Genomic DNA, 59,439 nt, shown 5'->3' with positions numbered 1-59,439 from the left:
TCCTTGAAGATTATTATGTTCAAGTTTGAAGACAATCCATTCAAAATAACAAGTAACAGCCAATAACAGCAATGAACAAGCAAAATTTGGACTTTTAACCTTGAAGGTCAAGGTCATTTATGGATGAAGGTCAAGGTTAGTGTGGTCTACTGAAAGGTCTTGTCCCAAGGGTTGTTGTGGCCAAGTATGAAGACAATACACCAAGAAATAAAAAAGTTATGATCCAGGTACAAGTTTTCGGACGGCAACGGCAACGGAGACGGCAACGCCGACCTGACTATAACAATACCTCTACTTTTTTTTTTCAAAAAAAAGTCGAGCTAAAAATTCCCGAAATTCTATCCAAATTAACAAAAACCTCAAATGTTGCTTACAAGCCTTATGTCGCAAAAATTTATAGAACTTAAAAAACAGATAAAGATAAGCGGGGTGAAAAAAGGAAGAGTTTCAGCAGCTAAAGTTTTCCCTTCCCTCTGAAAACCTATCAGCAACATAGAGATAGAAACACCCCAAAGCCATGTCTGAGTCACCTATTGAAAGTGTAAAAAGAAAGCTTGAAGAACGCAGACACAAGGTAGAGACCATGAAAGAAGAAAATAAGCAGCTTTCGCGGAAACTAAATAGAACAGATAATGCTCTAAATTATAAAACAAAAACTGATGAGAAAAACATCATTGGAACAGGGTCAACAGCTCAAAGAAATGAATAAATCTTTAAAACAAGAGGGCCATGATGGCCCTGAGGTCGCTCACCTGTATATAGGCCCCCCACCCCCGGGTCAATTTTTACCCAAGGGCTTTTATTTGTTTATTTGAACAGACTTGGTAGACACCCATAAGAAGATGTTTCTTGCTACACATCTAAGTTCTAGCTCATTGGTTTTTTTAAAAGAAGATTTTTAAAGTTTTTACTATACACATATAGTTAAAAACAATGACACCCCTGGGGAAGGGCCAGTTTTGACCCCCGGCTTTTATTTGAACAATCTTTGTAGATATTTACTCAAAGATGTTTCATGCTTAATATCTAAACTCTAGCTATTTGGTTTTTTTTCAAAGAAGATTTTTAAGTTTTTACTATACACATATAAGGAAAATCAATGACCCCCCCCCCCGGGCGGGGCCAGTTTTGACCCAAGGGCTTTTATTTGAACATACTTGGTAGACACCCATTAGAACATGTTTCATGCTAAATATCTTAGCTCTAGCTCTTTGAGTTCTTTAAAAGAAGATTTTTTAAGTTTTTACTATATGCATATAGGGAAAATCAATGACCCCCGGGGCGGGGCCAATTTTGACCCCAGGGCTTTTATTTGAACAAACTTGGTAGACACTCACTAGAAGATGTTTCATGCCAAATATCTTAGCTCTAGCTCTTTGGGTTCTTTAAAAGAAGATTTTTTAAGTTTTTACTATATGCATATAGGGAAAATCAATGACCCCCTGGGGCGGGGCCAATTTTGACCCCAGGGCTTTATTTGAACAAACTTGGTAGACACTCACTAGAAGATGTTTCATGCCAAATATCTAAGCTCTAGCTCTTAGGGTTGTTTAAAAGAAGATATTTAAAGATTTTTCTTTCGGTTGCCATGGCAACCAGAGTTCTGCATGGAATTAAATTCTTTGAACAATTTTTAAAGGTGACCACCAAAGGAACATTCCTGTGAAGTTTGGATGAAATTGGCTCAGTTGTTAATGAGGAGATGTCATTTAAAGCAAAAGTTTACGGACGACGGACGGACGCCGGACGAAAAGCGATCACAAAAGCTCACCCTGTCACTTAGTGACAGGTGAGCTAAAAAAGTATATGGTTCAACAGGTAAGTAAATTCAACTTAGACATCAACAATTAGAAATACTAAACAAGAACGTGTTTGTTAAACACAAATGCCCCCGGCTCCGATTCTTGTCAGTAGCAATATTTCAAAAAATGTTTATCCATTCACTCAGTTATGGACAGAAACATTGCCAAAAAATTGTAAACACAAGTTATATAGCTTGACAGAGTCATGTCATTTTATTATTGTGAAATATATAAGTTGCAAAGTCATTGCTATGACTTGTGAAGTGATGAATATTCAACTTTTCATTTTTGGATCTTCATATTACTATCAACAACAATTCTATTCACACGAAAATCTATGATAAAAGAGATGACTTTGACTTTTGTATAGTTAATTATCCACATTTAGATGGAGACGTTCCCCATGCAACATCTTACGGGGTTTATGTTTCCCAGTTAATTAGATTCGCTAGAGCTTGTAGCAACGTAAAGATTTCAACGAGCGGAATATTTTTTATTACCAGCAAGCTTGTAAAACAGGGCTACGCTATCATAATTACGGAAATATTTTTACTAAATTTTACACATCGTAACTTTGATTTAATTTCCAAATTCAATAGTGATTTAAAAACTCTTCTGCGACAAGGGATTAGCCAGCCTGGTTTTTATGGCGATGTGATTTACAAACTTCGTAAGATTTTGGGTCATGGTAATTTTTTCTGCTGTTTTTACTAAAATCATTAAACGTTTTATTAAAAGAAGGTTATGACCCTACTATTTTAACATACTGCATGTTTAGTGTTCAACCCTTTTACAGTTGGACACTACGCTTTCCTCTTTTGATTGCATCTGACGGACCAAGTGGGAGACTCTATGATGGATAGTTCGTAAAGCCCTTTGAGACTGAATTGTCTTAATGTTCGTCTTCTGTCCTTGCTTCGTCGGCCCTTGTAGGTGATTTTCTTGTTGCTCTGTCTTCCTTTAAGACATCGAGTACTTTTGTTATGGTCATTGGGTTTTTGTTTACTTTTATATGTTTCTACATGATCATTTTAGTGTTTTTACTTATTTAAACCTTTTGTAAACCATGACAACTGTTAGAATTTCACTTGGCGGGGATTCATTTTATTTACACTGTCTCGTTTATAGGAACATGGTGGGGCTAAGAGCGAGGTTTGGTGCACCTTTAACCGGTTTAAACTCCCCAGCAGTCATTATTATGCTGCTGACCGTTCCAAGGCGGCGCCCCACTGTGTTCCTCAGATGTATGTCTTATGTTGTTTCATACTGTTTTGGGTGACACTTTTGCTTGTGTCCCTTGTTGTTTTCTCGTCTACGGTAAGTATCTTCCCCATTGCCTCTAGTTTTTATTTCTTTGATTACTCCCCACCCCTCCCCCGGTCTCCTGTCCGCCTTCCCCTTTGTGGGCCTATTTTTATTTTCTTTGAATTCCTAATCAGTAACATATTAATTATCATTTAATGATTAACTTGTCCGTGCTCTGTCTTTGCCCTGTCCTGTTTTTGTTTGGGGTCCCCCTGGGCTCCTTGCCATTGGTTCTTGTTGCTGGGTCATGTGGGGGTTGCGTTCATTGAACGCCGCCTTTCCTTGTTGATCTTGTTTATCATATTTTATCAAAGATATATAAATGTAAGAAATCTATACTTGGCACCCTTGACCCACTGACACCTATAGAATATCATGCAAGTTATCTTCCTACCAAATATGAAATACACCTGTCAATAAATAAAGGCTGTATGGGCAAAAATGTTAAAATCTATTTAGAGCATTGGTGACCTTGACCAAACTGATCCCTAACTCCATCCAAAGGAAGAATACCATGCAAGTTATCTTCCAACCAATAATGAAATAAATCTGTAAATAAATAAAGGCTGAATGGGCAAAAGTGTAAAAAATCTATTTTAAACACTTGTGACCTTCAAACAAATCATAGGAATTCCTATGGGTACTAATTGTGCACCCCTGGTCGCCGATTTGTTTTTGTATTGCTATGAAAGAGATTTTATGTTGAGTCTCTCTGAAAATACACAACAAGATGTTATATCAGCATTTAATAACACTTCCAGATACCTTGATGACATTTTTAATTCAGATAATTCTTTTTTTGATCAAATGGTGCCTAATATTTATCCTGCGGAGCTACAACGGAGCTACTGCGGCCCCTTCCCCTTTGTGGGCCTATTATTATTTTCTTTGAATTTCTAATCAGTTACAAATTATTTATCATTTAATGATTAACCTGTCCGTGCTCTGTCTTTGCCCTGTCCTGTTTTTTTTTTTCGGGTCCGCGCCTGGGCTCCTTGCGTTGGTTCTTGTTGCTGGGTCATATGGTGGGTTGCGTTTCATTGAACGCAGCCTTTCCTTGTTGATCTTGTTTATCGTATTTTAATAAAACAGAATTTTTGAAATTTAACTACATCATTTTTGGATCTTCATATCACTATTAAAAAACAATTCAATTCATCAAACGAAAAAATCTATGATAAAGAGATGACTTTGATTTTAATATAGTAAATTATCCTCATTTGGATGGAGAACGTAACGCATGCAACATCTTACGGGGTTTATATATCTCAATTAATTAGATTCGCTAGAGCTTGTAGCAACGTAAAGGATTTTAACGAACGAAACATTTTCATTACCGGTAAGCTACTAAAACAGGGCTACCGCTATTATAAATTTTGGGTCCCCCTGGGCTCCTTGCCATTGGTTCTTGTTGCTGGGTCATGTGGGGGTTGCGTTCATTGAACGCCGCCTTTCCTTGTTGATCTTGTTTATCATATTTTACGTAAATATTTTACAAAATTTTACAATCGTAACTTTGATTTAATTTCAAAATTCAATAGTGATCTAAAAACACTTCTGCGACAAGGGATTAGCCAGCCTGTTTTTTTACGGGATGTTGTTTACAAACTTCGTAAGATTTTGGGTCATTGTAATTTTTCTGTTGTGTTTACTATAATTATTAAACGTTTTATTAAATAGGGGTTATGACCCTACTATTTTAAGACATAACCGCATGCTTAGTGTTCAACCCTTTTACAGTTGGATACTACGCTTTCCATCTTTTGATTACATCTGACGGACCAAGTGGGAGACTATATGATGGACAGTTCTTAAAGCCCTTTGGACTGAATTGCCTTAATGTTTGTCTTCTGTCTTGCTTCGTCGGGCCCTTGTAGGTGATTTTCTTGTTGCTCTGTCTTCCTTTAAGACATCGAGTACTTTTGTTATCGTCATTGGGTTTTACTTTTATATGTTTCTACATGATCATTTTGGTGTTTTACTTATTTAACCTTTTGTAACCATAGCAACTGTTAGAATTTCACTTGGCGGGGATTCATTTTATTTACACCGTCTTGTTTATAGGAACATATGTGGGGCTAAATGAGCGAGGTTTGGTGCACATTAACCGGTTTTAAAACTCCCCAGTAGTCATTATTATGGCTACTGACGCGTTCAAGGCGGCGCCCCTCTGTGTTCCTCAAATGTATGTCTATGTTGTTTTATACTGTTTTCGTGACCAAGTTTTGCTTGAGTCTCTTGTTGTTTCTCGTCTACGGTAAGTATCTTCCTCTTTGTCCCTGTTTTTTATTTATTTTATTTATTCCCCCCCCCCATCCCCGTGTCTCAATGTCCCCCTTCCCCTGTGCCTTTTTGACTTTATGGGTCCCCCCTAATATTTAATCATTTTAATTTGTTTCTTTTAGTTCCTAATCAGTTACTAATTATTTGCCTGCCCGTGCTCTACCTTATGCCCTGTCCTGTTTTTCTTTGGGGTCCTCCTGGGCTCCTTGCCGATGACTCTTGTTGCTGGGTCGGGTGGGGGCTGCGTTCATTGAACGCCGCCTTTCCTTGTCGATCTTGTTTATCATAATTGACCCAACTGACCCCTATTCCATCCAAAGTAAGAACAATATGCAAGTTATCTTCCTACCAAATATGAAATATATCTGTCAAGAAATAAAGGCTGTATGGGCAAAAGTGTAAAAATCTATTTTTAGCACTGGTGACCTTGACCCAACTCCATCAAATTTTATTTTCCTATCAATTATAAATAACATCTGTCTATAGAACATGGTTAATACAACTGTAAAATGTAAAATCTATTTTTACATTGGTGACCTTGACATTGGTGACATTGACCTTGGCCCAAATGACCACTTTCTATACCCAAAGGAGGACCTCCCTTGGCATGTTTGTATTAAACATTAAAGACATCAACCAAAAAATAAAGGCTGTATGAGCAAAAATGTTTAAATTTATTTTCTAAACCAGTGACCTTGACTTTGACCCTAGAGGCCACTTACTCCACAAAAAAATTAGAGGACCATTATCATTAAGTAAGAGAAATGTACGATAAATCCAACTTGCCGGAATAGGTTAACCAGACAAGGCCCTATTTTCAAAGTGAAAAAAGGGAAATAACTGGGAAATATGGATGACACAGTTTTATAAAATAGATAAATACAGAATCCCTAAAGATAGCCCAACACGGCAAAATTGAAAAAGTTGCAGGCTCGGTTTGATTGAGCCTGTTCATGGACGGTACTGGAAAGTGCAAGTTACCGTCCACGCCCCCTAGCACCGGCTTAAGCAGAATTCAACATTTAAACATGAAATAGTAAAATTTTGAATTTAGAAACATCCGCAGATGTGTTCATACGGCGGTTATCATGGAACCTTCAATATGACACTTCCGTGCCATTCCATGAAAAGCGGCGTATGGTCCCCAAGTAATAAAAAGCGTGTGCCCCAAACGAGTAAACAATAGGCGGAACTAAATAAAATGGAATTTTGAAAGGGGATCAGAGGTTATCACAGATAAGACGTCACAAGACAAATTTTACTAGAACTGCCACTATCATGGCGTGAATACCCCCGCATACCACTTGTCAGAATCAACAGTGGCCATTTAGAGCTCAAGGACAACCTCCCTGCCAAATCTGAGGTTACTAAGCCAGTGCATTGCTAAGTTATGTATTCTACATGTATTCTACATGCTTCAAATGTGAAAATGTCAATACATTGCGGACAGGACATTCTTTAGCAATTGAGAAGAAAAGCTTTTTTTGTCAAGGTCCCTGTGACCTTGACCTTTGACCCAGTGACTTCAAAATCAATAGGGGTCACTTTATAGTCATGATCAACATCCATACCAAATATGAAGACTGTGGGTCAAAGGAATCTTAAGTTAATAAGTGGACAAACTTTTTGAAGTCAAAGTCCCTATGACCTTGACCTTTGATCCAGTGACCTCAAAATCAAAAGGGGTCATCTACTAATCATGAACAACATCCATGCCAAATATGAAGATTGTAGGTCAAAGGAATCTAAAGTTATTGAGCAGACAAACTTGGGGTCCGCCTGGGCTCCTTGCCGTTGGTTCTTGTTGCTGGGTCATATGGGGGTTGCGTTCATTGAACGCCGCCTTTCCTTGTTGATCTTGTTTATCATATTTTGACCTGGTTACCTCAAAATCAATAGGGGTCATCTACTAATCATGACTAACCTTCATGCCAAATATGACGACTGTAGGTCAAAGGAATCTTAAGTTATTGGGCGGACAAGCTTTTTGAAGTCAAGGCCCCTGTGACCTTGACCTTTAACCTGGTGACCTCAAAATCAATGGGGGTCATCTACTAATCATGACTAACCTCCATGCCAAATATGAAGACTAAGGGTCAAAGGAATCTTAAGTTATTGGGCGGACAAGAAAAAACCGACGGACAGCCGGACGGACAAGCTGATTCCAGTATACCCCCCTTACAACTTTAGGGATTCTGTATTTATCTATTATTTTGTTATGCGGGGGTATAAAAAGCAGGCAACATATCCTAAGGGTGATATTGTTTCCTTATGAGCTAGCTATTATTCACGGAATGAAGTCCTTTGTTCTCTTTTGTCCCAAGGTATAGCTTAGCAATATCATGTACTTTGTATTGATAAGTAAGTGTGGAAAATATGAAGCCATAAATATAGATAGAACTTGAGATATTTCCAACTTGCCGTTTTAGGTTAACCATTATTCATTTTCTAAGTGCTGAAGTGCTGAAAAGGGCAATAACTTGGTAAATATTGAAGTTATAGTTATGCAACTTGACCAGATCATGTACTTTGTATTGATTAGTAAGTGTGTAAACTAAGAAAATTCTGGAAACAAAGTGATCCCTCGAAAGCATTAATCACAACAAAATAACATAAGAATTGCAGACTCGGTTTGATTGAGTCTGTACATGAGGGATAATGAATAGTGCAACATCACTCACAACCCCTAGCACCGGCTAAGCGATACTCAATTCTCAACACTTTATAGTGTTGGCATCAATGATCCCGAAGGACCAGAAAATATAACAACACTGAAGTGAAGTACGGGGCAACTTTTTACGGCTGCCACACGGCACTTGACACCTGCTGTTGTGAAGTACAAAATTCTGGAAGCCATTGGTACAGGTAGAACTTGTCGTTCTAGGTTAACCTCGTACGGACAGACGGACGTACAAATTTTTCAGGTTTATAAGCTATTTCTATTGTTCTTTTCCTTTGTTTCCTTGTGGGCTAAAATATGATAAACAAGATCGACAAGGAAAGGCGGCGTTCAATGAACGCAGCCCCCACCCGACCCAGCAACAAGCGCCAGCGGCAAGGAGCCCATGAGGACCCTAAAGAAAAATAGGACAGGGCATAAGGCAGAGCACGGGCAGGCAAACCACTACATAAGAATTAATAATTAGTAACTGATAAGGAACTAAAAGAAAACAAATAAATGATTTAATATTGGGCCCATAAAGTCAAAAGGCACAGGGGACGGGGACATGAGACACGGGGAAGGGGAGGGGGGAATGAATAAAATAAATAAAAACTAGGGACAAAGGGGAAGATACTTACCGTAGACGAGAAACAACAAGAGACACAAGCAAAAGTGTCACCAAAACAGTATATAATAACATAGACAAACATCTAAGGAACACAGAGGGGCGCCGCCTTGGAACGGTCAGCAGCATAATAATGACTACTGGGGAGTTTAAACCGGTTAAATGGTGCACCAAACCTCGCTGTTAGCCCCACTATGTTCCTATAAACAAGACAGTGTAAATAAAATGAATCCCCGCCAAGTGAAATTCTGACAGTTGTTATGGTTACAAAAGGTTAAAAAAGTAAAACACCAAAATGATCATGATGAAACATATTAAAGTAAATCCAATGACCATAACAAAAGTACTCGATGTCTTAAAGGAAGACAGCAACAAGAAAATCACCTACAAGGGCCCGACGAAGCAAGACAGAAGACAAACATTAAGGCAATTCAGTCCCTAAGGGCTTTAAAATATGAAAAACAAGATCAACAAGGACTGTCAAGAACTGTCCATCATATAGTCTCCCACTTGGTCCGTCAGATGTAATCAAAAGAGGAAAGCGTAGTGTCCAACTGTAAATGGGTTGAACACTAAGCATGCGGTATGTCTTAAAATAGTAGGGTCATAACCCCTTTTAATAAAACGTTTAATAATTTTAGTAAAAAATATGAAAAACAAGATCAACAAGGAAAGGCGGCGTTCAATGAACACAACAGAAAAATTACAATGACCCAAGATCTTACGAAGTTTGTAAACAACATCCCCGTAAATATCCGGCTGGCTAATCCCTTGTCGCAGAAGTGTTTTTAGATCACTATTGAATTTTGAAATTAAATCAAAGTTACGATTGTAAAATTTTGTAAAATATTTTCGTAATTTATAATAGCGGTAGCCCTGTTTTAGTAGCTTACCGGTAATGAAAATATAACTATTGTTTCCTTATGAGCTAACTATTATTCACGGAATGAAGTCCTTTGTTCTCTTTTGTCCCAGTGTACCGTTAGTTAGCACATATACCTGAAATGTTTGTGCGGACGGACAGACGGACGGACGGTTCAATGTCTATATGCCCGGGGGCATAAAAAGAGACTTAATGAGTACTTTTGTTATGGTCATTGGATTTACTTTAATATGTTTCATCATGATCATTTTGGTGTTTTACTTTTTTAACCTTTTGTAACATCTCTAAAGATCCAAACATTGATATATTTTCTATTCTGAATATTCGTAAACGTAAATCTGATATATTTTCTATTCTGAATATTCGTAAACGTAAATCCCGATCTCACGGAGTACGTAGAAATGGCAACATCAAACGTAAATATAAAATTACCCTGTCTGTCACCGACTTAAATATTATCTTAAAAAACTCTGGTAAACAAGCAATGTTATCACGTCTTACTTCCCTTTCATTATCATCTCTAAAAATCTTAGACGCGGAGGCAGATAATATAGTTATTCAAACAGATCCTTTATATACAGCAGCTTATCTTATTCAAAGTTATACTCAGCACGTCTTAAGACCTCATATCGACAACACTTCTGACCACAACAGGCATTTCCTAAAAGTAACCTTTCTTAATAAAGGTATCGATTTCATCGATTTACCAAGTATTTTTCGTGATAAACGTGTCACTAATTCAGTTCCTTTATACTTCAAAAACTCCGAGATACCAATTATTTGCTATAAATATAAGAAACCTGTTAGAAATATCATATTTAATTACAACAAAATATGAAAAACAAGATCAACAAGGAAAGGCGGCGTTCAACGAACGCAACCCCCATATGACCCAGCAACAAGAACCAATGGCAAGGAGCCCAGGCGGACCCCAAACACAAAAAGGACAGGGCAACGACACGTGAATCATCAAATGATAGGGGGACACCGACACTGAACGCCGAACAATCCCTTGAGGATGAAAATTGGTTTCTGACTTAGATATTCAGTCTAATACTCAAACAACTTGAGACTGCAATACTTCTAAATTCTGTAATTCAGATTTTGGCCATATAATCACAGGTAATTTTGATATAATTGCAGACAAAAGAATTCGTAACTTATTCTTGAAAGGACCTAAATACAGAATTCCTTCTGAGATTGATTTTAATGCTTGTCGTGGTCAGATTGCTGAATCTATAGAGGATTTTTCGGTCAATGGTGTCGCCGTGAAAATGCGGATAGTAATGCTCTAGTTACATGGAAACGTAACATCTTTTAAAATTATTGATTCACGTATTAATTTTTATCGTGGAAATGAACATCTTTTGCCACCTAAACCAAGACTTACTTTTAGACATCTGAAAAAAGATATTCTAGCCTTTCATTCAAAATTTGTTTTGGTGCCAGCGGACAAGGCGGCTAATAATATTATAATTGTATGACGAATCCATTACATTACAGGAACTAAATAGTACTAATGCGTATTCTAAAACCTCCGCCTCCGAAAAAGACATTGTTAACAATCATATTACTAATATTTCCAATCTTAAAGTCCAAATTAATGAAAAAGAACTCAAACTTCCTATTATGTATTGGATTCCTAAATTACATAAAAAACCTTACAAAGCAAGATTCATTGCTAATTCTACATCTTGCACTACAAGTAAACTTTCGAGGGATCACTTTGTTTCCAGAATGTAATTAGATATTGTGATAAAGTATATGAAAACACAGGCAAACATCTCTTTTGGTCAATGAAAAATTCTGGTGAAATCTTGGATAAATTTAAAATTAAGAACTTTCAAGCTTCAACTGTCAGTACATACGATTTTTCTACACTTTATACAACTTTGCCACATAAATTAATCAATGATAAACTAATTTTCCTAATTCAGAAAACTTTTGCACGGGAAAAAGTTACCTTTCTAGCTTGTAATTCTAACAAAGCTTTTTTTTACTAACGGTATTGTTAAACATTATACTATGTGGACCTGTGACGAAGTTTGTAGAGCACTCTCTTTTCTTTTAGACAACATTTATGTCAGGTTTGGTAATACCCTATTTAAACAGATCATAGGAATTCCTATGGGTACTAATTGTGCACCCCTGGTCGCCGATTTGTTTTTGTACTGCTATGAAAGAGACTTTATGTTGAGTCTCTCTGAAGATAAACAACAAGATGTTATAGTCGCATTTAATAATACTTCCAGATACCTTGATGATATTTTTAATTTAGATAATCCTTATTTTGATCAAATGGTGTCTGACATTTATCCGCATGAACTACAACTTAATAAAACGAACTCTTGAAATTTTAGTACATCATTTTTGGATCTGCATATTACTATCAACAACAATTCTATTCACACGAAAATCTATGATAAAAGAGATGACTTTGACTTTTGTATAGTTAATTATCCACATTTAGATGGAGACGTACCCCATGCAACATCTTACGGGGTTTATGTTTCTCAGTTAATTAGATTCGCTAGAGCTTGTAGCAACGTAAAGGATTTCAACGAGCGGAATATTTTTATTACCAGCAAGCTTCTGAAACAGGGCTACCGCTATCATAAATTACGGAAATATTTTACTAAATTTTACAATCGTAACTTTGATTTAATTTCTAAATTCAATAGTGATTTAAAAACTCTTCTGCGACAAGGGATTAGCCAGCCTGGTTTTTATGGCGATTTGATTTACAAACTTCGTAAGATTGCATCTGACGGACCAAGTGGGAGACTCTATGATGGATAGTTCGTAAAGCCCTTTGGGACTGAATTGTCTTAATGTTCGTCTTCTGCCTTGCTTCGTCGGGCCCTTGTAGGTGATTTTCTTGTTGCTCTGTCTTCCTTTAGGACATTGAGTACTTTTGTTATGGTCATTGGGTTTACTTTTATATGTTTCTACATGATCATTTTAGTGTTTTACTTATTTAACCTTTTGTAACCATGACAACTGTTAGAATTTCACTTGGCGGGGATTCATTTTATTTACACTGTCTCGTTTATAGGAACATGGTGGGGCTAAGAGCGAGGTTTGGTGCACCATTAACCGGTTTAAACTCCCCAGCAGTCATTATTATGCTGCTGACCGTTCCAAGGCGGCGCCCCACTGTGTTCCTCAGATGTTTGTCTATGTTGTTTCATACTGTTTTTGTGACACTTGCTTGTGTCCCTTGTTGTTTTCTCGTCTACGGTAAGTATCTTCCCCATTGCCTCTAGTTTTTATTTCTTTAATTACCCCCCCCCCCTTCCCCCGGTCTCCTGTCCCCTTCCCCTTTGTGGGCCTATTATTATTTTCTTTGAATTCCTAATCAGTTCCAAATTAATTATCATTTAATGATTTACCTGTCCGTGCTCTGTCTTTGCCCTGTCCTGTTTTTGTTTGGGGTCCGCCTGGGCTCCTTGCCGTTGGTTCTTGTTGCTGGGTCATATGGGGGTTGCGTTCATTGAACACCGCCTTTCCTGGTTGATCTTGTTATCATATTTTGAGAAAGAAAATAGAAAATTAAAATTTTCAAATAATGAACTAAGAACTGATGTTACCTATCTTGAAACTCTTGTCCAAGACACACCTCCAATTAACCTGATGGATCCAGAGAAAAACACTTACACAACAATCTTGTCCAGTGTGCAATATATTTGACAGATTTTAAAGTTGCCACCAGCAATGTTCATAACCTCTGATCCCCTTTCAAAATTCCATTTTATTTAGTTCCGCCCATTGTTTTCTCGTTTAGGGCACACGCTTTTTATTACTTGGGGACCATTCGCCGCTTTTCATGGAATGGCACGGAAGTGTCACATTGAAGGTTCCATGATAACCGCCGTATGAACACATCTTCGGATGTTTCTAAATTCAAAATTTTACTATTTCACGTTTAAATGTTGAATTCTGCTTAAGCCGGTGCTAGGGGGCGTGGACGGTAACTTGCACTTTCCAGTACCGTCCATGAACAGGCTCAATCAAACCGAGTCTGCAACATTTTCAATTTTGCCGTGTTGGGCTTTCTTCAGGGATTCTGTATTTATCTATTTTGGACCAGTTATCAAAGAAATAGGTAAACTTTGTGGCAAAACTTTATTGAATATACCTTTTCGGCAAGCAGTTGACTCATTTGTTGATAGTAAAGTTACCCTAGCTCACAAGCAAGTAGGAAAGGTTGAAGCGTCTTCTACAGCACCACTCTGTACACTGATGAAACAAGAAAGCATGCGAAAACCTACGAAACATATATTATTAGTGACAATGATAGCTCATATATGCTTGGCTTAAGGGAAATGTCAGCCAAAAGTGATTCAACATCATTAGAGACATTAAAGCAGATTTTCAGTGATATTTCAACACACTGACAAAAAGCAAGATCTTGATATTGGTTAAGATATACTAAAAATATCCGTATTACTATGTCCGACCGAGCAAGCACAGAAAAGACTTTAAAAAATCTCTTGAAAGATTAGAGTGTCTACGTCATGTGATTGACAATTATGAAAAAATGTCAACAGAACAGCAGGAGCTGTGGGAACATGAATAACTCATTCTGTGGTTTCCGAGGGATCACTTTACTTCCGGAATTTTGTACTTCACAACAGCAGGTGTCAAGTGCCGTGTGGCAGCCGTAAAAAGTTGCCCCGTACTTCACTTCAGTGTTGTTATATTTTCTGGTCCTTCTGGATCATTGATGCCAACACTATAAAGTGTTGAGAATTGAGTACCGCTCAAGCCGGTGCTAGGGGGCGTGAGGGATGTTGCACTTATTCATTATCCCTCATGTACAGACTCAATCAAACCGAGTCTGCAATTCTTATGTTATTTTGTTGTGATTGATGCTTCCGAGGGATCACTTTACTTCCGGAATTTTTTACATCTGTTTGTTGGCATGGCTGATGTTTGTGAAAGCTCAATCCTGAAATTAAAAAAAAATCATACAACCGATGATATCGGATCAGCAACATATTTAAGGCTTAAGCGTTATCTTAAATCTGAAAGTGGCACTTTGAGATTAGAGGACATGCAGTAAAGTTTGTGCAGTAGGGGAGGATGAAAAAAGTTGAGCAAGTATGCCATGAAAAAACTTATCTTGGATCTAAAGACCAAAAGAACAATAATCATGCGATTTCGGCACAACAAATTCAACATTCTCTTCATGGTCGGTGAAGCTGTGTTTTTCCATGCGCCAGATAAACAGACTTTTCTAGATAATATTTATGGGACATCAAATGATCTTTTGAAAGCAAGGGCATTTGGCATTAAGGAAACATTCATTTTAAAATCCTTTTAGACTTTCTTGATGAAGCTTCAAATGACTGTTTAAAAATGGGCCAAGCCTCCGTGGTCGAGGGGCTAGAGTCGATGACTTCGAATCCAGATACCTCTCTGGCGTGGGTTCGATCCCCGGGAGATGCTTTGGTAGTTTAGCGCGGAGGAAGGTGGTCTAATACTGATGTAACTCTCCAGGAACGATTGTTAGGAAACTACCTGCCTATAGGACTGAAATACTGTTGGGAAAAGGCGTAAAATGATACATTTGTGTTAAAGATAAACCAGATTCTAAATAGCTTTTACTTGTTGTAGCGCGACAGTAATGTGATGGTATTGTCGGGAAAGCATTTATGTGATTTCTAATAAAATCTTCGTCAGCTACTGAAATTTTCTTTTTCGTGCCTTTACCCCTACAATCTTCATAACTTCTGTTTTCATCAGACTTTCTATGAAACCATTCTATTCGCCTCTGGCTGATATCTAATGTTTGTAAGTAAAAACTTTTACACACTTTAATCTTATCATGTCCCTTTAGAAAGTAATACATATATATATAAATTGTCTGCTGGATCTGCTCAGAATTCGTTCTTTGACGAGCTTTTAACACTTTAGATGTTGTTTGTGCATAAAAAACATTTTTGTCAGAATCATTGAGGGACCAAAAATAGTCAAATATTTCTTTTTGGTTTTCCCTTGAAAGCTTCTGAGAACAATGATATTTACAACCAGAACAGTCTTTCTTTATCCGTAATTCTCTAACTCTTTGCAATTTACCAGTAACTTCCATGTATTCTTCGCCAGATTGCCTTCTTCTTTTTCTGATGTTTTGTTTCCACAATTTTGGATTTTTCAACTTTTTGCGACCCTGTCTGACATTGTTATTACACTCGTTATTGTGATCACTGTTTCCAATTTCTTGATTGTTAACACGTTTTCTTATTTTTTGTCTTTCAATATCCGTTTCATTTATCTGCATGCCATTTTTATTGATCTTTTCTGCTTCGCTAATGATATCATTACTTAGTTGGCCGTTAAAATCTTGTAATGTACAATCCAGATCTGGTGACTTTTCAATTAGCTCATGATTGTTTAAATAATTATCATTTGTATCTAATTTGCTAAAATTATTTTCATCGTCAACATGCTGATCCAAAACGTAAATTTCAATAAGCACATTTCCTTCATCTTTTTCAATATCTTGCTGTGCGACATTTTCTGATTCAGTGTCCAAATTCGAACAGTTCATAGAATTTTCAGTGTTAACTAGATGTTTACCTTTGTTTGAGTCAGCATTTTGTTTGTCGTCAGAATTTACATTTTCATCAGCTGTGTCCAAAAAACTGTTGAATTTATCTTCAAACTCATTTGCTGAAATATTATCATCTGTTAAAATTGCTACAGCTTCTTCTACAGTATATTTACTGCGATTCATTTTTATACAAGTGAAAATTACAATTTCTATAAATATCTATGAATTCCCTCTTAAATTGTGCCCTTATTTCACTAGACTCATCTCGAAGTGATAGATGAAAGAACAAAAGTGATTTGCTGGTCTCCATTACAGCTGAGCATTGTTCCAAAGAGAACTGCACCCCACAAGCATCAAGCACTATCAACTGGTTTTGTTCTAATATCTTGATAATAGTGTTAGGGGAAATTCTCGTAAACGATACATACAGTTGATCAATCTTGTTGCAATATCGGATAGCTAAAAAGTCTTCATCTACTAGGTTTTTACAACCATCAACAGAAAGTATTTGTAAATTGAGGCACTGTTTCAAAAAACACAATGTAGATATTGGACATTGACTGATATTAAGCCAGTACAACTTGTTCCCTTGAAAGTGTTTTGAAAATAAAAAGTCAATGTCTGGAGCAAGATAGCTGTAGCCGCTTGCGGGAATAATAAAACTTTCAAATTTTCTGGAATGCTGAAAAATTCTTTCCAGAGTTCCCTTATAAAAATGCACAGGATTGTCAAATTCAAATTCTCGCCACAGGTATGATGTAGTAGTAATTATGTTATTGAATGCTTTACACGTCCTGTTTGTGTTTGTTAAAAGTTCTTCTAAACGTAGGTATGACAAAATTCTGGCAATTACTTCAGTCGGCAGTATAAACAGGTTTGCTTGAAGAGACCTGAAAGGTGGAAGATTTATTATTTTATATGCAAACATTTATGTGCAAATGGCGATCATGTACGAAACATAGCAAGCTTAATGTCATATACATTCAGATATTCAAAAATGTATAACAAGGCGAACAAAGATATTGAAAGGAATTAAGTTTCTTCCTATTGACTTTGGTATACAAATGTTTTGCTTTAAAGTCATCTATTATTTAGAAAAATAGTGCACTCAAAAAATACATACATGTATAATGTGTATAAATTTCTTTATTTAGGAAAGTTAAGAACGTGTTGTATCACCCCATTTCTTGTTTACAAATATTTGGATGAAATCGTATGATCACACGTGTTTCTATCCGAAAACAAAACACGTCCGAAATCATTTGAAAGCGTGATTAGTTTTAAGTGGTGTTTAATTATTTGCAGTTAATGTAAAATAATTGTCAGTGATTGGAGTTTATCAATAAAAACATGATATTGATCAATACTTACATTTAGTATATATATATATAGGAAATCAACAGCAAACGTTGCAAAACCAGTATACTCAAAATATTTGTACAATATGAAGGGCGTCCTGCCATCACGTGATTTAAATGCTATGCCCTGATTCGATATCTTGGATTTAGAACACTGTGTTTTTAAAATAAAGTACGGTCAAATACACTTAGAACAGTCTGTTGCATATGCCTCACAGGTCATGTGACATGTATCGATGATATGTATGGTCAAATAAGTTAGAACAGTCTATCTTGCAAAACGCACTGAATTTGTGGAGATAGAACAGAATGGTTTTGTTGTAATTTATCTATGAAGCTTTGTTACACAAATATAACATGCCAAGGAGATAGAACATCCCATTACGGACCAAATTGTGTATTTAACTTTTTTTTTGAAAATTTGGAGATAGAACATTACAGTTTTCAAGCGACGATATGACTGAAATACTGTTGGAAAAGGGCGTTAAAATGAAACAAACAAACAAAGTTACCTCCTGCTGCCCATGTATTTTGAAGTTTGCTTTCACGTTTGAATTTTCTGGCTTCGTACAGAAGTTGCTTACGTTTTATCGTTAGTGATTCATGTATGAAAATTCCGTCGGGTGCTGAGTAACGCTTATTGTATACACCCTGGCGTGCTTTAAAAGTGGTGATTTTCACTATTATACGTCATCAAAGCTACATTCTCTGCATCTCTTAGATCCAGTAGGTGAGCTTGGTCAGTATTTAATCTACATTAAGAATATTTTATCCTTAAATATCACCTTACTAATGAGGAAATCTTAAAATCAGCTTTTTTAAAGAAAAAACTTTATTGATATTTAATAAACATCTTATCTTATTTTTTCCCTTAAATATACGATCTGCCCTCTTAACTTAAAGGATTTCACATAGCAATCTAACATTTCTACTTAGAAATAGGGAATTGTTTTTAAAAACGCCATTTGTTTCCAACAGGTAAATATTTTATGATGAACATACATTTTCATTGAAATATTTTTCGTTCAAAAATGATTTTGTATGCTTAGTTGCTAATGTTAAGGGCGATTATCAGAGTATGTTTCCGTAAAAGTGTTGCGTCAAAAATGGAATGTTTGCATTGTTTTAGCTCAATTTACCTAAAGTTTGCCACTTTTTGAAAGGAAATCCCTGTACAATTTTTGCATTTAATTACATTCTTCACTTTTTGTGAAAGATGACTAAACTGGTACCTGTTACAAATGAATTGTTATAATGAAACTTCTCTATTTCTTCCATATCGCCCACTCTTCTGCATTTCAAATCTACAGTATGTTTAGGAGGCCCATACAAAAATACTCATTGGCACTCTTGAACATAAACCCCTATGCATCAGCATCTGTTGTACTAACTTAACTCTACCCCCAAGTTCTTTACCATTAACTTAATAATAAATTACAAAAAATAATGTTCTTGGATTTTTTTTCTGTATAATGATTTAAATGCTCTCATAACCAGAAAAAATGTATTTCACAGTATGTGATATATATTTATTTCCTTTTTAATTGTCTTTAAAAATCTTTTTTCTTTAAGAAGCTTTCACATCCATTCACACATCCATCTTACTTTGTAAAATTCTGAAACAAAAAGTGAATATAGGCATTTATTTCATGCTTTCCAGTGTTTTATTGTAATATATCACATGATTATATTCGATTAACTACAAGTGAAATTTATAAAATATAATTGTCACTGTAGCCGGACTATATCTGAATGCGGATGAAAAGAAAATCATAACTAAATGGAATAACAGGCAGAAATAAATGCCGTCATACGTAAATTTTGTTTCTTTAGGAAATGAAAGTCAATGTTATCATATATCATGTTAAAAATGTAACAAAATTAGAGAAATTTAACAGAACTATATTTCAAAACCGATGATGTGACGTCATGATATAATGACGTCACAAAGGAGAAAGAGCGACGTAACGCAAAAAAATCTGTAAAAATAACTTAAAATCACTTAAAAGCATAAAATAAAAAGAAAATTTATTTGTTTTACATATAAGATTGAAATGTATTTCATTCGTGAACACCAGCTATTATATTTTTACTCGTGGCTACGCCACTCGTGAAAATATTGCATCTGGTGTTCACTCAGGGAAATTATATTTCAATCTTACATGCTAAACAAACAAATATCATCTATGTAATACTGTTATCTTAATAATTGTTTTCTATCAATTCAGTGTTAACAGCCAGAGTTCCTGTACCAGAACCATAAATGAAATTTAAAAAAAATGGTCCGACCTTAAAATGGCTATTAAAAAAAGGAGAGAGAACGTCGGCTGTTTGCCACTAAGACTGGAGGAGGGCCACCTCCAGCTAATCCAGACAGTTTGGAAGAAAAGGTAACAAAATGGCATGCATTTGAAACAAACCTGTCTTTATCCAAATATGTTTTATACAGTATTCTATGTGTTTTCAACTTGTGTAAAAAGTACATTAATTTTGTACATCATCTAAATTTATTTCTGAAAAATCCTAATTGTTTTTCTTTATATTTTGTTTCAAGGGATAAATTGATTTAAAAAAAACTAAACTATGATTTACTTCAATCTTAAGTTAACTTTTAGGTTTTACAGTTGATTGGAGAGATTACAGTTGCTGGTATTTCGGGTGTAGATACCTTCAGGGAAAACTGTAAGTAAATTTCAATCCAAAAACATGTGTTTCTAGAAGTACAAGTAATGATAAACATTTCAGAATTAGTTAATAATAATGATCTGTAAAAATAGGAATTTAGTAATTATGGCAATTGTTTTTTCAATAAATTTATGTTGATCCAGAAAAAATGTAATTGATAACTGTTACAACAGACAAGTTTGCATCCAGATAGTTTAGTGGTAGAACAGCTGTTACTTTGTGACAGAAGGCCTGGGTTCAATTCCCAGTTTGGATTACTGTTTTGTTGACAGTTTTCATTACTTTTTCCTTTGTTCAAGTTCTTTAAAATTATTTAATTAAAAAAATTTTGCAATAGTTTGTTTATGTATTCATACTAGTATATGAATTCTCAGTTTTAGGATTTTAAGTTGGAGATTTGCTACCCAAGCCTTGTTTGTTCCTAGGCAGCTGAAAACCATTCATTTTTTCCTGGAATCTAAAAAGCTTAGATCCTCTTTAGAAAAATCCAATACCGCTTAGTAGTATGGAATAGTTGCATATATATTTGTGGATTAAATGGGTAAAACTATAGCATACATTTTTTAATTCATCAGACACCATTAACTTTGAAACAGAAATGAGTTTTGTTTGACATTTTCACAACAAAGGAAAATATGCATTTAATTTTGTTTATTTTCACAAATAAAATTTATTTGTCTTTAGTGTCTTCTTCTACCAGCAATATGCAAGAAGCTTCTTGTACAAATGATGGAGATGCGCATGCTTCAAGTACTGGTAATTTGGCAGAATCAGCACCATCTGCTACACTTGTTAATACAAGTAACTCTGTAAGTCTAACTATATGTTTCCATATGTTCAAGCATAATATTTTCTATGTACATGCATCATCATATACATGTGGAGTAAAATGTCTGTGTCCCCTGTATGAAAACTAGACAATATTATCTGTACTGCTTATTTCACATCATTCACTCTCTAAAGTCTCTTTTCACAAAACATAGTTATAAGCAATTGCCAACACTTAATGAACCTTTTTAGTGAAACATAATAAAGTATTTACAGATTGCTAATTATGAATCAATAAAACTCTGACACTTTTCAAGGACATTTCAAATTTTATTGCACATATTTCAATACTGAATTGCTTGATATCATATTACAAATGTATATGACAATGAATATCAAACCATTTTATTAACCTTTCACCTGCTTGAATGTTGCCACCTACACAGAGCCAAGTCAAATACACAGCTGTCAAATCTGGCCAGGCTCTATACATTTGCCAGGCTGTCTTTCAATTTTCATATCCACAAATGGAGAATGGAAAGTACTGAAATTTGTGGTTTGACGTCCATCGCAATAAATCAGCAGGTAAAGGGTTAATCAAATGTTGAGGAAATACCTTATTATTAAGAAATATTAAATTAATGATTTTCTTATCATATACCAGCACAGCTTTTGCAAGTCAGCAAAATTGATACTACACTTATGTGTATAACTTTCAGTGTAAGATTATATGACTTGTCATTTTAAATGACACTAAATATTTGAAAACATTACAGAATAAGCTTGTAGGTATAAAAATTATAAAATAAACTTTCTTTTTTACAAACAATACTTACATAATGTACTGGTATGTGATAAAATTATTACTATTTAATTATTTTTGTGTGATTTTCTTACTGAATTCATTGAAAAAATTGAATAACAAAATAACATGTTCACAATAGGCAAAAATGATATAATTCATTTGAAGACATGAAACAAATTCAATTCTGAATTTTCACAACATTCAAATTTTACTTCCAGGAAAAAAGAAAACGAACGGTCGGTGAACCATTAGGTAAATGTATTACAAATTATTTCCAGCTGTTCATTAACAGGTAAAACACATCAAGTATAATGGAAACTTTCATGGAAATAATGCTGTATTTTGAAATAAATCTTGCAAATTGTATTATTGTGAATATATGTCCGGTTTATTAAAGAAATGACTTAAGGAATTTCAAAAAGTGCCATGTATGTTTCTTAAATTTAAAAGAAGTTCAATATGGCTTCCTAAGTACAATGTCACAATCAGAGAATCAAGGAACTGGATATAGTAGAAAGTAAAATTGGAAATATCTCTGACATACAAAGCAACTGGTTTCAAACCATATGAAATACATAGAATCTCATATGAATTACCATATATAAAGAATACATTGTTGATGTTTTGATAGAGAAGGTTTATCCGTTGAGCGAGAAAGTGTATCTTGGCGAGCTTCGACACCGAGCATGTATTTGAGTTATCCTGCTTTTGAATATGTTTTTAGACAATTTACTAGTAAAAGATTTCAATCTTACATTTCCCTGATGAAGTTCTGTCTTGTTTTTCTGTTTACCATGTGAGGTCATCATAATTATGACGTTATGACTGGAATAAAGATAAGTTTATCCGGCAAGGCTTCCAGATGATAATATAGATAGTAGCTGGATAAAATGTAAAATTTAATTAACAGGTTTAAGAAATGGCTATTGTTAGCCCCCCCCCCCCCCAAAAAAAAAAAAAACAAAAAAAAACAAACAAACAAAAAGCAAAAACATAGAGAAAACTATCAAAAATAATATTTTCATGAAGCACATTTTTACAATTATTACAATTTGTTATTTCAATTACAGATAAATATCAAGAACTTCTTGATATTGAAGGGAAGAAGTGCAAATTTCTATAAGAAATTCTCAACACGCAAAAGCAGCAAACTGAAAATCTGGGGGCAATTTCTAAGGAATTGAAGCGACTTACTGACATTATTGCATACAAAAGTACTATTGATAATCTCCTTGAACTTTAAATATCAAAGTATACATTTTCCAAATACAAAATGCAGTCATAAAATCATATACTTAGGAAGGACAGTGGAAATTAAATAAATATAGTGAACTAAAGAAATGATATATTCCAAGCAGTGATTTTACAGCTAAATTAAAATAATTGATTTGATTTCGGATGCCAGAGATTATATAAAGAAGGCACATCTCTTGTGATAACATGCTGCACATCCAGACATCAAACAGTGATTTTATAAAGCAATAAAATCACTGATTGGGATATATTATTTTGATTCTAACATGACATTAACTTAAACATGGTGCTATACCTAAATCAAGCTAAATTTTTGTTTCTTTACTTTTTCCAGCGTGTCACATTAAGTGATTACATAACATTTATAATACTGCATGTTTGTAATGTCGCTTTTCATTGGATAATCGTGACATTTATATAGTTTTATATACACGGCTGCTGTTGATTTATAAGAAAATCTCGCTTTATTCCTCTAAAAATGATGCTTGCTGTATTATAAATTTGTTATAAATATTTCTAACAGGTTATATGGCTGTTTATGAACGCTTGTTTGTAAATATAACCCTCACCTAGCGGCTGGTGTTATATTTACAAACAACCATTTATATACATGATATAGGGCCATATAACCTGTCAAAGTTTTTATAACTAATATGGTAGTCTACAAACACTTTTGGTGCTTTCTTGTTCAATAGGAAACATTCAGGTCATGTTAGAATTCATCATTTGAAATTGGTTCTATGAAGTCTTACACATGTAGGTAGCTTGTTACCCGATTAGTAACTCTCTTATTATTTATATATTCCAATTTAATTTGTAAAATGTTAAGAATAACTTACACGATTGTCAAATATACATTATTATTTGACAATGCTAGAAAATTCTTAACTTTAAACTTATGTATGTAATTTCCTATCAATACGTTAATAGAAAAAATGAATCCAGAGCTGTTATAAGAGTGACAAATACCATATTTTTTTTAAAGACAAGTCTTTAAAACTTCTGGTGTAATTTCATAAAAACTTTTGATGTAATTTCATTCAAACTTTAGATGTAAAAAATGGATAGCAGAATCATATAACCGGGCAATATTATGTAAACTATATAAAACCCATTTCAACAAGAACCACCGCTGGACAGGCACAATGCTCAACTTTTAACTTTTTAGAAATGGTTACAACAAATCTTTAAAGCTGAATTAAATTAATTTTATAACAAAAAGAAATAGCTACATTTCGTTAATTAAATGTGTTTCATATCAACTCTCATTTTATTATGGTGTCAGACAACCAAAATGAGTTTTATAAGCCTAAACAAAAGGGCCATGATGGACCTGAAAGCGCTCACATGTATATAGGCCGCTGGGCCAATTTTAAACAAGGGACTTTTATTTGAACAAACTTGGAAGACACTGACTAGTTGATGTTTCATGCCAAATATTTAACCTTTTACTTTTGTGGTTTTCTAAAAGAAAATAGTTTAAGTTTTTTCTTTCGGTTGCCATGGCAACCAGAGTTCTGCTTGGAATTTAATTCTTTGAACAATTTTTAAAGTTGACTACCAAAGAAACATTCCTGTGAAGTTTGGAAGAAAACTGACGGACGCCGGACGAAAAGCGATCACAAAAGCTAACCATGTCACTTTGTGACATATGAGCTTAAAATTAGATGATTACTTTTTTGTGAACAACAGGACTCTGGCGAGCATAATATTGTTTTGTTCTACAAGTTCAATAAATCTAGTTATCACACCCCCGTGCCGATTTTACGACTCCGTAAATATGGTATTGCACAGCCGTGCATATATTTTGACATGACATCATTAGCGTTATACAAACATAGTGTAAAGGCGCGCTAAATGTTAGCGTTATACTATAGGCGCGTCGATGAAAAATGACTCTTATTTCACTTAAAACGGTCTTTAATTTGGGTATGTGATAAATAGAATATTTAATTCGTGTAATGTTCATCACTGAAATTATTGCACGAGGTGAATAAAATAATATTATGCTCGCCAGAGGCTCGCATAATATAATTTTATTCAACTCGTGCAATAAATTCAGTATTGAACTTACACTCATTCAATATCCTCTATTTATAAACCACCTATTACATGGTAAGTGTGGTGGTAAAATTGACAAAGGTCGAACCCCAGCAGTGAACTTGAAGTTAGACAAAGAAACCTGGGTCTTGTTCAAGACACATTGTCCATCTATGGTGACTTTAAATTTTTAAATAAAAATTGAAACTTTCATGCATTTGGAAGTTACAGAGCAGACAAAACAACCACCATTTATATGTATATAACATCAATAAAGTTATGATCAATGTTAAGAGTTTGTGGACAGCAGCAGAAACGCAAACATATCTGTAATAATAACTCTTATTTTTTTTTTCAAAAAAAAAGGTCTGGCTAAAACTAAAAAAAGATCAATTAGGGTCGCCCTGGCATTAATTCCAGTTTGAATACTCTGAGATATTGTAAATACATCATCATTATTCAAAGTGTCATCAATCAATATATCTCCGATTAAAGGAATGTTTCTTTCCAAACAAACATTGTGAAGCTTACAGCAGACACTGACAATTCTGGGTGAAGGGCAGACAACCTCCTGTTTTGTGTAAACACCTGAAAAAAATTACGAATCATTATCAATTGTAAAAAATGAGTCGGACTGATCTTAATGAATGAGTTTCAGAAGATCACTGATAAATAATCAATTTATAATTCCTTTACGTTCTAAGTTATAGTATATTCATAATATATTGTGGTACAAATTTTGAAGGGTTACCATTATGCCATTTTTATGGTCCCTATAAAAACAGTAGCATGTATGTACATATGTATAACATAAACTGTTAAGTCGTATGAAAGGTGCAAACAAATTATAAAACAGCAAATAACCTTTAATTTATTGAAACTGAAAATTACTTTGTGTAAACTTACAGAAGTCTTTATATGATTTGTATCAAATCATCCGATGGAAAGCAACTTTACAGACATGCAGTATTGAAGTTTATTTCTATGTAACATGGTAAATAATAAGCATAGTTAAGTCTTTAAAAATTGGTGTCATCCAATAATGCAACATGTTATAAAACTTAGTATCATACATTCAAGTGCATACATGGCGAAATACCTAAATCTTGACTTCAACATTCCAAATGTTCTTTCCACAACCATCCTTGTCTGGCTATGAGCTTTTGTTGTACCTCCTCTCCTCCTTAACTGATCCAGGGTTGATCTTAAATTGAAATAATAAATTTCAATAACTGTATAAACCAAGACAAATCAGTCCTTTCTATGACAACAAGCTTTAATATGTAAACCAAATCTCAAATAAAGTAAGTTCCTGTTTAATATGATATATAGAAATTTCAAATGCCATGAATACAAACTGATTAAAATTTTGATAGCCAGCCAAGCGCTTGAACATTATTTTATTATTTGTTTGTATTCACCAAATTCTTTCTTGTTTATTGTTATTGATTTTATGCTTTACATCTATGATGGCAAAAATGAATATTAATATGTTACAAGACATTGTTATTGTTTTTATGCTATAAAAAAATGATGGCAAAAAATAATTATTTATATGTTACAAGATTTTTTTTTTTTTTTTGTGTTTGGAATAGCAGTCATTAATAGGGTCAACATGAGGTGAAAACTAATTCAAGTCTGTACTAATAACTAGCAAAGAGAATTTCAAACTATCCACTCCCTCAGTTTTTCCAGAGTAAAAATAGCTTTGTCGGAATTATCAGTTATAAATGTTGTCAATACCTTTGGAGTCATCAAATAAGGGCGAAGAGGATAACCAGAATCCCCTAACAACCAACCCGGATTGTTATCTTTTAAATGCTGCCTAAGACCGCACATATGAAAGATAGTGGCATCATGTGTGAACCCAGGCCAGCGAGCAACAACATCAGTGAACTTATAAAAAAATGTGATTTCTTTTACATTACTTCTATCCAAAATTTAGTTCATAAGATTGGGGCGTCCGTGGCCGAGTGGTAACGGTCCACTTGCCCCTCACCGCTGTGGGTTCGAATCCCAACAGGGGCTTCAGATTCTTTCATGTGTGGAAGCTATCCAGCTAGCTTACGGAACGTCGGTGGTTCTACTGAGGTGCCCGTTCGTGCCTGAAAAAAAATGCACAGAGGGGCACCTGAGGTCTTCCTTCACCAGTAAAGGAGGAACGTCGCCAAATGACCTATATAGTGTCCGTGTGACGTAAAACCCAAATCAAACAAGCAAACAAAAGTTCATAAGATAGTGAAGTGAATAATTCTAATAAAGGCAGCTAAAGAGAATATTTTACTAATCAAAAAAATTTTAAGTATATGACAGTTTACAGCATTTGAAAAAGTAGATGTTAATACCTTTTCTTTCTGATGACCATTCAGTCAAAAGAATTGTAAATGTTGAAATAAATTAAATAATTTTCATTGCAAATACGGAAGAAAAAGGAAATCTATTGCAAATTGGTTACCTCATGCTATGGTCAACAACAGCTTGGACATTCAGGGCATGGTATCCCTTTCTACAAACAAAGGCAGGTTCCTCTAATCCTGCTGGTGCTATGATTGGGATCAAAGTCCCATCCACAGCAACAACACAATTAGGCAAACCTGCCACCCTGTAAAATCCTCTCTTCACATTTGATATATCTGCCGGTGAAGTTGGGAACTTTATGTTTTCCAGTCTTTCATTGATTGAATTCACAACCTGCAAAATTAAGCAATTTATTACATTTATAGTAAATATACATGCACCTTCAGGTCTTGAAAATTATGTTACTTGCATAAGCTATCCAGGTTTTTCTTAGTTCACAAATTAACATGTCAGTCAAAAATGTTTATATTAGAGTCATTGGCCTCAGTTATATAATCATAAAGTTATTCATAAAGTTTCAAAGTAATACCTTTTATGATTTTAAAACTTGATCTTGCAGATTCGGTTTTCACTTTGAATGTGAAAAAACATTTTGCTATGTGATAGGTTATATATATAGTTGCACAAACATTGTGCATAACACTTTAAGAAAAAAATTTGAGCCAACATCCAGTATAGATGGACAGCACCCTTCAAAATGATGACTTAAAAATTCAATTAATTCATTTGGTAATTAATAGTAGTTAAACATACAAATAAATCAACATTATCAATAATTATCATGATTATCAGGGCAACTGATAAGACAAAATTTGTGCTTACTTGCCATACATGTCTGCTCACTGAACTCCTACTAACTCCATGTAGATCCAGTTTCGCTGAAAAAATCTCCTTTTGCCAAGTATCTCAAAGTGAGCAGAAGCTGAAAATAAACAAATGATGTCACATTCTGTTTAATAGTGAATAGTGAGCAATGTGTAAAGTTTTCTTGTAAGATATATACACTGAACAAAACTTATAAACACATACGTACCGCATATTATAAGAATTGTGGTAATATGTGTCAGCTGCTACAACAAATTATGATATTGTATAAAATTCAACACCGAATGCTGATGCCTTGCAAATTTTCATTAAATACAAACGAAATTTATGACAATTGCAGCTAGATGATACAGGGCAGTTCTAAAACTAAAAACACACAAATTTCATTAAAATTGTGTAACTGGTTAGGCCATAATCTACAAGATGCAATTGATTTTTAAGCTACCTTCCATTTATTATATACTTATAAATGAAATATTATGAAATATTTAAGAAATACAATGGGTACTTTTTTATTTTCCGTATTTTACTGTAAAAATGAATTTATTTTTCATTGTACAGTAGTGAAACTTACTTTTGTTATTTTCAATTATGCCTGGCTTTGCATCTCTTTTGTGGGAAACAGCACATGTACCTATGGAAGGAGGGTTTTCAAGTTTTTTTTTTAACTTATATGGGGCCTATTTGCTGCACATACATAATGAGTTATATAAACAAAATGATAAAATAAAACCCAATTTTGTGTAACAAAATCTTCAAAAGTTATAATTATGAATAAGTTTCATTGTATTTGCATTTATCTCAAGTTAGTGAAACAGTGTTCTGTATAATATTTATGAATTTGCACTAATATGTTTCAATTTATATGTTATGCTTATATGTATTGGATTTATTTCACAAAACGGTGAAGACAAGAATAACATATTTTTTCGGGGGGGGGGGGGATTGTACAAGACACTTCACTCCTGACAATTCAACTCGAGCCCCATTTAAATTAACAGACGTAAATAGAGGATATTCAAGTTTTTTCTATAAATACACAATTTATTTTCATCGAGTGGTATGAAAATAAATATTTCATGAGTGACGGCAGTCACAAGTGAAATATGGTAATATTCATGCCACAAGATGAAAATAAATCATGTATTTATAGAAAAAACTTGATTTTTCTATTTATTATATACATTTTTCTCTTTTTTGAAATTAAAATTTTGAAAGGCTTTCCCTTAAGTTTTGTGTACTGGCAGAATTTAAAAGAAAGTAGTCCGACAATACACCAGTGAAAATACGGAAAATATGTTTCACTGCAGTGAACAATAATTTTTTACAGTGAAAATACGGAAAATGAAAAAACGTATTTTATTTCATCAATATTTCTTAATATTTCATTTATAAGTATATAATAAATATCTTGTTTGAAGAAAACAATATTTTTATTTCATTACTGTAAGTCTATACATTGTACATTTGTGTACATATATGTATTGATAATATAATAAAGATATTTTAAAACAATAAATACTTTTAATCACCATTGTTTACATCTCAGCTTCATTTGAAAAGCACAAAACAAAATTGGGTGGAAGGGGTGGAGTGTCTCAACCAGATAATGAGAAATTTCATAAAATAAGTGGTAAAGGTTCTGCGAACAATAACTTAAGATGAAGTGTCTGAGGGGGATACTGTCAATCAAAGTTGTACACATAATTTATAAAAAAAATCATCAAGAGAGGTCGAGAATCACGAGGTTAATATACTATAAAGGGAGTTTGTAAATATGGAGATAAAAGGATATTTTTCACAAGACGACTTGCAATATTGTAGCAGTAGTGGAGTCAAGGGAGGTAATAAAATGTGGGTTGGATAGCTACAGACCCATTGACAACTGAGTTTAACTTGTTTAGAAAAAAGTGTATTTATCGAGCGTGTGATGAATCGTGCATCAACAAATTAGTGCTGTAGTACAGGTACTAGTAACGATCCGAAATGTTGACAGTTCCATCGGATTATTCTATCCAATTATTAATGAATACACGCTGACAGCAATATTATCATTATAAAATATGTGATAAAAAAACATATCTTATCAACTTCCCTATATAATCACTAGATTACATGAATTTGTAGCGTCCTTGAACTTTGGTTATTGTTGTCAACTATGTAACAAATTACAAGGGAAACAACTATAGGAAAACACCGAAAATATCAAGCTAGATTTGTCGCCCTACTGTATTGTAGAGCTTATTAATATCACGCAATTGTACGAAATATTTATTGGCATACAGTACCTTTGTCAAAGGAAAACTTCTATTTGAAGATGAGCTTATCTTTAATGAGATTATGCAAATCAAAAACTGCTTCCCGCGAGAGGCGGTACCGTTCAACCACTTCCCTGTCCCTCAAATTATCTAGGGCGTCTGTCCGTTCACGGAAAATTCGTGGCAGAGGTCGGCGTCTCTCAGTGTCGAACAATAATACGGCAGCCATATTTACGCACTGCACGAGCAATTTACGTCAGCAATAAGTGAGAGTAACTTTACGTTTAAACTTACGCAAATGCGTAGCTAAAAAGTTAAGTGAAACGCAAATAAATACGTAAGTTCTGCTTACGCAAATACTTACGTTCAAACTCGAGTTACGATAACGTAAGTACGTTAGTGAAACGCTCCCCTGATCTGTATGTCGAAGGAAAACATTCTGACTAGCTTTATACCACTGTTTTTCATGCATCAATTTGTAAATCTCCCTTAACCCCTTTGTTGTACAAATGTGTCCAAATTTAGAAAATGATTTAAAATAATGAGAGGATTATCATGAAGAATTCTATTTCATCTACATCATGCTTCAACCTTATAAACCAACAAATTTTTATTTTCTTTAGTATTGTGAATAATAAATGTAGATATTCTTTTTCAATTACTATCAATTAATGATTTCATTTCCTTCAATTTTTCCCAATAAAACTGTGTGTCACAATAAATCACATTAAGTTTGTTTGGTTGATTGGGTTTTATGTATTGGTCATATGGCGACATTCCAGCTTTAGTGAAGTAGGAAGAAGCCAGGTTTTCATGCATTATTTATGGCAAGAACGGGCACCTGAGTATAGCCACCGAGGTTCCATATAAGCTAGCTAGATAGCTTCTTTACATGAAAGAATCTAAAGTCCCTGTCAGAATTCGAAACCTCACCGGTGAGGGGCAAGTGGTTTGAAGTCAACAACCATATTCACTCAGCAACGGATGCCTCATATTACAATTAGGATTCAAGCATATCAATGCACTTCTTATTCATGAAATATATCAAACCAATGTTATGGTAGAAGTGAACAAACTAAACATTAAACAATTTTTACTAGACGATATAGCACGAACTATACATGCCAGATTGTACTGCTTCAGTTGAGGAGTTTTGTCCACCCACAAGGCGTCCAATTGATTGCCATTTCAAAAATCTTGACACACAAAAAAGATAAATTAACAATAAAGAATATTTTAGAAAATTTGAAAACTAATATTACTACTATTACAAAAGAAGCAAGCGAAAGCATCGTTTTAGAATTTAGTGTAAAATTGATTTTATGTATCTTAGACCGATAATATATTTATATCAATTGAACTATTGTCTTTCAGTTGCAGTTAATATTTAATAAAATTAATTTCATGGCTCACCACTTCATTTAAAACAATTAATTTATTTGTAGGAAAGACGTGAAAATTTTAGTTTGAAATCTATCAAAATGTTAAAATTAACTCATCAAAAATGATTCTGCCTTACCTTGGAAACCCTTATGCTTCTTGCTGGAGTAATCTAGTAATCTAATGATCGCTAACCGGGTCAGGAAAGAATCATTGTTTCCTTGAGCACGAAACTTTACATTCATTGCTCAGTACTAGTTGGTTCCAGGCACGGGTTCAAAAGTATGTCTATAAGCTCAAAGCTTTCTACACAACTGAAGTAATACAATCTGTATAAACCAAACCATTAATATAACAGAGTGGATGAAAACTACAGGTACATATATGGTGTGTGTGTGTGTGTGTGTGTGGGGGGGGGGTGCTTCAACTTCAAATTATTTATTTTGATAATTAAAAGTAATGACTTACGCCTTCTTTAGGTTGGATAATATATTTACAATGCTGAGGAGAAAATTTCTATATGTTAACAGCTTGTGATCCGACTTCATTGTGCCATTCATTGACTGTCAAGTTGTTTGGTAAGGGCTCTTAATAATTTATTGTAAACTTTTGCTGCCATCTTGATCATTAGTATTTTAACAACTTCTATTATGATACTTAAAACAGGCGTGGTAGATAGGGACTATAATAGTGGTCAGGATAAAATATGGAATATAAATTTAAAATTACCTTTCGCTTTTTAGCTCACCAGAGCCACAGGCTCAGGGTGAGCTATTAGTATCAAAGGGGGATGCTCCGGCGTCCGTCGTCATGCGTCAACAATCGTCTTCTTCTCTAAAACTACTGGGCAGATTTACTTCAAATTAGGTCTGCAGCATCCTTGTGACAGTCACACTTGAATTTGCTCATGTCATTCCAATTGGCCCCTTTTAGGGTTCAGCAGAGCTAAAAATAGAAAAAAACCTTTAAACATCTTCTTCTACAGAACTAATGGATGGATGATCACCAAACTTTGTCTGTAGCATTCTTGGGTAGTCTTTTATCAAGTTTGCTCATATTAATTTGATTGGCCCCTTTTAGGGGTCTCTAGGGCTAAAAATAGAAAACCCTTTAAACATCTTCTTCTACAAAACTAATGGATGGATGATTACCAAACTTTGTCTGTAGCATTCTTGGGTAGTCTTTTATCAAGTTTGCTCATATGAATATCATTGGCCCCTTTTAGGGGCCGCTAAAGCTAAAAATAGAAATACCTTTAAACTTCTGTTTCTACAGAACTAATGGATGGATGATCACCAAACTTTGTATGTAGCATTCTTGGGTAGTCTTTTATCAAGTTTGCTCAAATTAATTTGATTTGCTCCTTTTAGGGGTCTCTAGGGCTAAAAATAGAAAAACCTTTAGACATCTTCTTCTACAGAACTTATTGAAGGATGATCACCAAACTTTGTCTGTAGCATTCTTAGATAGTCTTTTATCATGTTTTGCTCATATTAATTTGATTGGCCCCTTTTAGGGGCCTCCAAAGCTAAAAATAGAAAAAACTTGACCTTTCCTACTGAAATCACCAAACTGTGTCTGTAGCACTCTTCGGTAGTCTTTTATCAAGTTTGTTCATATTTATTTGATTGGCCCCTTTTAGGGGCAGCTAAAGTTGAAAATAGAAATACCTTTTAACGTCTCCTTCTACAGAAGGAAGTAATGGATGGATGATCACCAAATTTTGTCTGTAGCATTCTTAGGTAGTCTTTTATCAAGTATGTTCATATTTATTTGATTGGCCCCTTTAAGGGGCCGCTAAAGCTAAATATAGAAAAACCTTTGAACATCATCTCTTTATGAAATATTTGATGGATGATCACCAAACTTTGCCTGTAGCATTCTTAGATTACACAAAGAAGATATGTTATCGTTTAAACTCTTCACACTATAAGAGGTCACAGTATAAATATAACACTATAAGAGGTCACAGTATAGATATAATGATTATAAGTGTCATTAAAAAAACTTTTTCTTTTTTTTATAGAAAAGACCAACTTTACTTGGCCTTTAATAGGATATGCAGCTTCCCATACATAGTTTATTTATTCTTTTATCCAAATTAGACATTTTCAGTAAGAATTTTATAAATTTCAATAAATTTCTATGATTTCATAATGAAAGGGAAACAAATTATGTTGGAATGTGTACATATGTTATTCAATTTTTCCAAAAGATGTTCAATGACTTGGAGAAAGTCTTAATGTCATGATCTGTTTATGATGTGTAACTAGAAATTGGACATCATATTGCATCATTGTAAGGTCAGTTGTAGGTCATTAACCAGGAAAATAAATAGGCCTAAAGAAACGTTTAATATGTTTCTCCTGTACCTGACTAACAAAGATGTGTTTGTACGCTAAATTTTGTTATTGAATTTTGTTAAAAATTGTATTTTTTTTATTTATTTTTTCTTGAATTTGATTTAAACTTGGAAAAAAACACAATACAATAAATTTTGGGACAGACTGTTGAACCTGAGTTTCATGTGCATAATTGAATTTTGGTATCAGTGGAACTGTTTTTGATATTTTTGAAACCATTGCACATACTTTCTTGTTTTTGATGTACGAGACATGAAATTTGGAATGATGTACAGAGACTTGAAATTTGGACCAGGAATGTAATTTCTGATCCGAAACGAATTAAGATATTAACTGACTACTTTTGATATTATTATTTGATATTGTTTGACCTAGTTTGTCGTTTTTTGATGTACCTGCTGGAAATTTGGACAAGGGGTTTAATTTCTGATCCTGAATTGAATTTTGATATGAACTGGCCTACTTTTGATATATTTGATATCGCTTGACCTACCTTTTTTTGTCTTTTATGTACAGACTTGAAATTTGGACCAGGGGTGTAATTTGTGTAATTTTTGATGTTGAATTCAATTTTGATACCAGCTGACCTACTTTAGGTATTATTGACAGCATTTGACCTACTTTCTTTTATTTTGACATTCAGATTTTAAATTTGGACCAGGTTTGTAATTTCTGATGCCGAAATGAATTTTGATATCAACTGACCTCCTTTTGATATTTTTAATATAATTTGACCTTCATTCTTGTGTTTTGTTTACATACAGACTTGAAATTTGGAATAGGGTTGTAATTTCTGTTGCTGAATTGAATTTTGATATCAACTGGCCTACTTTTCATATTTTTTACAATGTTTGACCTATTGTCTTTTTTTGAGGTACAGTTATATTGTTACCATACAGAATGTATTAAAATTTTGATGTCCTCAAACATTTACACCTTACATGTTTTGCATGTGACATTTCGTGTTTTCATTTTAAAAAAGTTATAAAAAAATTGTTTAGTCACAATTAATCCTGCTCCAGTGGTCATTTATTCTACATAGTCTCATAGGAACACACTTGCAACATACATATTTTTAACAAAGCCTTTCCAAAATATTAGGGCAAAGTATTTCTATTTATATTGTGAATAATGAAATGATGAGTTAGATAAGTGATCTAGGGCCATCTTAGTGGCCCTATTTTTTATAATGAAGAAAAAAAGCTAAAACATTCAGTGTTGTGAAAGAATATTACTAGAGGGGCAAGTTAAAATTGAGCTGAACTTGCGGAAAGAGTTTGACTTGCCTTTCAGCAAATTCTTTTCAAAAATAATTTCCAACACTGTAAAGCCATTGTTTCTGGTGAGCGACTCAGAGCCATCATGGCCCTCTTGTTCATTTTTTTCCTTTAATCCTACACATGTCTGAAATATATAATAAAATTGTAAGTATTTACTGAACTGTAAGGATTGTTGCTCTAATAGTTTAAATGAATGATTTGAAAGACATTCTTGGATCGAATTTAATGATGTAAAAAGCAAACATAAAGAGAAGTATCACAATTCAACACACTCATTTTATAAACCGCCTCCAACTATAACCTACCATTTGCTAAAATTCAAGGATATTAAGTGATGTACTGGACAATATGTAGTTTCAATTAAGGAACACGGGCTTAACTCGGCAAAATGTAACAAAATAAAACACGTTAAATATGTGCAAGTACAGGTAAAAATTAATCCAGTGTCAAGTTTAATTTAATTTGAATTAGTAGTACAAAATAATGAAATTGCACCAATAGTTTCTGGGGATAATAGCCCTGTGGACAGACTGGCCGACAGATGACTGAAAAGTGATCCCTTTATGTCACAGCTACATAGTAGAAGGTGACACAAAAAAGGAAATTTCTAAGCAGATGATTATCTTTCCCTAGAAAAATAATTTCAAATATGATTTCAAGTTTGAAGTACAAATCTTTGTTCTCAAGAAACGTCTTTCAAAAATAATTTTACCCCAAATTTTACCCCAAAAAATTCAAAGTAAAAAATGGGGAATATCTTACTTGCCTTTTCTAAATGGATTCAGGGCTCAGACTGGCTTTAGAGAAAGCCCCTATTTTTAACTTAAAGAGAAAATGGCCTTACAAGAAAGAAAATTAAGTACTCAAGGGGCAAAATTTTGAAAAACTATAAAGTATTCAGAGTTATGCCCTTGTCAAACCATTGTACCCGTCGTGATAAACAAGTACTCAATGTGTTAGGTTGATACCTTTAAGAATTTTATAATAATTCTACTTAATTTGGCAATTTTGACCAAGTTGAAAAGGGGCAAAATACTGTGTGATTCATGGGCGACAGAAATGTTTGCATGAAGATGACGAGACAATTGCACAGCAATCATAATAATTTGACAATTTCTTTTAAACTAAATGAAGAACTCTTTTATACTGGTGCTCTGTGACTATGTTGCTGAATATTTATTTTAAAAAATAAGGTTTTTGCATAAGTTCATCAATTATGATAATCTAACCACGAACACTAACAAGGTCATTTACTAAAATTTTGACTAGTTATTTTCACATTATCCGCGTTACAACGTATGGCGGATAATTGTTGTCTTGTCCTTATCGTTGTAATAAAACTGGATGGGTCAGTTTTGCTTGACTGCGTCGGAGTATATATATTAACAGGGTGTGACTAGTACCGTATAAGTATTTTTTCTGCGGGTACTTTATTTCTGCTATTTCTGCGGTTTATAACGACACCGCAGATTTAAAAACCGCAGAAAATTAAGACTTCGTATGTCGGAATGTGTCAACTACCTTTATTGTATAATTACATTACCATGTACCGTTATCAGCTTTTGTAGATGGGAATAATTTTTCTTTATGTACCCGACATGAATGAAATATTAGAAGAAAAAGTTACTTTACTTGTTCTTTTTGTTTAAAAAAATGTCATGTTTGTATGATTTTCGCTCATCCTAAGCTTGATTTATTTTAATTATAAAATTGTTATAGTTTGACGGGTGCAATAAACATACCCTTTTGTATTTGTACAATATATTGTGTTTACGTGCGATATTACTATTGTTTATTTTTCACACTTTTGACATATTTATACACATGCAGTATTACAATTAATTGTTGTCATTGCACATTGTTGATTTTTGTTTATTAACGTTTTGTTTATTGCGTTCATTGAACGCCGCCTTTCCTTGTTGATCTTGTTTATCATATTTTATATACCGATACATGATGATCACGGTGAACACACATTATAAGTCGTCTGCATGTTTACCAGAAGTAATGTACCTGTTACATCAACATATCTTGAAATGTTGTCTGTTTGTATCGGTTAATTTTGTAAAAATATCTAAATTAAAACGCAGAAATGAAAAACTTCAATGCGAGAATGATGACACCGCAGAAATAAGATACGCAGAAATTTAAAACCCCTTATTTTAACCAAAATCCCAGAATTTTAAGCCCGCAGAAATAAGTACTTATACGGTATTCAGTTTCTATCGAAGATCTCAAAGAGAACAGCCATTATCTTTTACAAATTAAAATTTAGCCTTTCGAAATATTAATGACTTTGTACTAGCATCATGAATATGGTTTTTAAAGCATTATTTGTTGATGTCGGCAAAACTTTAATGCATGTTGCAATGGTTTTACAAAGCAGACCTGATATAAACCCAGGGATTGATAAAGGCGACTTTATGACCGGACAGAGTATGGGTCCTCCTACGTCCCTGTTTTTTTTATACAATATGTAATTCTTCCAGAAGGTTTGCGCAGAACGCTCGCGGTTAACCTGGTTTGTATGCATATTGTGATTGTCAGGCACATGTTTTTCATGATTGTAACTGTGTAAATGTTTGTCAAAGTGATATGATTTAGTTTGATAAAACTCGAACAATTGTTTAATATGATGGAGCACTTACAAGTATTTTTTAATATACATGTTGTATTTTTATGCGCTAAATTTATAGTTCTCTTTGAGGTGGCTTTAATCACAACACAGTGTTCCGTTTTGTAATTTAATGTCACTTTCTCAGTGGAATACCACAGACGTCAGGCTACCCTGACGTCAATAAATTGATATAAAAACAGTAACAATTAATTCAAGTGGAAAGCCACAATTTTATCACTTGGAAATCCAAATTCTAACTGTTCATTTTGTCTATCTTTACAATATTTCTAACAAGAGCCACCGCGGGGCGGGGGCAACGCTCGACTTTTTAATTTTTTCTTAGTGAACAAATAGAATGGGTGAAAGAAATCAATGAAAAGGAAGCGAAATGAATGTTTGTATTTTTTATTTGAATAGATTTTAGTATCAATTTTTGTTTTATTGAGTATGAGTTATGGTCATTAATAAAGGGTATTGTATAGGATATATTTTCAGAATTTGAATAATTTAACATTTATGGTTATTTAGAGAATACACAAACTAATTATGCTAGGAAAATTGTGCTATTATCAGGGAACATATTGAGCTTTTAAATGATTCTTGCATTGATCATGTAATTATGTTAAGGAAATGCAATTATTACAATTTGAAGCAAATGAGGAAAATAAAATTTACTAGCCTTATTTTTGTATTAACTTTGAACATTGAAAGCATTTTAAAGGAACTCCACTGAGGTGTTGAAGGTTAGTGACAAATCATTTTAACTCTAAATAGATCAGCTGTTGTACTTGAGCAAGATATGTAAAAGATATATACTGAGACATGAATTGAATATTATATATCTGTGCTATTATTAGCTATATTTTGTTGTAACACTGTTCAAATTTGGGTTATATTTCACAAGGTGAGAAATGAAATGATTGCACAATAAGGAATTTTCCTTGCCAGTTATTGGTATTAATCTACACTGAATATGAACATTAAGGTTAATGTCTCTTCAATTTTGTCATGTAAAAAAATCTCAATGATGTCCTTTAACTGAAATTTTTAGAAAATGTGATTACAAAAAGAAGAGATAAATTAAATTTGGTCTGTATTGACATTAATTATGTACATGGTAAAGGCCAAGTCATGAATATAAATAAGTCATACTGATATTCATTTTTTAAATGATTTGTAATAAGAAGAAATGTATTCAAGTAAAGTAATTGTGTAGACTAAAATTAGTAATAAGTTGAAGTTTACTTATAGATCATAAACAATTATGAACAAGAACATTTGTGTTCATGTGGAGGATAAATTATCATAAAACTTAGTCTTGTTTTACATATAATTTAGAATCATTATAAGGAGAAAGTTTTGTGGACATTGGATAACAATTTAAATGTTTTTATGTACATTAAAATGTAATAATGATAAACACAGGTGTATTCTATAAGGTAATTATGAATTGTAATAAACAAAAACTTTTAATTTATATAAAAATCACGAGTATTATAAAGGAAATGTTTCATTTTGACATGTAAATCATGAAATACATGAAAACAAAATGGCTCATACTACAGTATGAATAGTAAATTGTCATAAACTATGAGTATTATAAATTTTGAGCATTATAGAACATCAATAATGAAAAAGTTTAGTTTACATGTCGTCATTGAATCACCATTAGGATGTTTTTATGTACATGTCATAGGGTATATATATTTATTACATTGTACTGGCAAATGTTAATTAAGCTATACTTAACCTATACTTCCAATTAACTATCCTAGATTATATCATTTTTAAATACACACACATACATACACAGAGCAAATTATATCATTTTAAATGGTACTCTTACAGGCTGTCATATGCGGTTGTTGGTATTAAAAACTCTTTTTAGTTGAATTCGATTTACTTTTGCACGGATCAATAACCAATCATACTTCCTACTGCCTTTCTCCGCCATTATTCAAAACAATAACAAAGCCATTTTGTGCTATAAAAATGTATATCCATTTCTGTTTTAATTCATTTATATAATTACAGGTATAAATGTATTTTGTATTTATTAATAGATACTCTAATGAATCATGTATGTCAGTAATTGTAATATTGTGTATTTAATTAAATAATGACTTTTGTATATGTACCATAAATTGAATGTTTATATAATTACAGGATACTATCTTTTGTTGCGTTTGTATTCACTTCAACCCCAAATTTCCAATTGATACTGCCTACCTGGTTGCGCTGACCCGCGACAATGGCGCCCAACGTAAAGAATTGATGTGAGGGGTACGTGAACGGTTTTACAGAGCACATAGAGAGGTCACAGATTTCAAGGGACCAAGCCCAAGTGATCAGCTTTATAGTGATGTGATATTATTTTTTTTTTATTATAAAATCTGTGCACAGTTTAATTAACGTTAAAGCTAGCCAGAGTTATAAAAGGCTTAAGGATCATTCAACAAGATCTGTCCGATGTCTACAAGAAGGGGGAATCAATTATTGAAAATTTGACCTTTGACCCCTGTGTGGAAATTTATTATAGACATCTCAACAAGTGAATGAATATATTTATATTCATTGCCATATAGATAATAATTACTTATTGTCTGTTTCATATACTTGCATTTAATGTTTGATTTCAAATTTTGAGAGGAAAATGATATTTTGATTGTTTTATTTTTCTTATTGATGCTGTTGTGTTTTTGTATGTGAAATTTAAGATAAACATATCCCCTTCTGTCATTACTGCTAGACACAACACATACACATATTACACACTAGATAATGATATAGGTTTGGAAGAATATATATCCTACTGTATTATTGCTTTTCTACAGGAAAGTCATCAATCTAATTTGCATACATTTGTCCATTTCCTTATCCTATAAACCCCCTTTCCAATTATTATCTATATATTGCCAATCTAAATTCATTCCTTTAGTATTTTATTTGTGTTTCTATCTCGCAAATTTTTGTGGAAAGAATATTTTGGAAAATACTCATAATTCTTACTTATAAATTGTCTAGCTAGATACGCGCCAGACTGTTATAGTTCCGCGTCGCTAAGCACGTGCAATCGGTAACTGGTAAGTATTGGAAAAATATTTCCAATATTCATTATGTAGTCTGCGGAGTAAAGTTTGGGAACGAGTTTGAGACGTGCCAGCGACATTTTTTTTTTCATTTTATTCATACAAACATACACACAAAAAAAACCATTATACAAATAAAATAAATAAACATAATTAATTTATCATTGTAACTTTTCATTAAACAGAAATAAAATACATAATTATGTAAAAGACACACAAACACATAACAATAAAACAAAAATAAAGTAAAAATAAACTGTAAAAATTATTGAGAAACAAAAATCCTACAATTCAGAATGTAAACATATACAACTGTGAACAACAGTGAATGTGAAGACTTACACATCTTGACAATTGAATAGTTAAAAAAAACTTAAAACTTTGAAAGTGAAAGCTTATTTATTGACTTGTAATTATCAAATCATATAATAATTACACGTTCAAATGGCTTGATTACGTTAAAACTACCCTTGATCTAACCGGTCACAGTGAAATATTCCTAAATCAAAATTCTTCGAACTTATGTAGCGTTCATTTGTTAATTAAACAAACACTGATTGATCAATTTATTACCGACTGGTTTAGTAGAATGCAACTATCAAATAAAGGCAAACTTGTTTAAATTTCAGTTTGAGTTTGAAGACTATTTGACATAATTGCCAAAACACTTATACTTACCTATTCTCAAGTTAACGACTGCAAATCATAAATTCCCTGCTGAAACTGCCCGTTGGTCTAATATTCCATATGTTAATAGAAAGTGTCCACTATGCCAAAATGACTTAGGTGATGAATTACATTATTAGATGGTTTGTAATTATTTCACCGAAAAAAAAAGCAATTTATTCCAAATTATTTTCACAGTTATCCAAATATCATTAAATACCACGAACTTCTTAAAAGTAGTAACAGCGAAATCCTAAAAAATCTTAGCATATTTATAGCACACATCATGAACTCATTTACACGTTAGTTTTACTTGTTGTAATAGTATTTTACTCAGACAGTGAACGGCATTCCATAGTTACAGTAATGAATGACGTAATTAAGTTTTGCGCGCTTTCTACGTGCTTGACTTTATCTCCAATAGAAATTAGACAGTTACCTATACTTAATTTTATGTTAAAAAATGTTTCTAGTTGTATTACATGTACTATGTATTTTTCGCTTGATTATCTATCATACTTGACTTAAAACATGTAATTGTTTTCTATATGATACCCACACATGTATTTATTTACTTGATTATTGTAATATCTGTTGTAATAAATGTAACCTTGACAAAATAAAAGAAGAATGTTGTTGATAAATTGAGAATCATATCATTGACAAAGATAAGGAGCAAATTAAATTGCATACAACATATATACGTCATGTCATGAAGTAGTAGAAATACTTTTACAATTCTGAATGTGAAGTATCAAAGAACTTGAACTGTTATGAATATAGAATACAGATACTGTGAAGAAGGAGGAATACTTATATAAATGTTTATGTGAATTTGGAAATATTCACTCGAAAGTAAAGGAATATTTACACAAATGTGAAATTGAAATATTTATTGAAAATGTAAAGTCAATATTGTGAACAGATGGATGAAGATATAGTGAAGTTGAATTGATGAAGACATAGTGAAGTTAAATTGATGAAGACATAGTAAAGTTGAATTGATGAAGACATAGTGAAGTTGAATTGATGAAAATATAGTGAGTTGAATTGATGAAGATATAGTGAGTTGAATTGATGAAGATATAGTGAAGTTGAATTGATGAAGACATAGTGAGTTGAATTGATAAAGATATAGTGAAGTTGAATTGATGAAGATATAGTGAAGTTGAATTGATGAAGATATAGTGAAATTAAATTGATGAAGATATAGTGAAGTTGAATTGATGAAGATATAGTGAAGTTGAATTGATGAAGATATAGTGAAGTTGAATTGATGAAGATATAGTGAGTTGAATTGATGAAGATATAGTGAGTTGAATTGATGAAGACATAGTGAAGTTGAATTGATGAAGATATAGTGAAGTTGAATTGATGAAGATATAGTGAAGTTGAATTGATGAAGATATAGTGAAGTTGAATTGATGAGGATATAGTGAAGTTGAATTGATGAAGATATAGTGAAGTTGAATTGATGAAGACATAGTGAAGTTGAATTGATGAAGATATAGTGAAGTTGAATTGATGAAGACATAGTGAAGTTGAATTGATGAGGATATAGTGAAGTTGAATTGATGAAGATATAGTGAGTTGAACTGATGAAGATATAGTGAGTTGAATTGATTAAGATATAGTGAAGTTGAATTGATGATGAAGATAAATTAGTGAGTTTGAATTGATGAAGATATAGTGAGTTGAATTGATGAAAATATAGTGAGTTGAATTGATGAAAATATAGTAAAGTTGAATTGATGAAAATAGAGTGAAGTTGAATTGATGAAGATATAGTGAAGTTGAATTGATGAAGATATAGTGAAGTTGAATTGATGAGGATATAGTGAAGTTGAATTGAAGAATATATAGTGAAGTTGAAGTAATGAAAATAAAGTGAAGTTGAAGTGATGAAAATAGAGTGAAGTTAAAGTGATGAAGATATGGTGAAGTTAAACTGATGAAGATATAGTGAAGTTGAATTGATGAGGATATAGTGAAGTTGAATTGAAGAATATATAGTCAAGTTGAAGTGATGACAATATAGTGAAGTTAAAGTAATGAAAATAAAGTGAAGTTGAAGTGATGAAAATAGAGTGAAGTTAAAGTGATAAAAATATAGTGAAGCTAAATTGATGAAAATATTGAGAAGTTTATGAATGAAAATATTGATACACAATGTGTGAAGTTGAATTTGTGAAAAGATTTGAAATATAGACACACACTTATCTTCAAATCCTAGACAACTGTCAATATAATAAACCTGAAATATAAAAATTTGTGAATATAAATGTAATACAAGAGTAAAACATATGTATGTGAACAATATTATCATACAATTTGTATATATAACGTTATTCATATCAGAAGTGTATAGAAAGAAAAATACTTAGTGTACAAAGTGTAACTCAAACATGGATCAAACAATTTCTGAAAAGAACTTCAAAAGTTAAGAAGAGATCATATCAGGGAACAAGAACAAAGGCAAAAAATAAAAATGCTTTATTCATGTTTTTATGGGAAAATCTTAATTACCTTCTTTTCTTTACTAGTATGGCATATAGAGTTCCTGAGCTGGAGAAGAAGGTGGGGATGAGGATGATGAACGCAAAGTTACATTGTAGGGTGTATAAGCTAGAGGAGGAGATAACAAGAATGGATGAGAGGCTTACATCTGCGGATGTTTCTAAATTCAAAATTTCACCATTTTCGTGTTAAATGTGGAATCCTGCTTAAGCCGGTGCTAAGGGGCGTGGACGGTAACTTGCACTTTCTACTACGTCCATGAACAGGCTCAATCAAACCGAGCCTGCAACATTTTACAGTTTTGCCGTGTTGGGCTTTCTTTAGGGATTCTGTTTTTCACTATTACATTGATGGGGCAGAGGCTAGTGGGGTGTCAGAAAAAGGAGATGAGAGAGAAGTTGGAGAAGTTGAAGAAAGTGGTAGATGTAAGTGTAGAAAGAATATTGAATATAAGCAAAATGCTTTTCAGCAATACATTTTTCCATTCCCTTCAATGCAAAACCCGCTTTTTGAAACAGAGAATATTGATGATTTTTTTGTTAATTTCGCCCTTTTTTATCCTCAAACGTTTAGTAACAGGTAAACAAAAATCTTATCATGCACGTTTTACATGTATGAAATAAGGGAAATTTAAATTGTGCAGTTGTATTTTTGTAAATGAACTGTTTGACCGAAGGAAATGTTATATTTAAATATATGAATTTTGCAGGAGTACGAAGTAAAATGGATATTGATGACAAGAAAGAGACAGCGACTTGCAGCAAAATGGATACAGAAGGGAAGGAGACAGCGTCTTGCAGCGGAATGGAAACATAGGAGGAGGTAAAGGAAGATAAGATGGAGGAAGAACAGAGCTGAGCAAAGTGCAAAAAATGTAGATTAGATATTACAGTGATTAGATATTAGATTAGAAAAAGCTTTGTTTTGTTTTTGTATTCAACTTCAACCATAAGTTTACATGAAAATTACTGTATATTTGTGGTTTGTTTTATTATACCGTTTGTTTTTGAAATTGTTTGGTTGCTTATAGATAAATTTATATAACAAACCTCCAATTAGTATTATACACTGTAATTTTGCTCTCATTATATGTTTTCACAATTTTCATAAGATATAGGTTAAACAGCTAATTCCGTCACTTTGGTAAAGCCCAATCTTTGATAATTTTGACATTGGTTAGTAAAGATATAAAGTTATTAATTAAGCAAGTTTTTTGCCGCTTGTATTTTGTGAAATTATTTATGCATCAAAATCACTTAGATATATGTGATTAATTTGGTCATATGCATTTGTATCATTACTTAAAAGCTCATTCCATTTGCTAAAAGATAATTTCTTTGTCATTTCATTAATATATACATGTACTTGTGAATGTTTTTTCCTATTTATAGATAAAGAAATATATTATTTTACTTCAAATTTATAACATTTCATCCAATAGTTACTATGCACTGCTTCTTTAACAGTCGTTCTATCAATATTTACACTGTAATTTTGCTCACTTTATATGTTTACACAATTTTATATTAGACAAAGCCTTATACATTTTAATACCATCAATTTGCTATAACCCAATCTTTGATAATTTTGTCATTGCTTACAAAAAAATACATAGTTATTCATTAAAAAAGTTTTTACACACCTGTTTTTTGATATGTTTTATCTATGTATTATTTTTATTTGCATAAATATTTCGTTTTTAAAGGGTCTTATTTATCTTAAGTTTTATTCTTCATTATACAAAAGCCAAATACCTTTTCTGTAACAGTTACGTTTTGTGTACAGTGTTTCTTATATATAAAATGGTTTCATAACTGAATGCTTATTAACATAATTGAAAGTTAGGAACAACAACAGAAATATCTTACTTTCTTTTTTTTTATCATGAAAGCTTCATCACAACATATAAGAATAAATATACAGACCATTCATGTTCTCAAAAACCCGAAATTATATGGAATGAAAACAACTGTAACATTGATAATTGCTTTACACAACAATGTTCATTTTTTTTGTAAATGATTAAGAATTTAATATGCAAACAAAATGTTTTCTGAAAGAGTCGTATGTAAGACTAAATTTGTTTGAATGTAATACGTTACTTACCTGTGGAGCAGAGTTATTCATTTCCTTTCCTTATAAGTGTTACGTATCTGCTACAGATACATCTTAAAAAGGTAAAATGTATTCTTGCTTTCAGTTTGTGAAATGAATGGCAGCAGTGTTTTTTTTGTAGCCTCCATTAAGTAGAGGCGACATATAGGGATGACTTCTCCGTCACCTCTCTGTCCGTCCGTCAAATAACTTGTCCCGACTACTCCTCATAAACTACTCATGCAATTTCACCCAAACTTTACAAGAATTATCAGTACTAAGTTTAGAATCATATATCGTCAGCATTTCCAATTCATTGATTTGTGTGCATATTACATAGGTTATTTGCTTGATTGATTTTTGGCACAGTTGGCACAATGAAAATGGTTTTAATAAAGTTTGTCAGGATTACTTTTATACCATAAATGCAATTTCAATGAAGATTTATAGGATTGATGGGTAGGTCAAGTACTTATACATAAGACACACATTTTTTGCTTGAAATATTTCCAGCGGAGTTATTGCCCTTGAATCAGGAAAAGGTGTTTTACCTTCTAGTTGATTTTTGTCTCCTGCTACAGAGTAGCTGGAACACGCGATTGGTTACATGAGGCAACACATGACATAACATTATGTATAAACCCATTTTCATTTAGACCACTATCATTAGGTTCATATACAGTTGCATTGTATGTTACCAAGATCGTGACTTTAAAAACAATATTTCCTATTTCCTGAAATATTTGTCTTTTTTTATTAACACCGGTTTAAAGATATTTAAAAACATCACGCTGTTACATAGGTCATAACATTATGTATAAACACATTTTTATTTAGACCACTATCATTAGTTGCATACTTAAAGTGGCATTCTCTGTTATCAACTGATCGTGACTTTAATACTTATCTTCTTTTTTTTACACTTGTAAAAAACATCACGCTGTTACAATTTCCTTTGTTTGCTCTCAGTTTTCTTTTAAACACATTTTTAATATTTTATTGTTATGGACACATTTTATGACAACAAATCCCTTTTAGATAATTTCCGTCCATGCTATGCATGTAGAAACTTGTTATTTAGCTTACCTGAGCACAGAGTGCTCAAGAGTGTGCTTTTGTGATCACCTGCATGCGTCGCTCAAAAAACTGACATCAAACTTTTAAACAACAACTCCTCTCATAATGTCTAATAGGCCAATATTGTTAAAAGCTAAACAGTAATGTAATGGTCCTTGCAGGAAGCCCTTTACAAATAGTTCAAAGATTTCTATTCCATGCTAGTTTCTGGTTGCCATCGCAAGAAAACCTTAAAAAATCTTATTAGAAACTAAAAGAGCTAGAGCTTCGGTAATTAACATAGAACATCTTCTAGTAGATGTCTATTTTACATGTGCACAATTTCAGAAACAAAACATGAACTTTGCAGGCATCAACACTAATTTTTTAGCTGGTGATAAGCTGGAACACTAGAGTTGAAATTTCGGTAGTCAGGTGGTCAATTTTTATTATCATATTACAATTTTATTGTTTTTAAATTTTGACTCTTTCAATGAACCTTTACAGTAAACATATATTTTAAGATATATATTTTTTCATCTAATCGTAAATTTATGTCGAGACCTGCTTTTTAGTTTGTGATATCAGTTGATGTTGTTATGATATAGATTTTATATTTGCTTTAGTTTATCATTTACAGTGTTACTAATTTACTAGTTCCTTGTCATAGGTAGTATTTATATTCAAGTGAGCGGTATAAGGGCCATTATGGCCCTAATGTTTATCTAGTCATGATGTACATATGTATATATTTTGTTACAAAATTTGTTACTTATTTAAAGATTTTATTAAAACATGAAATTTATGAACAAACGCATTGTATTCTTCTAGCTGATGTGTATTTTACATGTGCACGATTTCAGAAACAAAATATGAACTTTGCAAACCTCAACACTACTTTTGTAGCAGGTGGTAAGCCTAACCACTAGAACTGAAATTTTGGTAGACCTTCCAGACGTAAGGTTGTCAATAATTATTATCATATTAATATTTTATTGTTTTTGAATTTTGACTCTTTCACTGCAGCTTTGAATTGATGACAAAGTTGTATTATCACTCTTTACAGTAAACATATATATTTTAGAAATATATTCATAAATTTATGTTGAAGCCTTCTTTGTGATATCAGTTGATGTTGTTATGATGTAGCTTTTATATCTGCTTTAGTTTATCATTTACAATATTACTAATTTACTATTTCATTGTCATAGATAGTATTAATATTCAAGTAAAGTATGGTCAGCAAGATCAAGAAGGAAATGCGGCGTTCAATGAACGCAACCCCCACATGACCCAGCAACAAGAACTAGTGGCAAGGAGCCCAGGCGGACCCCAAACAAAAACAGGACAGGGCACAAGTCAGCATGGACACTTTAATCACTAAATGATAAATAATTTGTTACTGATAAGGAATTAAAAGAAAACAAATACAGGCCCTCTTGTTCTATTCATGATGTACATATGCATATATTTTGTTACAAAATTTGTTACTTCTGTTTTTATTTATGAACAAACACATTGTGTATCCTAGTTATACAAATAGTCCAGGCATGGGATTTACTTATGCATAGAATTTATATTTCCGGCCTGCAATTACCCCTTGTCCCTCTAAATTAAATATATACAGAGAGAGAGAGAGAGATAGAGAAAGACAAAGCAGAAAGATAGAATAAATTGAGGTTTAAAAAATGCATGACTAAACTTTTACAGTGATTAAATGGATGCAAAGAATTACTGTCTAGGATGGCGCCATCAAACATTTAAGCACTTTTTCAGCGAAGAATCGCTTATTTCCAAAGATTTTAGAATTTGTATTCGATATATTTATTCTCTTACTTTCAATTCGGATTTTTTCCTGTGGATTGGGAAAATAATATACTAGTTTCCATCCGCAACATGACCAAATAACAGCTATAAAACAAGTCAAAAAAATTCCATGAAGATATAATACTATATATATATATAAATGCGTATAGTAAAGATGTCGATACTTTGGATGCAAATAAATGCGTACTTTTGAAGAAATTATCAACAAAATATGTGTACGTGATGAAAAAAATCCCCTATTTGCTTGTAATGTAGGATTTTCAACACTTGACACGCACGACAAGACCTGATTTGGAGGAAAATATGTTAAACAAGATCAACATTCCTTTGAAATATTTAAGCCCGATGGGGCAATTAAAGCAACATACATTGGGCATTTTCACCAGCCTGTTTAACTAATACATGTTTCCGAGTCGAAATACAGCCATAAGCTATTTTGTAGAGAGATAAACTGCAAACACTTTTATAGTAAAATGCTATCGTATAAAACAAGTACTTTCCCTGTCAAATGCATTCTTCAGGATGTATATTAAATGAATTATGACTTACAGCAGGTGTCAAGTGCCGTGTGGCAGCCGTAAAAAGTTGCCCCGTACTTCACTTCAGTGTTGTTATATTTTCTGGTCCTTCGGGATCATTGATGCCAACACTATGAATGCCAAGTGTTGAGGATAGAAAACCGCTCAAGCCGGTGCTATGGGGCGTGAGGGATGTTGTACTTATTCATTATCCCTCATGTACAGACTCAATCAAACCGAGTCTGCAATTCTTATGTTATTTTGTTGTGATTAATGCTTCCGATGGGATCACTTTGTTTCCAGAATTTTTTACATGTATACTGCGTTGTTTTGTCGTAAAGCCGTACTTTTCAAGGAAAGCACAGCATCTTTAAGTGTATTGTGAAGTATCAATGCAATCGCTAGAAAGGTGATAAAAACATACCGATAATGCATAGACCGTTACTGGATAGTCATTTTAATGTAATGACTCGTAGCCATTGGTCATACGTTGTGAATTATGGTTTAACGGCACATTAACACATACTACTAGTAACCACACTGCGCCAAAAACTATTGTTAACGTTAAAAATCTGGAAACAAAGTGATCCCTCAGAAGCATTAATCACAAAAAAAATACAAGAGAATTGCAGACTCGGTTTGATTGAGTCTGTACATTAGGGATAATGGATACGTGCAACATCACTCACGACCCTTAGCACCGGCTTGAGCGAGACTCAATTTTCAAATAGAGAAAAACAGAATCCCTAAAGTCCAACACAATAAAATTGAAAATGTTGCAGGCTCGGTTTGATTGAGCCTGTTCATGGACGGTACTGGAAAGTGCAAGTTACCGTCCACGCCCCTAGCACTTAAGCAGAATTAAACATATAACACGAAAATGGTGAAAGTTTGAATTTAAAAACATCTGCAGATGTGTTCATACGGCAACATCCGCAGATGTGTTCATACGGCGGTTATCATGGAACCTTCAATGTGACACAATAGTGCCTTTTCATGAAAAGCGGCGTATGGTCCCCAAGTAAAAGAATGCTTTTGCCCTAAAATAGATAATTACAGAATACTTAATACACTTAATAGTGCTGGCATCAAGATCCCGAAGGACCAGAAAAATATAACAACACTGAAGTGAAGAAGTACGGGGCAACTTCTTACAGCTGCCACACAGGACTTTCTGGGTGTCCTGCTTGGGTGTGTCCGGGGGCGACGTCCTGTGAACGTTGCCTTTGCCTTGTTGATCTTTATTCTTGTTATATGACATTTGTGAAGTATAAAAATCTGGAAACAAAGTGATCCCTCACAACAAGATTACAGGAGAATTGCAGACTCGGTTTGATTGAATCTGTACATGAGGGATAATGGATACGTGCAACATCCCTCACGCCCCCTAGCACCGGCTTGAGCGGTACTCAATTTTGTTTGGATTTTACGGCACGTCAACACAGAAATGGCCATATCGTGCCAAATGCTATAATAGGCTTAAAATATTATGCAAAACTTTGTAAATGATAATAAAAAAGAGCCAATTAGATTCTTGAATCCTAGTTATCTCTTTCAAATAATCGATGATGTTTTTTGATGGAATTGTATTAAAGAGTTCTTTGAGTGAATTTACATTATAAAATCTATTACGGGCCTGTGAAAAATCATGACATTCCAGACGAAAATGCTTGACAGTTAAATTTTTATTGCAAGCTACACAGAAAGGGGCATTGTCATTCGTGAGGAGATAAGAATGGGTAACTTTATTTGCGTTCATTGAACGCCGCCTTTCCTTGTTGATCTTGTTTATCTTATTTTAGTGTGTCCAAATCGGCATCGAAGACGAACTGTTAGATCATGGCGGTTTGACAAAGACAGAGATGGTGACACATCAAGAGATGGGTTTATTTCATGAAGTTTATTAAAGACGGCATTGTCCAAATTTGCTTTCCATTGAGATGAAACGAGTTTATTTATAGCCGTTCTAAAATCACAAGCAGGTAACAATAAGCCATTTTTTGAAAATTTAATGATTGTTAAGCTAAAGCATCTACTTTTTCATTTCCTCGTATACGTACATGACTTGGAATCCAATATAATTTAACAGATTTTATTTTAAGTATATCATGAAATCGTAAAAGAAGTTTCTTTATCATGATATTGTCAGACTTTTTATTTTCAATGGATATTAAAACAGAAAGCGAGTCTGAAAATATCACAAATTTATCATGGGTATGCTGTTCTATGTATGACAATGCTAAATCTATAGCTTTTGCTTCAGCAGTAAAAATTGATGCATTATCTGGTAACCTCATACTAGATGTAAAATTATTTTCATACACAGCCGCACCTACTTTGCAACCTTCCATGTTCCATGATAACCGCCGTATGAACACATCTGCGGATGTTTCTAAATTCAAAATTTTACCATTTTATGTTTAAATGTTGAATTCTGCTTAAACCGGTGCTAGGGGGCGTGGACGGTAACTTGCACTTTCCAGTACCGTCCATGAACAGGCTCAATCAAACCGAGCCTGCAACATTTTCAATTTTGCCGTGTTGGGCTTTCTTTAGGGATTCTGTTTTTATCTATTCTATTCCTTTGAACCGTCCGTATAAATATGTATAAAATCTTCATGTTCTTCCTTAATTGCTGGAAACTTCTCTTTGAAATGTTCATGTGAATTTGATGACTTTTTATTAATATTTGAAAGGTTAATATTTATTTCAGGGGAATTTATAAGTCCAAGGTGGAACATCCTCATCGTCATTTTGAAGGATACTGTCTGGATTAATTTAAAGTTTATCTAAATCATCTTTTAAACGAAGGCCTAATTGTTTAATTTCCTTTTATTTGTTAACAAATGTTTCAATATAACTTGGTTTGAAAATAATATTTTTGGCTGGATTTTTGCTATTTGATGAAATTCTAGTTGCATATTGAAATGATAGCTTTTTTTCGACGAAGTTGAAGCGATGGTTCCCCAGCTTCCGCATATAGACTTTCTACAGGTGAGGTGCGAAATGCTCCTAAAGCTAACCGTAAACGCTGGTGATGTATGGTATCTAGCATTTGAAGATATGATTTTCTTGCAGACCCATATACAACAGAACCATAATCTAATTTTGATCGGATAAGACTTCTGTATAATTTCAGTAATGTGGAAGAATTTGATCCCCAATTTTTACTTGATAAAACCTTTAGTAAATTTAAAGCTTTAAGGCATTTAGTTTTCAAATGTTTAATATGTGGTATAAAAGAAAGTTTTTTGTCAAATATAATTCCTAAAAACTTAGCTTAATCAATTACTGGAATTTTAAAAACCAGATATGTAAAGTTCAGGGTCATAATGGTGTTTCCGCAATCGACAAAAATGAACACATTGATATTTTTATTGCCCACTTTTGGATTTTATCTAAATTTTGTTGAAGTTGCCTTTCAATTGTTCTCACACTTTTTGATCGACAGCAGATAAGAAAATCATCTACATATAGACAACAATCTATGCCTGGTTTAAGAGCGCTAGCAATATTGTTTATTTTAAGGCCAAAAAGTGTAACAGAAAGTATGCTTCCAACACCTTGTTCTTGTTGGTGATCCTCAGAAAAAGGTTGAACCAAGTCTTACTTTAAAGTGCCTATCGTTTAAAAATCCAAAAATGAAAAGAGGAAGTCTGCCTTAAAGTCCAGCATCCTTAAGATATTTTAGGATACCATATTTCAAAGTAGTATCATATTAAGCCTTCTCAAGATCAAAGAAAATTGATACCAGGTGTTGTTTATTTACAAAGGCTTCTCTAATAAAAGTTTCAAGTCGTACAAGATAATCGTTTGTACTTAGCTTGAAAATTAGTAATAATTCCATTATTTTCTAGATACCAAACTAACCGATTATTTATCATTCTCTCGAATGTTTTGCAGAGGCAACTTGTTAGTGAAATTGGGCGATAATTTGTAGGGTCAGTTGAATTTTTATGCCCCCCTTCGAAGAAGAGGGGGTATATTGTTTTGCTAATGTCGGTCTGTCGGTCTGTCCGTCGGTAGACCACATGGTTTCCGCTGATTATCTCGAAAAGTATTTATCACAAAGTCTTCATATTTCACATAGTGATTGGTCATAACTAGTAGATGACCCCTATTGATTTTGGGGTCACTAGGTCAAGGGTCAAGGTCACAGGGGCCTTAAATGTCAAAATGGTTTCCGCTGATTATCTTGAAAAGTATTTTTCACAAAGTCTTCATATTTCACATAGTGATTGGTCATAACTAGTAGATGACCCCTATTGATTTTGGGGTCACTAGGTCAAATATGATGAACAAGATCGACAAGGAAAGGCGGCGTTCAATGAAGGTCAATGTCACAGGGGCCTTAAATGTCAAAATGGTTTCCGCTGATTATCTTGAAAAGTATTTATCACAAAGTCTTCATATTTCACATAGTGATTAGTCATAACTAGAAGATGACCCCTATTGATTTTGGGGCCACTAGGTCAAAGGTCACAGGGGCCTTAAATGTCAAAATGGTTTCTGCTGATTATTAGTCCCCTACCGGTTTACCGGAGGGGACTTTAGGTTTACCCTCCGTCCGTCTGTCCGTCCGTCAGTCCGTCCGTCCACAAAACTGGATCCCGCGATAACACAAAAAGTACTGAAAATATTTTAATGAAACTTGATATATGGATAGATGGCAGTATGGAGATTATGCACGTCTTTTTCTTTTCTTCCTATGTTGAAAACTCTGGTTGCTATGGCAACAAATAGACTGAAAATATGGCAAATTTTACACATAAACTGGATCCCGCGATAACGCAAAAAGAACTGAAAATATTTTTATGAAATTTGATATATGGATAGATGGCAGTATGGAGATTATGCACGTCTTTTTCTTTTCTTCCTATGTTGAAAATTCTGGTTGCTATGGCAACAAATATACTGAAAATATGGCAAATTTTACACATAACCTGGATCCAGTGATAACACAAAAAGTACTGAAAATATGCTTATGAAACTTGACATATGGGTAGATAGCAGTATGGAAATTATGCACATCCTTTTCTTATCTTCCTATGTTGAAAATTCTGGTTGCTATGGCAACAAATAGACTGAATTTCAAGATTTCTGATTCTAGTTTTTAAGTTTTTTCACTATAAGTTCTTTATTTCTTAAGGTATTTTCTTCAAACTTTAAATATAAGTTGCTTGTCATCAACCACATCATATGTGACAAGGTTTACAACTCTAGCACAAAATTTATCAGAATTACCTCCCTTGAACTTAAAATTTTCATGAAAAAAACATTGTTTTTTTTTAATAACTTCTTTTTAGCTCGACTTTTTTTTTTTGAAAAAAAAAAGTCGAGGTATTGTTATAGTCAGGTCGGCGTTGCCGTTGCCGTCTCCGTTGCCGTTGCCGTTGCCGTCCGAAAACTTGTACCTGGATCATAACTTTTTTATTTCTTGGTGTATTGTCTTCATACTTGGCCACAACAACCCTTGGGACAAGACCTTTCAGTAGACCACACTAACCTTGACCTTCATACATAAATGACCTTGACCTTCAAGGTTAAAAGTCCAATTTTTGCTTGTTCATGCTGTTATTGGCTGTTACTTTGTTATTTTTGAATGGATTGTCTTCAAACTTGAACATAATAATCTTCAAGGATATCCCTTAAAAATAACCAGTCAGACCTTGACATTCACTCATCAATGACCTTGACTTTGAAGGTCAAATTATTGAAATTTTCATTTTTTTGGCTATTATTGGCTGTAACTTTGTTATTTTTGAATGGATTGTCTTCAAACTTGAACTTAATAATCTTCGAAGATAACTGTTAAAAATATACCGAAAGACCTTGACCTTCACTCATTAATGACATTGCCTTTGAAGGTCAAATTATTGAAATTTTCATTGTTTTGGCAGTAACTGACTGTAACTGTGCTATTTTTGAAGGGATAAACTTCATATTATAACAGAACATTCTTAAGGACCAGACCTTGTTGTTTATCAAACCCACATTTGCTTGGGCTCTTTAATGACCTTGACCTTGAAGGTTATATTACTGAATTTTCTCAGATTGTGCATTTATTGGTGTGTGTGTATGTATAGTATATGTATTATATATATATATATATATATATATATATATATATATATATATATATATATATATATATATATATATATATAAATGTGTGTGTGTATATATATACATATATGCAGGTATATATATATATATATACATATATATACATGTATATAATTGCGTCATGTTTTTCTATTTTTAGAAATTGCGTCATTTTTTCTATTTTTAGAAATTGCGTCATTGTTGCTATTTTTAGAATTTGCGTCATTTTTTTCTATTTTTAGAAATTGCGTCATTGTTGCTATTTTTAGAAATTGCGTCAGAAATTGCGTCATTGTTTCTATTTTTAGAAATTGCGTCATTTTTTCTATTTTTAGAAATTGCGTCATGTTTTTCTATTTTTAGAAATTGCGTCATTTTTTCTATTTTTAGAAATTGTCATTTTTTTCTATTTTTAGAAATTGCGTCATTTTTGTTCTATTTTTAGAAATTGCGTCATTGTTTCTATTTTTAGAAATCGCGTCATTTTTTCTATTTTTAGAAATTGCGTCATGTTTTTCTATTTTTAGAAATGGCGTCATTTTTTTATATTTTTAGAAATTGTGTCATTGTTGCTATTTTTAGAAATTGCGTCATTTTTTCTATTTTTAGAAATTGCGTCATTTTTTCTATTTTTAGAAATGGTGTCATTTTTTTCTATTTTTAGAAATTGCGTCATTTTTTCTATTTTTAGAAATTGCGTCATTGTTGCTATTTTTAGAAATTGCGTCATTGTTGCTATTTTTAGAAATTGCTTACTGTTGCTATTTTTAGAAATATGCTTAATGTTTCTATTCATATATATACAAAATATATAAACAAAACTAATGTGACAAGACAGACCAACTAAATTTATAAAAAGGAAACATCAATATATGTTCAAACCTTTCTATGTTTGCGTTTAGAAAAAGTAAAAAGTCGAGCGTTGCCCCCGCCCGGCGGTGGCTCTTGTTCTGAATGTATCTACTTCAAACTTCATATAAATGTTTCTTATTATCACTCAACATTAAATTTTGTGAGTGTTCAATACTCTAGCAAGACTATTTCCAGAATTATGCCCCTTTTGAACTTAGACTTTTTTTTGAGAAATTGGTAATTTTTACTCAAACTTCTTCAATCATGATAGGATTTTAAAAATGTTATATTTTGATAACAGGGATGTTTAAAAAATAACTTTAGAGTGTCTTTCAGTCCGTCTGTCTGCACATAAAAACTGTTTCCTATGATCACTTTTAAAGAACTTTTTCAACAAATTTACTTAAAATAGGAACCTAAGTGAATGGCCAATGGCCCTTCAGAATGTTGCTTGGGCTCTTACCGGTAGGGGACTTATGGATTGCTTGCAATACTATGATAATTGCTTGTCTTGAAAAGTATTTATCACAAAGTCTTAATATTTCACATAGTGATTGGTCATAACAAGTAGATTACCCCTATTGATTTTGGAGTCACTAGATCAAAGGTTAAGGTTACAGGGGCCTTAAATGTCAAAATGGTTTTCGCTGATTTTCTTGAAAAGTATTTATCACAAAGTCTTCATATTTCACATAGTGATTGGTCATAACTAGTAGATGACCCCTATTGATTTTAGGGTCACTAGGTCAAAGGTCAAGGTCACAGGGGCCTTAAATGTCAAAATGTTTTCCGCTGATTATCTTGAAAAGTATTCATTACAAAGTCTTCATATTTCACATAGTGATTGGTCATAACTAATAGATGACCCCTTTTGATTTTGGGGTCCCTATGTCAAAGGTCAAGGTCACAGGGGCCTTAAATGTCAAAATGGTTTCGGCTGATTATCTTGAAAAGTATTCATCACAAAGTCTTCATATTTCACATAGTGATTGGTCATAACTAGTAGATGATCCCTTTTTGATTTTTGGGTCACTAGGTCAAGGTCACAGGGCCATTAAGTGTCAAAATGGTTTCCGCTGATTATCCTGAAAAGTATTCATCACAAACTCTTAATATTTCACATAGTGATGATCCCTTTTTGATTTTTGGGTCACTAGGTCAAAGGTCACAGGGCCCTTAAGTGTCAAAATGGTTTCCGCTGATTATCCTGAAAAGTATTCATCACAAACTCTTAATATTTCACATAGTGATGAATCATAACTAGTAGATGACCCGTATTGATTTTGGGGTCACTAGGTCAAAGTTCAAGGTCACAGGGGCTTTAAATGTCAAATGGTTTCAGCTGATTATCTTCAAAAGTATTCATCACAAAGTCTTCATATTTCACATAGTTATTTGTCATTACCAGTAAATAAACCCTATTGATTTTGGGATCACTAGGTCAAAGATCAAGGTCACAGGGCCTTAAATGTCAGAATGGTTTCCGCTGATTATCTTGAAAAGTATTAATCACAAAGTCTTCATATTTCACATATTGATTGATCGTAAGTGGTAGATGACCCCTATTGATATTGGGGTCATTAGATTAAACATCAAGATCACAGAATCCTTGACTGGTAATATTATTTCCGCTTATTATGTTGGTTACTATTTATCACAAAGTCTACATATTTCACGAAGTGAATGGTCATAACCAACAGATAATCCGTATTGCTTTTGGGGTCACTAGATCAAAGGTCACAGAGCCTTAAGTGTCAGAATGGTTTTCCGCATATTATCTTGAAGATTTTTTATCACAATAAGTGAACCTATTGATTTTGGGGTGAGTAAGTCAAAGATAAAGCTCACAGGGTTCTTGAATGTCAGTTTGGTTTCCGCTTAGTATCTTGAAAACTATTTATCACAAAGTCTTCATATTTGTAGTATTGATTGGTAATACCTATTAGATGACCCCTATTGATTTTGGGACACTAGTTCAAAGTTCTAGGTCACAGGGGCCTTAAATATCTCATTTTCTTTTAAACTATTTATCACAAAGTCTTCATTATTTTTCTCTTTTCCATAATTGAACACTTCCATGAACCCATTTTTGGCAAGTTTCTGTAACAAAATTACCAATTATGTGAGTCAATGGCTAGAAAGGGGGGTATATGTGTCGTTCGACATTCTTGTTTCCATAATGACCAACGCTTTTCCAAGTGTTAGGAAATTCACCAGATACCCAAACTCTGTTAAAAATTTCAAGAAGCAAGTCAAGAGATTGGGGTGGTAGATTTAAGGAAAATACATTATTCTTAGCATTTAATGATTTATAGGTCAAAATGATGTAGGAAGAACGAAGGATCCTTACGATTGGGTACATAGCGGACATTTGGACGAAGTTCCGCAAATACCAATTGGCGAACCAGCCAGTTCATATGAATCTGTACAAAAAGTAATAAGAGGTAAAATAATGAAGATGATAATGAAATGATATCAAGGTACGGTGTTCAATGAACGCAACAATATGCAATATATCAAAATTAATGAGATATACGAATTTTCAAATTTCTCTATTATCATTGATTAATACACAATATGCAATAAGTGTATTTTTAGAAGTAATTAC

General features: G+C 33.1%; 1 pseudogene; it reads right to left on the bottom strand.

The window, feature by feature from the left end:
- Positions 1 to 20,829: 20,829 nt before the first annotated feature.
- LOC132731029 (putative nuclease HARBI1) lies at positions 20,830 to 40,061 on the bottom strand (annotated as a pseudogene).
- Between the last annotated feature and the right edge of the window lie 19,378 nt (positions 40,062 to 59,439).

This window comes from Ruditapes philippinarum, unplaced genomic scaffold, assembly GCF_026571515.1.
Source record: "Ruditapes philippinarum isolate M1 unplaced genomic scaffold, ASM2657151v2 ctg2854_1_1_1_1, whole genome shotgun sequence".
In the NCBI taxonomy this organism is placed as follows: domain Eukaryota; kingdom Metazoa; phylum Mollusca; class Bivalvia; order Venerida; family Veneridae; genus Ruditapes; species Ruditapes philippinarum.
This window is presented reverse-complemented; position numbering and strand designations above follow the sequence as displayed.